At 26.5% G+C, this 72,089-nt stretch overlaps 4 protein-coding genes across 4 annotated transcripts; 2 read left to right on the top strand and 2 right to left on the bottom strand.

Moving 5' to 3' along the window:
* Positions 1-31,679: 31,679 nt before the first annotated feature.
* Positions 31,680-37,004, top strand: LOC124915418 (pyruvate kinase 1, cytosolic). The gene is made up of 16 exons (XM_047456135.1): positions 31,680-31,859; positions 31,936-32,032; positions 32,126-32,223; positions 32,308-32,463; positions 32,903-32,980; positions 33,156-33,287; positions 34,282-34,362; positions 34,448-34,519; positions 34,623-34,712; positions 34,922-35,066; positions 35,701-35,789; positions 35,944-36,039; positions 36,110-36,177; positions 36,280-36,379; positions 36,467-36,526; positions 36,620-37,004. Exons 1-16 carry the CDS (start codon positions 31,791-31,793, stop codon positions 36,770-36,772), a joined length of 1,584 nt encoding a protein of 527 aa, XP_047312091.1. The 5' UTR covers positions 31,680-31,790; the 3' UTR covers positions 36,773-37,004.
* A 555-nt stretch (positions 37,005-37,559) lies between these two features.
* Positions 37,560-39,406, bottom strand: LOC124915409. Its single transcript, XM_047456123.1, has one exon. It carries the CDS (start codon positions 39,007-39,009, stop codon positions 37,654-37,656), a length of 1,356 nt encoding a protein of 451 aa, XP_047312079.1. The 5' UTR covers positions 39,010-39,406; the 3' UTR covers positions 37,560-37,653.
* Positions 39,407-45,692: 6,286 nt separating this feature from the next.
* On the top strand, positions 45,693-47,429 carry LOC124915400 (F-box protein PP2-A15-like). The gene is made up of 3 exons (XM_047456111.1): positions 45,693-46,050; positions 46,148-46,266; positions 46,773-47,429. The coding sequence occupies exons 1-3, from the start codon at positions 45,730-45,732 to the stop codon at positions 47,284-47,286; spliced, it is 954 nt and encodes a 317-aa protein (XP_047312067.1). The 5' UTR covers positions 45,693-45,729; the 3' UTR covers positions 47,287-47,429.
* A 15,315-nt stretch (positions 47,430-62,744) lies between these two features.
* Positions 62,745-63,137, bottom strand: LOC124911174 (uncharacterized mitochondrial protein AtMg00810-like). Its single transcript, XM_047451625.1, has one exon. It carries the CDS (start codon positions 63,135-63,137, stop codon positions 62,745-62,747), a length of 393 nt encoding a protein of 130 aa, XP_047307581.1.
* Between the last annotated feature and the right edge of the window lie 8,952 nt (positions 63,138-72,089).

Genomic DNA, 72,089 nt, shown 5'->3' with positions numbered 1-72,089 from the left:
ACATATAGGCTCCACGCCTAGTGTCACGGGATCAATCTTTTCATTGATGATCCGTGCGACACTAGTTACGATTTTCACAAGAACGAGTAATTAGTCAGCCTTACTCGACGCTTAATAGAATTGACACAAAAATTTTAGAGAGAAAGTAAACTATAACAAAGAATAATATTATATCACTTGAATATTTAGTTTTTTACAAAGGAACACCTCAAAGGTATTTATAGGGTTATCCCTCAACTATTACATTAATTACATAACACCCAACTACCTCATTAATGAAGTGCTAGCCAACCACCACATTAATGGGTTAATACTGAACTACCACCTTAATAGCTTGCTAACCAACCACTACATTAAATGTCTCATTAATGTAAAGCATGTCATGCTTTCTTACCAGACTTTTAGAATATTCATAAACCCTAAACCCAAAATTCTACTACATGAATTTTATTTTTCAGAATAACTACAAAAACAAATAAAAAATAACGTTAATAATATATAAATATATTCCAATTTAACATATTTATTAATTATCATTTATTTTATATATATTATGTATTATATCTCGATATCTCTCCAAAATAATTATGTATTTAAAATTCATGCAATAAGCCATTAATAAATACTCATAAAATAAAAAGGCCCGAAATTAAAAATATATTATAAATTATCCAAGGTTAAAAATATATTATAAATTAAGGAGTGAAAATAGGTGATTCATTCAATCCTATAAGGATTATGGGTGTGCAAATGGGTAACCACAAACCATATTACCAAACCCAAATTAAATTTGGTCAACCCTTTATCCAACCCATATTAATGAATAATATGAGCTGAGTATGGGTTGTGTAACCCAAACTAAATTTTAGTTTGTAACATATTTATAATATTTTTTACTCCTTTAATATTTAACATGCTTTTGTCTCGGTTAACATATTTTGATCCGTTTAACAATTATTTGATTCGTTTTACCTAATTTAATACGTTTTTTATTTAATCAACACATTTTTAACTCATTTAACAAATATTTAATTCATTTAACCTATTTTGACTCGTTTAATACATTTTTAGTTTTAATAACTATGTAACTCGTAATAATCCATTTCACACATTTTTGGCATGTTGTTTTTGCACGCTTAACACGTTTTTGACGTGTTTAACACGTTTTTCACACGTTTAACAAGTCTTAACGATTTTGACATGTTTAACACGATTTGACACATTTAACATATTTTTGGCACATTTAACTTGTTTTTGGCACATTTAACACATTTTGACACGTTTAACACGTTTGACATGTTTTCACACATTTTTCACGTTTCGACATTTTAACACGTTTTGACACATTTTGACACGTTTCATATGTTTTTGGCACGATTAACACATTTTGACACGTTTAATACGTTTTTCACACGTTTAACACGTTTTTAACGTTAATGACATGTTTAACACATTTTTATCACGTTTTCATGTTTTTGATACGTTTCACACGTTTTTCACTTTTTAACACGTTTAACATATTTTCACACGTTTAACACGTTTTGCCACATTTAACACGTTTTCCACATTTTTTTACCTGTTTAACACATTTGACATGTTTAACACATTTTTTACACATTTAAAAAAAATAACACGTTTTGATATGTTTGAATGTGAAAAATGTATTAAAAACGTGGTAAACTTACCAAAAACGTGTTAAACGTGCCAAAATGCGTCAAACATGCCAAAACGTGTTAAACGTGCCAAAACGTATTAAACATGCCAAAACGTGTTAAATGTCTAAAATTTTGTTAAACGTGCTAAAAACATGTTAAACGGCCAAAACGTGTTAATTAAAATTTGTCAAAACGTGTTAAACGTGCCAAAAATGTGTTAAACATGTTAAATGTGTAAAAATATGAAAAATGTGTAAAATGTGTGAAAAATATGTTAAACATGTCAAAAAATGTTAAACGTGCCAAAAACGTGTTAAACATGTTAAAAACGTGTTAAACACACAAAAAACGCGAAAAATATGCTAAACATGCCAAAAACGTATAAAATGTGTTCAATTTGTCAAAAACATGTTAAACATGTGAAAGACATGTTAAAAATATTAATTATGCCAAAAACGTGTTAAACGTGCAAAAAAACGTGAAAATGTGTTAAACGTGTGAAAAACGTGTTAAATGTGTTCAAATGTCTAAAACGTGTTAAATGTGTCAAAAATGTGAAAAACGTGAAAAAAATGTAAAACATATTAAATATGTCAAAAACGTGTTCAAGTGTAATGGAGATCAACGTAGTAAAAATCAATATAATATATTGAAGTTGGAATATTGTTAGTTTATATTGGATTAGTAAGAGAGAATTAAATTAAATTTATATAATTTGGGTAACTCTAACCGTAACCCAACCCTAACCTAACTCAAATTAAGCTCAACACATACTCAACCCAACTCATATTTAACGAAATCTAAATTAACTTACCAAAATTAATATTTTAGGTTTGAGTTAGGGTTGGAGTTTGGGTCAACCCAAATTATATATACCTACCCTAATAAGTATTTGACTAGATGTTTTCTATTCTACTTGATACTTTGCAATTGATAATGGATTAATGAGTTGCAATTGATAATGGATTAATACATTTGACTTTACTCGGCTAGTTACTAGTTTAGAAAAGTATATTTTCATAACCATATTATCTAGTGTAAGGTTTTTTTATGTCTTTTTTACAATTGAAATTAATTTTGTTCGTTCTTGAAATTACCAACATTTGAATCATTTTTATAGTTTCATTGTTGTTTATATATGTATGAAATTTAAGGTTATTGATGTCCTTTTACCATTGAAATTAATAATGGTTGTTGCTGACCTGAAACTAGTCTTTTAATCCTCCCCATAAATCCATTATTATTTTATATTTATGAAATATATTTTTTGAGATTGAACAAGTGAGTGAGTCTTAATATATATATATGAAGCATAGACAATTGGAGTACTGGAGGATAGTTGTTTCCAATCAAATGAGGATCATCTTTCAGACTTATTTGTCTTAGTTTATTTTTCTATTTTACCAGAATTTCATCTAAAAAAATTTTAAACTAGAAGTATTGCTAATATAAATCTGTTTTTTCAATTTCTTTTTTTCCTTTCTCTAAGAAACTCAATAGATTACCAATATCTTCTTCCGAATTGAAACATCTTCACTAATTTCGTTTTCTATCCATCAATTGCGTTACTGTCTTTAGTTTCTTATTTGCAAGATTTTTTTTTTTAAAGTAGATGATAGAACTTAAAGAATCATTATATTGTTATTATTTTGATACCATATTAAATTCTCCAAGATCAATATGAAGATATACACTTAAGTGGAAAGAAAACGAATAAATAACAAAGAAACGTTCAACCCAAAAAGTGAATTATTCAATTATTCACTTGTATATATTAAAAATATAAAATGATCAAACAATTGTTTAAGTCATTAGACTTTTCTCAACTATTAAACTAGTCCTTAGATTTCGTACTATGATAAAAATATATATATATATATTTTTAATTAGGTAATAATTAATTAATTTACCAATATAAACAATCATAGAAGTTCCATGATAAAACATTAATTATACCTAGATTATAAATATATTATATTACACAACTTTATCCTTTGATGTAGTCACGAATGCGTATTCTTACATAAAGTAGTTCTCAAGGAGAAGACATTTTTCGAAACAACTTACGAACTGGTCACATGGTCACATCTTAGACTAAACATCGAAATAAAGATACAATTAACCATATCCATATCCATGTGAACCATCATAATCTTAAGAATATAATGATAGTCCAATTGAATTGAATGTACTATTAGACAGATCAGAAATAATTGCGGATGAAACAAGATGAAAAAGACGTAGTGAAAAATAGATCTCTAGATGTGCAATATAGTTTCGTGTTGGATCTTCGTTTTGTAAATCCTTTACAGCGAAAACAATAACACGATCTAATTTTTCAAACAATTGACAAAAACTTAGAAAAGAAATCAACATCAAATATTCTTATTTGAGTTTAGGATGATCAAGTTACATATTTAAAAGTATTTTTTAGGGTTTTTCTTCCTAATAAGCGCATGGGCCTAATTCGGCCCAACTCAAAGCGCATGAGCCTAATTCGGCCCAACTCAAAGCGCATGAGCCTTGCTTGGCCAAATCTTTAGGTACATAATTTCCTTAATCTTATTCTTTTGTCCTTATTTTTCTTTACATGATTTATCATTCATTTTTGTAAATTTGAACTTTTTGAAATTTATGAATATAGTTAGTTTTCATATCACCTCTTCGAAATTAATTTTGTATTCCTAAAATTGCACTCATTTCTATTTTGAATGGGTTCATAACTTGTTTCTATTTCAAGCAATTTAAAAATAAAATAAAATTCCACAAAAGGAAAACAAATTTATTTTATATAAGACTTTGTACGTGAAGTTATATTATACTTTTTATGTGCTTTTTTTTCTTATTTATTTGCCATTAATGTTGAAATGTACGAGCAATTCATTTCAATAAACCTATTATGTTCTATCTTTATATATGACATAAAATAATTTCGTCCATAGACATATTTATGTGTGAGTATGACATATTTTTATGATAGTTATGGGTTTTTATCTGGTCATCAAAGTTAACCAAATAAAAAATAACTATAAGAAAAAATAATTACTAATGGACAGTTTTTTTTAGTGTATCCCATTTGTTTGTAATTTTATCATGTTTGAGTGAGGAGGGTGACAAATCTGGAGGGAGCACTGGTTGTTTTTACTGAACTATTATCCTTCTCCCCTGAAGGGTCTTTGCCAAGTTTAATTGTACAACCCTTGTCTCCAATCCTTGTAAATTTGAAAAAACACAATGAAACAAACCCTGAAATCATGCTTCTTTCTATATGGGTATGACTTATTTGTGTGTTGTGCATCCTCAAGTTTTCATGTTCAGCATGATGCGGTTCCTGCCCTTTGTCAAAGATTTTAATGGTGAGCTGCCCCTTCATAAGGTAGAAAAACGTGGAAAAAAGATCGACGGCCCTAATTTTATTTTATTTTAAATGTTAAAAGATTCATTTATATTTTAGATTTGAACTTATAATCAAATAAAAAATCTTATTTTCTATCCTAATAATTAGAAATTCGATTAAAAAAATATATATATCCTCTTTTCCTCTGCTCCTCTTCCTTCTTCATTTCTTCTAATCTTCTTCCCTCAACCCCTTTTCTTCTTCATTTCTTTTAGTATTACCTACATCAACTTTTCAAAATATTCCAACCATAATAATAACAATTATAATAAACATAATTCAATAATAGAATCTTTAGTGAACATTCAAAATTGCTCTTTGATTGAATTCAGAATATTTGTTTTGCTTTCTTGTGATGTGAGCTTATCAATTTCATCAATTCAAATGGTTAAATATGATGCAACTTCCAAACAATTTACTGTAAATCCAAAGTGAGATTTGTGGCATTATTATACTTGAAATAAGACAAGAACATGCACATATTTGTCGGGACTTATCTAATTAAACCACCTAAGAAGGGTCGATTATCTGATGCCGAAAAAGGGCGGGTGGCCTTTATAAAACATTCCCATTCATTACTCTTAAATTTCTGAATTTCATATTGGAACCAACTTCATTCAGGAGTTAACCATTTTAAGGGAGGTATTTAGTCAGACTCATATAGGACTTAGTGATAGAGATATTGTTGCCTTATCTGGTGGTCACACTCTAGTAGAATTTCAAATAGAAGTTTCCCAATTCCACTCTTAGAACATGATTTGTCAAATAATATTTAGATGATTGTTTAGTTGGTTTGCAGGGAAGGTACTCTTATCTTTGACAACTCGTGCTTAAGTACTATTAACATAACAAAGATATCACCTTATTATTTCATTTGGACCAATTTAATTCTCATTTCCTATTCTCCAACTCCACAGCAGAGAACTGATTAGTGGTAAGAAGGAAGTTTAATCAAGTTCATACAGAGTTTATCTAATATCTCCTTTAATTTTATGTGCAATGACTAAATGACTAAATTTAGATAGGACAATTAACGATAATAATTTAATCCGATTATGTTAGGAGTTATAGTGTTTTGCTAGAAGCCAACTACGATTAATGGGGTTAAACCCATAGTTATTATAATTGGGTCCTATGATGCAAGATTCTAAGAAGGGATTTTACCCATTCAACATGGTGTATATCTTAGCAAGACGCAATGTCTTAATACACCCGCTGAGTTTAAGAAAATGACCAAGATTACATATGCTTTTGCTATAGGATCTATCATGTATGCCATGATATGTACACGTCCAGATGTTGCATATGCTTTGAGCATGTGTAGCAGATACCAATCAAATCCTGGAGAAATACACTGGAGTGCAGCTAAGAATATCCTGAAGTACTTAAGAAGGACCAAGGATGATTTCTTAGTATATGGGGGAGATGAGAAATTAATTGTGCAAGGCTATACTGATGCGAGCTTTCAGACTGACCGGGATGGCTTTGTGCCACAATCGGGTTATGTCTTTATCCTTAATGGAGGAGCTGGGAGCTGTGAGCTGGAAGAGCTCTAAGCAGGATACAATAGCAGATTCCACAACAGAAGATGAGTCATTGTTGTTAGTGAAGCAACAAAGGAGGCCCTTTGGATAAGGAAGTTCCTTGATAAACTCGGTGTTGTTCATAACATTTCAAGTCTTATTGACATCTATTGTGACAACAATGGTGCCATAGCCCAAGCAAAGGAACCAAGTTCGAGCTCCAAATCCATACATGTTATGAGGAAATATCACCTTATTCGCCACATCATCAATATGGGTGATATTATGATATTAGGATGTGTAAGGTGCATATTGATAACAACATTGCAGATCCATTGACTAAACATATGTCTAGACCCAAGCATGAAAGTCACACTAGGGCTAAGGGTCTCAAGCACATTAGAGAATGACTTTGATTTTGCTTTGGTACTAATTGAGCTTTTATAAGTGTTTGACACTAGTTCTATGTTTGACTTAATAATTTTATGATATATGATATTTAATTCTTATTTATATATTGTTCTAATTAAAATTGAATAATATGTTCAAATAATTCATTATTAACAAATGAGATCACCTTAAGTGTTCTGGTGAATGAAACCTCATTAAGCGAAATGAAGTTTTGAATTATTAAAAGTCTATAGTTTGAAATCATCAAGTGGACATAGATGATTTTATATGTAACTATATTGTAAGTTGACTGATAGTGCCAGGTTTCATGGTCTATAAGGACATGGAGGTGTCTAGTCATTTACATATATGTGTATGGAGGATACATGTAAGACAAATCGGCTTAAGAATCTTCAAAATTTGTAGAATTTTAAGTAAAACCATGTTTAGCAGATTCCTCAGATATGAGTATGTTATGGTCTCTCTTGATAATTGGTATTTCTTTGACACTGTTAAACACTTCCGTAAAAGGGAGTTATAAAAATAGTTGTTGGAATTGCTAAAAATTGAGTGGGAACGATAGTCATACAAGACTGGAAAAGTCCTCCTACTTCATGTATAACATGATACATTGGAAAGGAATGGTGTCTCGGCCACTTGAAGGGTAAGAACTGAAAATGCATGGCCATTCTCGGATAGAGTACTTGAATCATCCATTTTATTGATAGTTCGAACTCAAAGTTAAAGAAACGTATTTGATAAAGGATATGAATGTCACCATATCATCAAATAAGACATTAAGAGACACATGAATCTTATATTGCACATTTGTTTAAGGACAATTGGGAGATTGAAGGAAATATGTCATTTAATTTAATGTGAAATAACTAAACCTAGATAGAACAATTAACGGTAATAATTTAATTTGATTATGTTAGGAGTCGCAGTGCTTTACTAGAAGCCAACTACGTTTAATGGGATTAAACTCATAGCTATTATAATTGGGTCATATGAGGTCACACATTTAGAGTTGGCAGAATAGATTAATGAGAATTAAATCTAATTATTAATAATATATTAGATATTATTAATAATTAAAAATAATATTTTATTTATGAAATAAAATAAATAACCATGATAAATTGAATATGAAAACATGATAGAAATAATAATATATATATATATATATATATATAAATATTTATATATTTGTCAGTTTGCATTGTACGGAATTCAGGCTAGTTTAATATTTTTTTAATATTGTTATTCTGATTTGGTAAACTTAATCGTAATGTTTATGTCTATGTCTATATCTATAATAATTTAAAATCAGAATCTCACTCAACCTATTAATTTTTCACATTTCTATTAATTATTGTTTTATTCATTTTATATGCGGATATTTTTATTCTATAAAATTCATTTTATTTATAACGTCTGATCGTGATATTCATATGGTAATATTATAAATATGATTTTATTTTTTTTATAAAATGAGTTATAAAATTGAACACAAATATAAAAAATAATTATAAATCAACTTTAAAACTTATTTTAAATTAGATTTTGAAAGAAAATATGAAAAACAAAATTAAATAAATCATGACATGCTTAGTTGTTAAGGCCTATAAAAACTTATTATATTGACACAATGTATTTTATCTTTAATTAATTTTTTGACAATTTTTAATAAATAAAAATTTGTAAATTACAAAGACAAAAATATTTTTTAGAGCAAAAATAAAGAAATAATTTATATTTTTTGAACAAAGATATGAAAATAAATATTTATTTTTTTATAGCTTTACACAAAACACTGACCTACTTTTAAGACTAATTTAAAAAAAAAACTAATTCCAAACATTGATTAGGCCTTGTTTGTGCGAGGTATTTTGGATTTGTTTTGACTTTCTTACTTCATATTTTTATTTAATAATTAATTTATATTAAAAAATGAATTTACATTTTAATAAACAAAGCATGATTAATAATTAAATACAATTTATATATATATATATATATATATAATGGTCCGAGGATGGAGGATGGTAGGTGTTGTTTGTTTATTATTATTAAAAATGGTCTCAATTGACATGTTAGATAGGTCTAATTTGATTTAACTTGTTCTTTGTTCTCAGCTTATTGACGCTGACTTATTTGCAGATTTTTTTCAGATTTTTCGCTTATTTAATTGTTAAGTTTTAGTATGTTTGATTTAGTTTATAAGCCAGAATATTTATTTTTTATATTTATAATATTATTTAATAATTAATATTATATATATTTATTAATTTGATTTTAAATATTAATAAAAAGTTTAAATTAAAAAATAACTTATTTGAAAATGAATTATATTAATTTTTGTTAATATATAATTTTAAATATTAAAAAATTATTTAAATTAAAAAATAATATAGTTTAAAATAAATAATATTAATATATTAATTTTTATAAATATATAATTTTAAATATATTCAATAAATAAATATATATATATATATATTTTTAGAAACCTTCAATTATATTTGAAAATCACTTTTTTGTCTCTATTTACTTTTTTTTTTCTGTTTTTAATTTTTTTCAAAAAATATTTAGATGATTCATTTAATAAAGGGTAGTTTATTATTACTATATATATTTTCACTTTTTCAAACTCTCCTCCTATTTAAATATAATTTTATTTATTATTTATAATATATGTATCTTAATATATAAAATAATTAGAAATGAATGAAATAAATGAGAGAATGAATAAAATATATTTAAAATTGATGAGAGAGAAAAACACTGAAATGATAAGTTTAAACGCTGATGAGGTGTAGAGAAAAAATTGAGTTTAAACGTAAAAATATGTTTGATTATAATTTTTTTTGTGAGTTTATTACGTAAAATTGCTATATGCAAACACCAAAAAGCAGCGTTTAAACGCTGAATTAAATAAGGCCTTAATAAATGATAATAAACGATGATTCAAGTGTTCTCTAATAAAAAAAACATTATTTATCATTCTTTTCTTCTCATTTGTTATTTTTTAATTGATTTTTACTCCATTGAAATAAATTAAATCCTGATGGCTGTAATTCATTTTAAATATTTTTATTATTATTTTAATTTAATTCATATAAAATTATTAGTTTTCTATTAAAATATTTTAGTCATATCTAAAATTTTTTTTTTTTTTTTTTTAAGAGTTGTCGTTTCAACAGTCATGCATAAATGAGGTAGGTTTGAAAATACAGCAGATATGAACGGCTGACGGGGAGAGGCCAGAGATATGGGTAGGCGTCACCTTTTTCTATTTTATAGTATAAAGCCTCGTTCGGATTTGGATTATTTGAATAACTTGGAGAGAGAGGAAAATAATGATGGTGGATGATTTTGAGAAAATAATGATTATTTTTGGTAAAAAAACTTAAAGGATATTGATATATATAAATAAAATAAAAAAATAATAATTTAAAATAAAGAGTATTTTAGTATATTGGTTAATGAAATGAGTGATTTGATTGGTGAAAAGTAATTGATTGGAAACTGATTTGGTATAGATTAAATAAAAAATATTACAAGAACGAGGCCTAAGAGTATTTTGATTCAGTTTATTCTCAGCATAATTACTTCAAATTTAAGCATGTTTGATTCAGTTTAGCTTATATGTTTAATTTATTTATTTTTTATATTTATAAAATTATTTTATTTATTAATGTTATATATAATGTTATTTTATTTATTAATTTAATTTTAAATATTAATAAATGATTTAAATTAAAAAAATAATATATATATTTGAAAATAAATTATATTAATATATTAAATTTTATAATTTTTTATTAATATATAATTTTAAATATTAATAAATTATTTAAATCAAAAAAATAATATATATATTTAAAAATAAATTATATTAATAAAGAAAATAATTTATTATTATTATTATTATTATTATTATTATATATATTTTTCTTCTTCTAAGGCCTCGTTTGATGAAGAGGTTTTTGGGATAAAACCCAGTTTTTATCCCAAAACTCAAACATCTTATCAACCATCAAATCAAATAATTTTATCATTTAAATACCAAAACTACCCTCTAATTTTATCTCCTCTCTCTAAACCATCATTCTCTCACTTACACCATATCTTCTAAAGTTAAAGGGCAAATTAGTCTTTAAATTTTAAAAACCAGTTTTTTCCTACTTTTTATCAAACAAAGGTTTTTTTGGATAAAACCCAGACAAAATCCAAAAAACCACTTCCTCAAACAAGGCCTAACACTTTTTTCTCATTCTATTCGTATTATCATTTATTTTGATCATTAATAATTGAAATAGGTAATTTTAAATAATTAATTAAGCCAGTTTAATTTTTTAAACTATAATTATAAAAAAAAAAATCAAATTCTATTTATATTTCATATTTTTTTTTATTATTTTATATATTAAAATATATATATGCTATAAATAATAAATAAAAATATATTTAAATGTATTTTTTTTATTATAATAATTTTATATAAATATATAAAAATATTATAAATATATAATATAAATGAGAAAGAAATAATAAAATTATTAAAAATAAATAAAAAAGATAAGAGAGAATGAATAAAATAATTAATAAAAAAGGAAATATACAAGAGAAAATGAATAAAAAAATATATTTAAAAATGATGAGTGAGAAAAACGCTAAGAGGGTAGAGAGAAAATTAAGTTTAACAGTAAAAGTGTAAAAGTGTGTTTGATTATAATTTTTGGGTACATTTATTACACAAATGTACTGTAGCACCTTATTACACCGATGTCTATACGTGGCTTACAAAACGCAAAATCAAACCAGGCCTATAGTCTATTAATAATAATAATTAAAAAGTTGTCTTTCCTATTTCTTTTCCCATCTCTATATATATTATATATATTATAGGGCCTCTCATCTCTTCTTTTCTCAATCTTCTCACAATGTTCACAATGTTCAACTACATGAGTTTTTGAATATCATATCATATGTGTATATTTATATCATTGTATATTAACAGATGTTATGAATTTCAAAACTAATATTTTTGAACAAAATACAGTATGCAGATAATTCAAAATCCAACGGCACTCCACCGAACAGCCCAGACGCAAATTATTTTGCTGATGATGAAAATATATTTATATAATCATAAAAAAAAAATACAATCCAACGTCTACATGTATTTTCATTAAACAAGATATATGTTCCGAAAAAGATATGAATCTTCTTCTAAAATCTTTTCTTCAAGTTAATGATCTAGGTCATCGTTTAGTTATCTTCTGAGTTTTCATGTGAATTTAGAACGCAGCCTCACTGAATCGGAGACAGGATAGAAGCGGCGGGACCGGGCAGAACGGATATAGGTGAAGAATCTTGTTAACTAAAAAAATTTCGATTTTATTTCTTTTTGCCGGACTGTTGAAATCATTTTTTTGTTCAGTTCTTATTATATTGATTATCTGGATTATATAAAAGTTATATCAATGTCAAAACGACTTCTCTCTTATATCAAATAAACTTTACAGTTATATTAATTAGACTTAATATAAAAGTGATTTCACTAGGTGGGTTTTTATTTTTTTTATTAAAAAAATTATAATTCTAAGCTGTCACATATATATATATGCTGCATTGGGAGTAATATCTATATTTCATAGGACCATGATTCATGTTATTCGAAATCAAGTAACAAAATAAATTTAAAATAAAGAATTATCAAAATTAAATATGAACATATCCAAATAGTTGGAGATTTTTCTACAAGGAAATGTCAATAAACAATAAAACAGTAGCTTTAATACGGAATAGAATTGAAATAGAATCATTTCATAAACCTAAATAAAATAATAAATTATAAATCAATTTTAAAACTTATTTTGACTTGGATTTTGAAAGAAAATATGCAAATAAAATGAAATAAATTATGACATGCTTAGTTGCTGTTGGCCTATAAAAACTTATTATATCGAATTCAAGGTATTTATCTTTAATTAATTTTCTGACATTTGGAATAAATAAAATCTTGTAATTTTACAAAGACAAAAAAAAAAGTTAGAGCAAAAATAAAGATGATAATTTATATTTTTTTAAGAAAGATATGAAAATAAATATGGAACTTTTTATAGCTTTACACACTGACCTACATTTTAAGATTAATTTTAAAAAAAATACTAATTCCAAACATTTATTAGGCCTTGTTTGTACAAGGTATTTTGGATTTGTTTGGATTTTCCTACTTTTTTTTATATATATTTTTATTTAATAATTAATTTATATTAAAAAAAGAGAATTTGATATTTTAATAAACAGATAGAATGATTAATAATTAGAATGTTATTTACTGATAAAAGATATAATTTGCGTGTATATATCTATAGTTGCTTTAATGTTCTGTGGTGGGATTTGTTTGTTTATTATTATTAAAAATTATCTCAAATAACATGTTAATTAATATATGATGATGAAAGTGTTCTCTAATAAAAAAAAATATATTATTTATCATTCTTTTCTTCTCATTTTATCTTTATTGTTTTTGTTATTTTTTAATTGGTTTTTACTCCATTGAAAGAATTAAAATACTGATGGCTGTAATTCATTTTAAATGTATTTTTATTATTTTAGTTTAATCCATATAAAAATTATTAGTTTTCTTTTAAAATATTATTTTTTAGTCATATCTAATTAATTTTTTTAAGAATTGCTATTATTATTTTTCTTAAATTTTAAACTAACATATATCTAAATTAAAAATATCAATGAATTATATTATGGTTAATAAACAAAATTAATTATATTATGCTAATAAAAATTAACTTTTTCATTAAAAAGTAAAAATTCAACCTGAATTTTAAACAAAAATAATATTAAATATAGAATTACATCATTTTTACTAGATTTCTTCTCCCAACTTTCATCATCAATCCCTCATACTTTTTTTTCTTATATATATAAATAAATATATATGTCTGACATGACATGATTAAAAAGAAATATAAATTTTTTAGCTTGTTTGACCCGCCACCAAATACTTTTTGAAATCTTTCTTTATGAGTGACGTCATTCGTGAGGTTTATTTCTGGATTTTAGCAAAACTATCTTCTATAGTATTTTTTTCTTATCATCAATTAAATAATATAACAAATAATTCATTATTAAAATATTTTTATAATTTACCAAAAATAAGATTATTTAGATATTATATATCTAAAAAAAAAATATTCTCAAATCATATATCAGATTGGTTTTATTTTATAATCTTTTCTTAAAAAAAAATTCTTTAACATCATACTTGCTCTAGGGAATTGTTTCATATTAATATATATACTTAAGAGATGTAATTATTACTTTTTTTTTTTATTAAAAATAAACTTTTTTTTATTTGATGCAATAATTAAAAGTTTATGTTATCTTATATATAAATTATTTTATTATTTTATATTTATATTTATATTTATATTTATATTTATATTTATATTATACTAAATTTGTGTAGAATTGATTTTACAACTAGTTGTAAAAACAAGGGTTCTTTGAAATATTCTGGGAGACTCTATAACAAATAAAAAAACAATTAACAAAACTTTTATTCAGATGTGGGAATTTTGAAAACTCGATTAATGGATAGAGAAAGAAAGAAAATTAACCAACTTAGATTTTAGATTAGTTTACATGTTTTCTAAAATAATCTAAATAAAATTAATTTTTTAATTAATCATTCCTAAACAATCACATTCTTCGTTTTATTAACCAAAATATAAAAATACCATTTATTTTAAATTATTATTTATTTTATTTTATTTATATTTAATAATACACTTTAAATTTTATTACCAATTATAATCATGAGTGTAAATCATGACTACTGCATACCTATTTGAAATGACAACTTCATATATAACAATTTAGTTTAGGATTAAAACTAAATTTAGCTTTTTTTCAAATAAAGTAATCCTCATTCTTTTGAGACCTCTCACTCTTTATCTATTTTTTTTTCACCTCCCATAAGAGAACTTATAAACGCTAAATCAAAGGAGCCATATATATTTCTCATTTTGTTTATTTGTTTTATAAAGAAACTAAGAAAACCCTGTTGAAGAAAAGAAAAGAAAAAGTTTGTGATTATGACTTGACCTCAGATAAGATATAAAATGAATGAATTGAGCCTTGTTTGATGTTGTTTATTTAAAGAAGTTTATATAAAATTTAAATTTTCTAAAAAAATAATAATAATAATTTAATCATATGTAAGCACAAGAAAATTGTCAACAATATTTGAAGTTTTATATTCTTTATTAAAAGTATTACTCTTTTAATTTGATTGCTTCATAAATTATCAAAAATATTTATTACACTTTAAATATAAAATAAATAGGTAAAACATAATTACTTTCTAATTTGTTTTCTAGTTTGACGGTAAACAGGAGTTTACATATGATATGTTTGAATAGTCTTAAAAAAATATATACTTAATGAAATGGGAACATATATCATTGACAAAATAAAGTGTTGTTTGAACATATCATGTATCATATCAAAACTTTAACCTTTAATTTGCAAATGGTGAAAATAAATTTTATTTTTTTGCTAAATTGAAACAGTAGTTTCATTTGAATTGAATTTTGGTTGTATTTTTTAATGGATTTAAGAATAATAATTGAAATTATGATTAACTTTTCAGTATTTTACTATTCTCAATTTTATTATTTTATAACGAAATAGGATTATCATATTTAATTTATTTAATATGATATTTTATAATTATTTAAGAAAGTCATGATTAACTAATTATTAATCCAGTCTTGTTTAAATTTTATTTTATGTATATGGTTTAAAACATATTTATTTGATTTAGTTCAAATTTTATTTTAATAATTTAACCTATTAAAACTTTATATTTTTAAGTAAAAAATATTAAAAATTTAAAATCAATGACTTTTGAATTTTAAAATGGAAAAAAGCTCATTTAGACGTATGTACTTGTACAACTAGCTCATTTAGACGTATGTACTAATAAAAGATCATTTAAACATATATACTATCAAAAATTGGCTCAATTAGCCTCTTTTATTAACCATGGTTAACTTTTATTTTAAATTTATATATTTATTAATTAAATATTAATATATTTTCTCTCTCTTTCTTTTTCATTAATTAAACCAGGTAATTTATTTTATTCTTAATTTTTTTATTATTTTAATATTAATTTCTCTTTTATATGTTATCTTCCATTTTCTTTATTAGTTTTTATATTGCTTAAATTCTCATTTTTGAAAAATATTTAATAACTTATTTATAAATTTTATGTTTTACTGTAATATTTTATTGAATATTTTTTTCTTATTTAATATAAACAAAAATGAAATTAATAATTTTTTGTTTAATTTTATTCACGAACTTATAGTAGTAAGTGCATTGTTTTGTTTAATATTTGATTATTACTCTTTTGGGTTTGATGAATGAGTTTTTATTATTATCCAATTTTTAATTCTTAATTAATTTATTTTTGTGTTGAAGAATTTTTATTGTTGAAAAATTTTTCATTATTTTCATTGTTATATTCAATCATTGAGACCAAACAATTTTAAAATAATTAATAATCTATGTTAATATATGAAAAAAATATAAAAAAGAAGAAAAAATATAAAGTTAAAATAATTAATGATGAATGCTCATATATATATAAAATAAAATTAAAATAATCAATAATAAATGTTCATATAGAAATAATAAAAAAGATAAATAAAAAATAGAGGATTTATTTATTAGTAATAAATGAAAAGGAATGAGAGAGAAAATATATTAATATTTAATTATTAAATATATAAATTAAACAATAAAAATTAATCATGGTTTACTAAAAGAGGCAAAATGAGCCAATTTTTGATAGTATGTACGTTTAAATGACTTTTTATTAGTACATACGTCTAAATGAGCTAGTTGTACAAGTACATACGTCTAAATGAACTTTTTTCCTTTTAAAATTGTCTTATTTTATTATCTACTTCTTCTCATGTTGTTATGTATTTGACTTTAAAATAACGTTTTTTTATAAATTTTCACTCTAATTTACTTTTTTTTTTTCTAAAATCACTTAGTAGACTAATTTAATAAATAATAATGATAAAGATAATACTTTTTTTTTAATCTCTAGAACTAATTTAATATACTCATTTAATAGAATAACTATGATTATTTCTAATACATATTTTTTAATTGATTTTACACTCAGACTTAGATAATTAAATAAATAAAGAACATACTAAAGAAACTTCAAATAAACATTATCAAACTCAACCAGACACACAAATAACTAGATAGAAATTAACATACTAATCTCACAAATACATCTTATCTTTTTTTGCTAAGGATGTCTCTCTTCTTGATCGATCATGAAAACCGTTGAATGCCATAAATTCTCATCACATCAACAGGAACATGCTTCAACGTTAAAAAAAAAAACAAAAATAAATATTTTTAGAATTAAAAAAAAAAAGTAAGTAAACAAATTGAGGAATTAATAATACCATTCCATTTTGACTTAAGACCGTATTTAAAAAAAAAACAAAAAACAAGACTACCCCTTTGTGAAAAACAATAAATTGTGATGATTAATTCCACTTTTTGGAAATGAAAAAAGTGATGATGGGAAGAAATGTAATAAATGAAGATGCAGGTAATGTAATGATGTTTTCTTAATATAATAATAAATTTGAAAAAGGTAACGTGTGTATGGATTGATTAATTTAGGTAGAGAGAGAAAGATCTATAAACCCTAATTCTAGACAAACTAGCTACTAATGAATGCTGTTCTTCTCTATCCAGTTTTAGAGACAAACAAAATCACTAGTACATAGTACAAGATCAACCATTTTCACGTGATGTACTCAATTTTTTCCTTTTCAATTCTCACATTTTACTCTTCCTAGTCTTTGTTCGGATTGGAGTTATTTGAATAATTTGGAAGGAGAGAAAAATAATGATGGTCGATGATTTTGAGGAGATAATGATTATTTTTGATAAAAATCTTAAAAGATATTAATATATATAAATAAAATAAAAAATAATAATTTAAAATAAAGGGTATTTTAGTAATTTAATTAATGAAAGGAGTGATGTGATTTGTGAAAAGTGATTGCTTAAAAACTGATTTAAGATAGACATAAACATTTTTATGGAATTATTAATTTATTACCACTGTAATGAAAGAAGACCGTATTTGTACAGGAGATAGTTACAATGCATCCAATCCAATCCAATGAATGATTTGGAAGGGATCAAAACAAAACCCAACTGGTGGCTATTACTTGGGTAGAGTAGACAGTACAGAAGGAATAATATATTAAATTATTTTATATATTTTATTTACGTAAAAATAACATAATGATTTTAATTATTATTATATATATTTGGTTACGAGAAAAATATATATCACATTAATATTAATATTATTTGTTAATGACATAGAAATTATATATATGTTTTTTTATCGATAATATTAAAACATTAAGAAAATTATGCATTAAATTATTATATATATCTTTTTTTTTATAAAGAACAACAACATAATAATAAAAATATTATTAATTAATTATATATCACATTAATATTATTTATTAGTGACATTAAAATTATAATATAATAATTTTAAATTATTATTAATTAAATATATATCACACTAATATTGTTTTCATGCTATTTATAAAAATGAATTAAATCATTCAAACAAAATATATTTAATTAAGAAAACAAATAGGCACCGAGGCTAATGGGTCAATGTCATATGTTGGACGGATCACGAGCTAGCGGAGAGCATGAGGCTTCTCAGTCTGATGCACGCATGCATGCATGGGTGCAGTAGAGATTATCGGTCGGATGCTAGGCCACACGATGCATCATCGATCTCCTAAGAGAAACTTAGTCGCATAGCTAATAAATACGGCCATGGCATTCAGCGCTCGTTCGCATGGGAAAAACTAGGTCAAAAATCTGGTGAAATAGTCGCGTGACTGGAATTCTCGATCATTAGTAAGGGCACTCGTTCGGGCTGAAGAAAAATTGTTCGAAAATTAGGTTATGGCTTGTTTGCTTAGTCGAAATTAAGGTCGACTGATTTTCTATGTCACTGGCTATTAAATACGATTATATTGCGTGTTTTCTTGGTAGAAAGATCCTAACGAAAAACACCAAGAACAAACACTTGTAAAATTTACTTTAAAACACGATATCTGGCTGGGCAGCGAAAAAACTTTTTATGCAGGGAGAATCGAACTTATCAAAACCGTGGTCATGAGCATAATTGGCTACTGGGCGCAACAGATAGTCATTCTGAATAAGGTAATGAAGGAGCTCGATACGCTGATGAGGAACTTTATCTGGGACAGTAGCGAAAGAGGAGGAAAGGATGTCAAATGGACCGCTCTCTACAAACCGAAGGACGAGGGAGGCATCGACTTGAAAACTGTATTGAGTGGAACAAAGCTCTCACCTTCAAGTATCTGCTTGTTTTGGAGTGCAATCAGGAGTCACTATGGATCAAATGGGTGCATACGAGGTTTATGAAACACGAACTCAACATCTGGACTTGCAAAATTCATGAAGGTATGAGTTGGTCTCTGAAAAAGATTCTTAAACTAAGAAGCGATATTGCATATCTTTATGACATCCGGCTAGGGGACGGGAAAGACACTCTATTCTGAAACGACCTTTGGTTCGAAAACCAACTTATCATCCACAATGAGGAGTTTCAAAATACCCGTATCAGAAGGGACTACGCAGAAGCGAAAATCAGAGACATTAAAGACGGGAATTGAGACTCACTCCTAAGAAGAAATCTATAATGACAGAGGATACTTGATCATATAAGTAATATACAACTACACGACAGACCGAATATTCATGAATAGAAAATTGAGGATAATGGGAAGCTGGTATCGAAGAAAATATGGAAGGTAACCCGGGAAAAGCGTTGAAAGTAGAATGAGCTTCTCTTGTATGGTCAACGAAGATTATCCCTAGACACTAGTTCATCCTATGGCTCACCTTCTGGGAAAGACTCATCACTAGTGATCGTATCAACAAATATATGAGCATCCCGGACGCGAGCTGTTTTCTATGTAGAGAAAATGAAGAAACCATAGATTACCTATTCAGGAGCTGCTGTATTGCTTCGGAGCTTTGGGACAGATTCTATAAAATCTTGGAACTGATTAGTTTCCCGAGCGAATGGAATGAAATCAAAGAAGCAGTACTACTCAAAACCAAGGGAAATAGATTTGCAACAAGCATGTTCAAGTGCGGCTTTGGAGTAGTAATGTATAACATTTGGCAAGAACGGAATGCAAGGGTATATGGCAGAACCCGTAGGAGCATTGAAGAGTTATGGAAAGATATTATATCGGATTGTAGCGCCCTCGCGGGAACGTGGAGAAGAATTCAAAGCACAGAGCAGAACTGAAATATATGTAGGAACTAGAATTTAGCGTTTTTTAAACTCACTAGAATTAAAAGCATTGTAATTAGATAATTCATTTATGTTTTTAGCTTTTTAGCTTTTATTCAGAATGTTACGACTTCAAAATCATTCTAGTCCTGTCTAGAATAATCTCTTAAACTCGTGGGTTTTTTCCCGTTTTGAGGATTTTTTTTAATGAAATGACACTAAGTCGTTCCTCCCAAAAAAAAAACACTTGTAAAATTTACCTTACCCTAACCTAACCTAAAATCTAATTGAATGGAAACATAAAATAACAATATTAGAATATTAATCTAACATAAAATGAACCTCCATAAAATTAAAGAATTTGAAAGAATTCTCCACCAAAATAATAAAAAAAATAGTCTTTTAAAATCTCAATAGGATTGTAAGAATCAATCAAACCCAAACCTTTTTTTTTTGTTTTCAAATGGAAATAAATTCACAAATATGGGCATACAATAATTCGAAATTACTAATATGATGATATTATAAAATTGGACTTGTATACAATGAATTGAAAGAGTTTAGGACCTTACAATAGTTATAAATGGTCTTAATAATAACTCCTAAGCAACCACAATTAAAGAAATCAAGTGAAGGAGATAAACTTGATGTGTTTTAAAAAGAAAAATTAAGAGTTAAAAAATCGATAGCTGGGTTAATATCCTCCCAAACAAATTTGTTTTATAGGTTGTATTTAACATACTCAAAAGAGGAATTAGTCATTGGATAACTCTAACTTCTTCAATTTCCAAAAATAACTGACCATTTTTTATATTAAAAAATTTTAAATGTGAGCAGCTCTCATTTAGTTTTAATTACTTGCACCATCAAATTCCTTGCGTCCCCAGCTTTTTTCGGGGGACAATTGTGGCTGAGAAATTATTGAGATATCATCATTTTTAGAAATCGAAGAACTATTTGAAGATTGCTTGGAGAGAATGGGTCTTCAACGTCCGCTTGGTCCTACATATAGGCTCCACGCCTAGGCATGGGTTCTTCATGGTCGTTGACCTATCCAAGTGCGTTCTACCGGTACTCCACCGGTGGGGGTGGGCCTAATGGAGGCTCGCCGACCAGCGACGTTTCAGCCAAAATTTTACGACATAATTTTTATTTTTCCAAATAACTACAAAAACAAATAAAAAAATAACGTTAATAATATATAAATATATTCCAATTTAACATATTTATTAATTATCATTTATATATATATATATATATTATGTATTATATCTCGATATTTTCTCCAAAATAATTATGTATTTAAAATTCGTGCAATAAGCCATTAATGAATACTCATAAAATAAAAAGGCCCGAGATTAAAAATATATTATAAATTACCCGAGATTAAAAATATATTATAAATTAATGAGTAAAAATAGGTGATTCATTCAATCCTATAAGGATTATGGGTGTGCAAATGGGTAACCACAACCCATATTATTCAACCCAAATTAAATTTGGTCAACCCATTATCTAACCCATATTAATGAATAATATGAGTAGAGTATGGGTTGGGTAACCCAAACTAAATTTTAGTTTGTAACATATTTATAATGCTTCGCTTAATAAATTTTTAGTTTTAATAAGTATGTAACTCGTAATAATCCATTTCACACGTTTTTGACACGTTTAATATGTTTTTACACGCTTAACACGTTTTCGACATGTTTAACATGTTTAACAAGTTTTCACGTTTTTGACACATTTAATACGTTCTTGGCACATTTAACACGTTTAATACATTTTGACATGTTTAACACGTTTTTAACATGTTTAACACGTTTTTCACACGTTTAACATTTTTTTCACGTTTTTGCACGTTTCACAAATTTTAACACATTTTGACACGTTTTTCATGTTTTTCACATTTTTTACACGTTTTTCACGTTTTGACACATTTAACATGTTTTTCACGTTTTGACATATTTAATACATTTTTTCAGACGTTTTTGGCACGTTTAACATGTTTTGACACGTTTTTCACGTTAATGACATGTTTAACACATTTTTATCACGTTTTTATGTTTTTTATATGTTTCACGCGTTTTGGCACGTTTAACATATTATTGATACATTTAACACGTTTTTTACACGTTTAACATGTTTTGCCACATTTAACACGCACGTTTTTCATGTTTTTTGCTCATTTAACACATTTTTGGCATGTTTAAAAAAAATGAACACGTTTTGACATGTTTGAATGTGAAAAACGTGTTAAAAACATTGTAAACTTGCCAAAAATGTGTTAAGCGTGCCAAAATGCGTCAAACATGCCAAAACGTGTTAAACGTGCCAAAACGTATTAAACATGCCAAAACGTGTTAAATGTCCAAAATTTTGTTAAACGTACTAAAAACATGTTAAATTTGCCAAAAATGTGTTAAAACTTGTCAAAACGTGTTAAATGTGCCAAAAACATGTTAAATGTGTAAAAACATGAAAAACGTGTGAAAAATATGTTAATCATGTCAAAAACATGTTAAACGTGCCAAAAACGTGAAAAACGTGTTAAACATACAAAAAACGCTAAAAGAATGTTAAACGTGTGAAAATTGTACGTGTTAAACATGTGAAAATTGTGTTAAACGTGCCAAAAACGTAAAAAATGTGTTAAACTTGTCAAAAACATGTTAAACGTATTAAATATGTCAAAAACGTGTTAAATGTGCAAAAAAATGTGAAAATGTGAAAAATGTGTTAAACGTGTGAAAAACGTGTTTTAAGTGTGAAAACGTGTTAAAATGTCTAAAGCATGTTAATCGTGCTAAAAATGTAAAAAATGTGAAAAACGTGAAAAACATGTTAAATATGTCAAAAACGTGTTCGACTGTAATGGAGAGCAACATAGTAAAAATCAATAGAATATATTGAAGTTGGAATATTGTTAGTTTATATTGGATTAGTAAGAGATAATTAAATTAAATTTATATAATTTGGGTAACCTTAACCTTGACCCAACTCAAATTAAGCTCAACACATACTCAACCCAACTCATATTTGACCAACTCAAATTAATATTTTAAGTTTAAATTAGGGTTAGAGTTTGGGTCAACCCAAATTATACCCATCCCTAGTAAGGATTTGACTAAATGTTTTCTATTCTACTTGATACAACACTTATTAATTATTTCTTTGCAATTGATAATGGATTAAATGCGTTGCAATTGCTAATGGATTTAGTTATAGTTTAGAAAAGTATATTTTCATATAAGGTTTTTTTATGTCCTTTTTTACAATTGAAATTAATTTTGTTCGTTCTTGACGTTACCAACATTTGAATCATTTTTATAGTTTCATTGTTGTTTATATATGTATAAAATTTTAAGGTTATTGATGTCCTTTTACCATTGAAATTAATAATGGTAGTTGCTGACCTGAAACAAAAGAGGATCATCTTTCAGACTTATTTGCCTTAGTTTGTTTTTCTATTTTACCAGAATTTCATCTAAATAAATTTTAAACTAGAAGTATTGCTAATATAAATTTGTTTTTTCAATTTGTTTTTTTTCTTTCTCTAAGAAACTTAATAGATCACCAATATCTTCTTCCGAATTGAAACATCTTCACTAAATTTGTTTTCTGTCCATCAATTGCGTTACTGTATTTAGTTTCTTATTACAAGATTTTTTTTTTTAAAGTAAATGATGGAACTTAAAAATCATCATATTGTTATTGTTATGATACCATATTAAATTCTCCAAGATCAATATCAAGATATGAAACTTAAGTTGAAAGAAAACTAATAAATAACAAAGAAACGTTTAACCCAAAAAATGAATTATTCACTTGTATATATTAAAAATATAAAATGATCAAACAATTGTTTAAGTCCTTAGACTTTTCTCAACTATTAAACTAGTCCTTAGAATTTGTACTATGATAAAAAAAACAAAATATTTTAATTAGGCAATAATTAATTAATTTTATCAATATAAGCCATCATAGACCTCACATGATAAAACATTAATTATACCTAGATTATAAATATATTATATTACACAACTTTATCCTTTGATGTAGTCACGATTGCGTATTCTTACATAAAATAGTTCTCAAGGAGAAGACATTTTTTGAAACAACTTACGAACTGGTCACGTCTTAGACTAAGCATCGAAATAAAGATACAATTAACCATATCCATGTGAACCATCATAATCTTAAGAATATAATGATAGTCCAATTGAATGTACTATTAAACAGGGAAATAATTACGGATGAAACAAGATGAAAAAGATGTCTAATGTAGTGAACAATAGATCTCTAATGTGTAATATAGTTTCGTGTTGGATCTTCGTTTTGTAAATCCTTTACAGCGGAAACAATAACACGATCTAGTTTTTCAAACAATTGACAAAACTTAAAAGAAAAATCAACATTACATTGTTCTCAAACAAATAACATAATAATTTAGCACGAAAATAGAAAATTATAACTTGACCTCAAGAAGAGATTCTTCTCAAAATAGGAGTTGTTAGAGAAATAGGCGGCGTAAATATTCTTATTTGAGTTTAGCCGGACCAAATTACACATTTAAAGGTATTTTTAGGGTTTTTCTTCCTAGTAAGCGCATGGGCCTAATTCGGCCCAACTCAAAGCGCATGAGCCTAATTCGGCCCAACTCAAAGCGCATGGGCCTTGCTTGCCCAAATCTTTAGGCACATAATTCCCTTAACCTTATTCTTTTGTCCTTATTTTTCTTTACATGATTTATCATTCGTTTTTGTAAATTTTAATTTTGTGAAATTTATGAATATAGTTAGTTTTCATATCACCTCTTTGAAATTAATTTTTTATTCCTAAAATTGCACTCATTTCTATTTTGAATGGGTTCAGAACTTGTTTTTATTTCGAACAATTTAAAAATAAAATAAAATTCCACAAAAGGAAAACAAATTTATTTTATATAAGACTTTGTGAAGTTAGATTATACTCTTTATGTGTTTTTTTTTTTATTTATTTGCCATTATATTAATGTTGAAATGTGCATAAACTTGTTAGAGAAATTCATTTCAATAAATAACCTATTATGTTCTATCTTTATATGACATAAAATAATTTCGTCCATGGACATATTTATGTGTGAGTATGACATGTTTTTATGATTGTTAATGGGCTTTTATCTGGTTATCAAAGTTAACCAAATAAAAAATAACTATAAGAAAAAATAAGTTACTAATGGACAGTTTTTTTTTAGTGTATCCCATCTGATTGTAATTTTATCATGTTTGAGTGAGGAGGGTGACAAATCTGGAGGGAGCACTGGTTGTTTTTACTGAACTATTATCCTTCTCCCTTGAAGGGTCTTTGCCAAGTTTAATTGTACAACCCTTGTCTCCCATCCTTGTAAATTTGGCAAAAAAAAAAAATGAAACAAACCATGAAATCATGCTTCTCTCTATAAGGGCTATGACTTATTTGTGTGTTGTGCATCCTCGATCCTCAAGTTTTTTTGTTCAGCATGATGCGGTTCCTGCCCTTTGTCAAAGATTTTAATGGCCAGTATCTTGATGTAGCTATGCAAGGAGTTAACCATTTAAGGGAGGTATTTAGCCATATAGGACTTAGTGATACAAATATTATTGCCTTATCTGGTGGTCACACTCTAGTAGAATTTCAAACAAAAGTTTCTCAATTCCACTCTTAGAACATGATTTGTCAAATAATATTTAGATGATTGTTTAGTTGGTTTGCAGGGAAGTTGTCACAAAGAGCTATCGAGATTTGAAGGAACTTGGACTAGAAATCCTCTTATCTTCGACAACTGGTGCTTCAAGTACTATTAACATAACAAAGATATCACCTTATTATTTCATTTGGACCAATTTAATTCTCATTTCCTATTCTCCAACTCCATGACAGATAACTAATTAGTGGTAAGAAGGAAGTTTAATCAAGTTCCCATCAGAGTTTAAGATCTTTTGGATGATTCAGTTTTTCGCCTTTTGTTGAGAAATATGCTGATGTTTGTACTTTTTTTACCTTTTTAAAAAAATTTAAAACTGCTTAACTTGATATAGTTTTGGTTTCAGGATGAAGATTGCTTTTTTTTTTGGCAGCTAAAGCTCATTTAAAACTTTTGGACTTTGGTGAGTTTAGTACACAACCATGTTGAATCGCTTATAATCAATCTTAGATCTGTAATGGTCAATTGTTGCTATTTTTTTTAAGTTGAGTGCATATGATCATTTCATAATCACAATTATCATATTCTACATAAGTGTGCTTCCCTTTTTTATCCTTGAATAATAAATTAAAGTTGAGTGTATAAGAATTTAAATAAATCGAATAAAATTTTATTTTCGGTTTTTGAATTGAATTCAAATAAGACTCGAAAATTAAACCGAATGAAATTTTTTATATTTACTTTATTTATAAAATTTATTAGATATAATAAAATTAGTATACATTTTATTATATATTAAATTACCATCCCCTAACCCTATATAGTTATATGTTTTTATAATTATTTTTGATAACTTAATTAAAGAAATTAAATTTTAAATTTGAATAATTCAAATTTAAATTTAATTTTGCAATAAAGTACAAAAATTAAGAATTCAAACTGAAAATCAAATTTGAATCGGTTCAGCTTTAAAATTGACTAACAAAAATAAAAATACAAAATATCTAACTCAAATAACCCAAAATCGATAAAACCATTAAATTAAATGTAATGTTAATTAAATTTAAAAGACTTAGATTTATAATTTGTGATTTAAAATAAAATAAATAAGAAATATTTGATTGATTTCTTGAAATTAAAGATTAAATAAATATGATTTCTTAATTAATAATAAATAGTAATAAAAATAATAAATTAATTCATTAATTCACTCTTGGTTTTTTTAAATGATTCATTAGTTTCCAAAGTAACCTCATTGGTTTATTTTATTAAAGTAATATATTTTGCTCATTTATTTTTATTTTCATTTATTTAATTTAATTTTGTTTACATTTAATAATTAAAACTCATTAGTTATATATATAAATTATTATTTTTATTAATTTTTATTTATATATATATATTTTAAATATATATTTTAAATATATATATTATTATTTTATAAATTTAATTTTTTATATTTTAATTATTTTAATATTTTTTTTTTTGTTTTTTATAAATAAAAATTAATGCAATATTATATAAATAAAAATCCTTTAAACATAACGATAAAAACATTACAAAAATACGAGTATTTAAAGTGTCACCAGCACTAGGGATCTGCCAAAATCAGCTCCGATGTTAAGGTTAACGTCAAAACACAACGAGATTAACAATTAAAAAAAATAATAATAAAAAATGTTCATTAACGCTAGATTTTATATTAAGTTTTGGTTGATGAATACTTTTGTCTTGTGATTATTATTTCTCAAATGATTAATCAAATCTCGTTGTGTTTCAAGTGTTTGGTGACACTTCTAACACTCGTATTTTTATTGGAATGTTTAAACAATTATACATTAACTTTAATATATATATATAATTAAAATGTACAAATAAATATATATATATATATATATATATTAAATTATATATATATAATTAAAATGTACAAATATATATATATATATATATATTAAATTATAAATAATTAATTTATAAAAAAAGTAAATAAAAAATATATATATATATATCAAAATATAAATAATAATATTTATAAAAATAATATTTTAAATATTTTAATAAAAACAATAATTTAAATATATATATTAAATAATGAGTTTTAATTTATTAAATATAAATTAAATTAATAAATAAATAAATAAATAACGTAAATTAATTTAATTTAAAAATAAATAAACAAATAAACCAGGTTATTTTGAAACCACCCTAAATTATGATAAGGCTGTATTATCCCATTTTACCTAATGTGCTGTTAAGAATGTCTATACCAAAATTATGAAATATTTAAACTCCTGGCTTAAATTATTATTTTGATCAATATATATTTATGAATATCCAATAGTAATTTGCAATCTAATAATAATATGATTTATATTTATACACACTTTGAACTTTAGTATGGAATTGTTTGGTTTTGGATTATTTTGAATTTTTATTTTTTAAAATAACATCATTATTAATTTATTATTTTAATCATTAAATTATTTAATTTATTAATAAAAATATGAAAATACATTTACTTCTACTTATTAAATTTAAAATACAAAAAAATATTTTAATAATTTATCTTAAATAAATTTAAAATAACAAATTTTTTATTAAATGTTTTTAATAAAATATCTTAAAATTCCAACCTCAAACTAGACGTGAATTTTTTTTAGTGGTTATCACATTCCTCGGAAGAATCTTTCTGAAACTCGAGGAAGATTAAGATTGAAAGCGAAATCGCAGTTAGAAGTAGGGAGGACCATGGGGCGGGAAATGTATTTACCATCTCCGCCCGTTTTAATTTCAAATATTTTTTTAATATCATTCCTACTTCTCCCGGGTTTTTTCGGTTTCGGAGAATCCCGTGTGACACTGTTAATAATTTTTTTTAATTAAATAAAAATTATACAATAAAGTTATATAAACGAATTTTTTAATATAATATATATTATAATATATTAAAATTTTATATTATTATAAATAAATAACCTTACTAATCTTATAAAAATATAGTTAATAAATAAATATATTGATAATTTAATATAATTATGTTTATAGTGTTCGGGACAGAATCGAGTGAAATCGGGGCGGGGACACAAATACCATCTCCGTTCGATTTCGGAGAAAAATCATCCTAAACGAGACAATTTGGTTCGGTTTTCGCGGGACGGTTTTAAATTGTCATCCTTACTTAGAAGTTGTCTCGCTGTGCTGTTGTGTTGGTGTAGTTTCAATTTGAAAGTGTTTTCTCAAATTCAACTTTAGTATTAAAAAGATTTGCAATAATTTTTTAATTTAAATATTATATGAGGATTCTTAATTAGAAGAATTGTTATCTTTTCTGATAAATAAATATAAGGCCGTGTTCTCCTTGGGTTATTTGAAAAACTCAAACAAAATTAATTTTCCAATCAATCACTTCTCAACTATTACATCACTCATTTTATTAACCAAAATACTAAAATACTCTCTATTTTAAATTATTATTTTTTTATTTTATTTATATATATCAATACCTTTTAAGTCATTTTACCAAAAATAATCATCACTTTCTTAAAATCATCACCAATCATTATTATTTTATCCCTCTAGATTTTTGAAAAATCTCAATCCGAACAAGCCCTAAGAGAAATAATTTATCCCACTGTTATAGGTAAGATGGAAAAACGTGTTTTTAAATGGAAAAAGTGTTATTTATATTAAATTTATCAATTATTGAAAAAAATGATCGTTTGAAACATTTATGAAATCATGAAAAGCGTGAAGAGATATGATAGTAAGTCACAATTGAGAATGAGAATATTTGGTCTTGAGATATATTATTTTAATGAAATTAAATTTCGAAATATGAATTCGTGTGTTATAAAACGGTTAAATATGCAATTCGCTTACTTTTGTATTGTCAATGGTGATTAGTATCTAGAGTCTTTGATGAAGTCTCATTAGAATTCACTAGGTGATGTCTAAATTTTAGGTATTTGCTGTGAAATTTGAACGGAGACGACTGATATGGTAGAATACATATTTGGGTTATTATTCGATTATTTTTCTAGTGAGCTATCTAGTTTAAGAGAAATTGTCAAAACCTTTCGTGGTCGAGTCGTCTTATGCGTATCACTAATAATATTATTAATATGACAATTTCTAATTTTTGTTTCAAAAAGTCGGTGGAGTTGGTCGATAAGTTATTAGTTTTTTTTTAAAATTTACGAGCACAGTAAGTTTGTATTATTTTTTTTCTTATTTCTAATTTTTTTCTGACTTTTTTTTCTTATTTTCGCATGTCTTGTTGTTGTGATAAAACAATATTACCTATTTTTAATATATACTCACAATATTTAAAATATATATAATTAAAAGAAGTGAACTCCATTTTTATAACAAAACATAAAGTTTGACCGTTCAATCAACGGCGGCCCGTAGGATACGTTGTTCCAATGGAAAGTACTGAAGTAGTTTTCAAATGTCATTATGTGGATTCAACAAGGGCTTGTTTGTTTGAACTTGATTGACACTGAAAAAGAAACGATGTCCCAATTATTTTATTATATTTATACACATATAATAAATATCTATTGCCAATTCATAAATGTTAATTGCTTATATAATACCAATAAATCTGAATTAAAACCGAAATTACAATTTTTACAATTTTATTCTCCAAACAAATCATAAAACTCATTTTAAACGAGTTTAAATGGTGGGCCACCGCACATAGAGAGTTAAACGTCCACCTGTTTTGTGAGATGCAATTGCTTTTCTCCCGAGAACTTGAAAATAAATTAATTGAAACTTAAGCCTCTGAACTTCAAGTAATGATATATTTACCCTCTTTCTTCTATAAACAAATCAAATAACCCCTGAATTTGCAATTAATAAAGAAATCCATAAACTTATATATTTGTCCAAATTAGCTATTTTTTCTCTTCTTATCATTCAATTTAATTTTTTTTATTAAAATAAATAACATGATTGTGGTCCCTAGATAGAAAAAATTGACCAGGAAACAATAATATTTTATATTTTTATATTTTCAGATGATAGAAAAATAAAATAAAAATAATTAATATATTTAAAATAATTATGTATTTATCATAATAACAAAATCATTGATAGTTTTATATCATAAACTCAATCTCCACTCACGTTTTTTTCCCCTTATAAATAGATCTATTTATACTTAAATAATTATTTAAGTGTATAGTATTTTTTTTATTTTAATTGTTTCAACTTATCCTTTTTAATTGTTTTAGATTATTTTAATTTATTTTTTAAATGTTTATATACATTTGATTTTATTTATTTATAATAATTCATCTGCTTAAAATTACTATAACAACTATTCACAATATTTTTATGCTTATAAATTGAATCAAATTAACAATTTGACCAAAATGGTAAGAAATCAACTTTTTCTATACTAAAAGAAGGACAATATATAGATTTTCCTAACAAAAATATTTTTAAATGAACAACTTTTCATGTGGTTATTCTTTGATACTTTTGAAATTCTAGAGGCTAATATGATTATACGATGTAAGTTCAAGGTCTATATTTGATATATTTCCTTATATCTTTCGGCAAAAGAAACCACATAAATTAACAACGTTAATAGGTTGGTTTTGGTTTTCCTTCGATCCATCTATTTTCAGTATCGTCTTCCTCCTCTTGCTGTTCTTTCTGATCGATCTCCGTTTCAGAGTTCATTCATCACCCATTAACTATGCATTCCAATCACTTGCTTCTCGAGGAACCAATCAGGATGGCTTCAATCCTGGAACCATCAAAAGCTGTAAGTATAATCCTCCATTTGAACGTCAGATATAGATCTATTGTCAAATTCTTTACCATTTTCCTTCGATTTGCAGAGTTTCTTTCCTGCGATGACGAAGATAGTGGGAACTTTGGGTCCCAAGTCAAGGTCGGTTGAGGATATTTCTGCCTGTCTTAAAGTTGGAATGTCAGGTATGTGTGTTATTACTTCTAATTGTTGAATTCGTTTTGAAATATCTTAACTTTTTGTAACATGAAGTTCTGTGTTTTAATGAATCCTTGTAGTGGCAAGATTTGATTTTTCGTGGGGAGATGCTGAGTATCATCAAGAGACATTGGAAAACTTGAGGGCTGCTGTAAAGAGCTCCAAGAAACTGTGTGCAGTAAGTACTGTGCCTATTTTCAATCTGAATGCTTGCAATGATGATTCTAATGGTATAGTTATGCGTTTTCTGTGTCTATTTCAGGTTATGTTAGATACAGTTGGTGCAGAATTGCAGGTTGTCAATTCCAGTGAGAAGTCGATTTCTCTTCAGGAGGATGCTAAAGTTGTTCTTACTCCTGATAAAGGTCAAGAGTCTTCTTCTGAATTGCTACCCATTAACTTCTCTGGATTTGCAAAGGTATAACCCATATTCTGTTGAAATATATGTTTCCTTTTTTAAATGAAATTATCCATTTTCTGGAATACTTGAAAGGACCAGCATTTGGAAAGATGTTGCAGTACCTCCATAGAAATCCTCTCGACGAGAAACATTTAGATAAAAATAACCCAAAGTTGTATCATGTGAAGCTTTTTCTTGTTCAATGCTGAACCTCAGGCATACATCACCGGCCTTTGGTTCGACATGATAAAATGGAGTTAGTACACAGAGGACTAACTTGCATTCTTCTACGAAGAAATTAGAATTTGAGCTGTAGATATAATAACCTACCATTAACTTTGCTTCTGACCTTTTCAGCCTAGTTCATTAGTTGTTTTTGATTTTTTTTTAAAGAAAGTTGAGGAACATTGTTCTTGAGTGATGTAGAGATTAATCAGCATTGGCTGTGTTTTTACAGGCATTGAAGAAGGGAGACACCATCTTTGTTGGTCAGTACTTATTTACAGGCAGTGAATCTACTTCTGTTTGGCTAGAGGTAGTTTCTCTATCCCTTGATCATATCCATGTCTAGCAATAGTTTTTTTGTGTGTGTGTAATGTCTCTTGTTTTCTATAAAAAGAGTTGATTTCTTTATCATGAAACTAGAGCTGAGGTTTATCTGAGTTGAGCTGGTAGGATGATAATGCTGTGGTTGTTTATTGTCTGAGCAGGTAGATGAAGTGAAAGGGCAGGATGTAGTCTGTGTGATAAAGAACACTGCAACTTTAACTGGGTCACTGTTCACCTTACATGCCTCACAAGTTCACATTGATCTGCCTACACTCTCTAATAGGGATAAAGAGGTGAGTATGATTTGGATAGACAGAATTCATTTGGAAAATTCATTTTATAGATGTATTTGTTGACCACCTACAAATTGAATGGGTGTGGGTTAGCTACAGCTTCTTGCTCATTGTTTTCCTTCTATTCCAGTGTATTCCTCTAACCCCTTTTGTTGCTTTAGTTTCTCATTAAACTTCAACATTGACGCAGTTTGTAGTTTCTCATTAAACTTCAACATTGACGCAGTTTGTAGTTTCTCATTAAACTTCAACATTGAAGCAGTTTGTAGATTTGTGAACTTGAGATAGGAATCTTGTGATTGTACCTAATAATCGAGGAATGATAGTTACTAAATTTTTTTGTATATATATTGCTAATTAACTAGTTACAAGCATATAGCATGGACTTGTTTGGTTATGAGTTAGAATCGCTTTGATTGACTAATAGCTACAGCTTCTTGCTCTTTGGTTTCCTTCTATTCCAGTGTATTCCTTTAACCCCTTTTGTTGCTTTCGTTTCTCATTAAACTTCAACATTGATGCAGTTTGTAGATTTGTGAACTTGAAATAGGAAACTTGTTATCATGCCTAATAAAGTAATAATTGAGGATAGTTACTAAACTTTTTGTTATCTTTTTTTGCTAATTGAATAGTTACTAGCATATAGCAGGACTTGTTTGGTTATGATTTAGAATCACTTTTGATTGACTAATAGCTAGTTTTTATTATATAAGAGACTTTTAATTGATATTTTAGAATAAAAGAATCCAGATGTTGTTAATACATGAGGTTTCAATTTAAAATTTATCCTAAATAGCTCCTATATTTAGCCCTATAATATCATAGGATAAAGTGAAGGGGAAAAAGAAGGGGATCTTGCTATGCTATTTATGTGTTATTGTGGTGTTCAATTCTGGTTTCTTTAAATTTCCAACCATAACGTTGGATGTTTCAATTTTTATTGCTGGAAACGCAATCGATCTTGTCATTTACTGATTGTTCAGCGTCATCTCAGGTCATTAGTACATGGGGGGTGAAGAACAAGATTGACTTTATCTCGCTATCATACACTCGACATGCAGAGGATGTCCGTGAAGTAAGGAACTAATTTCAACTTTTCTTTCTTTCTTCATGCTGTTGGTATAAGAATTGGTCAATAAATTTCTTTAATCTTCTTACAGACTCGTGATTTCCTAGCAAAGCTAGGTGATCTTTCTCAAACTCAAATATTTGCAAAAATTGAGAATGTTGAGGTGAGTTTGCAGCATATCTCGATGCCTTAAGTTTATTGTTTCATAATTTAAATGGTAACTCTCAGAAAGCTTGGTATGTATAAAACAATTTTTCTCCCTTTAGGGCTTAACCCATTTTGATGAGATCCTACAAGAGGCGGATGGAATTATTCTTTCTCGTGGCAATCTTGGAGTTGATCTCCCACCTGAAAAGGTTTGCAATTCATGTTTTGGAGTTTTACTTTGATTTCTCAGTAATGGTGCTTTAAACAATTTTTATATTTTGATTTCATGACTCATTTATGATACTTTACACAGTTTCTATATTTTGCTTCATAATATGTCATGCTTTGCAATATTTTGGAAAAAGAATAGGAATAACCAATAATCTAAATCTGTTATTTTCTGCTTATGGCTACAAAGGTCTTCCTGTTTCAAAAGGCTGCTCTTTACAAGTGTAACATGGCTGGAAAGCCCGCAGTGGTGACTCGTGTTGTTGACAGTATGACTGTGAATCTTAGACCAACTCGTGCTGAAGCTACTGATGTTGCTAATGCTGTGCTGGACGGTGAGTAATTTAAGAATCTTCATTTGTTATGTTTGCTAAAAATCATAATTATCTAAAAAATAAGCTGATTCATGATGCAAAAAATAATTTGACCATGATTGAGAGAGAAAACCCTATACCAAATGAGACAAGAAAGTTACTATATATTATATATGAGTAAGAAAATAATTTGTATATTAAATGAAGCAACAAAAACCACACTAGAATCTGAAAATCACGATCCAAAAAATCTTATACCAAACTAAAATAAACTTTTAAATTTAACTTTGCAATTTTCAATTAGATCGTGAATGTGAAAAAATACGAGTTTTCAAATAGGCTCACTGTGTTCCTAGATACACCTCTCTCCAAGTTTCTATTGTGAAGATGCCTAAGCAAAGACTCTTTTCATCTGCCTATGAACCATGCTTAGCATCATTTTGTCTCACATGATTCTTATACAGATACTAGGGCTTTGTAAATGAATGATTCTTGATTTTATTAATATACTGTTAAGCCTTCTTCAAGAAGCTGCACCTTTCTTTATTCTTTTTGTGAATGTTTATTGTTGCAAGTCTCTGATGCCTATTCACATGCATGGCATGAAAACTTATTGGCACTAACTATTCTCACACTGCGCTGCCATTGGATACAGGAAGTGATGCTATTCTTCTTGGTGCTGAGACCCTGCGTGGTTTATACCCTGTTGAGACTATTTCTACTGTTGGCAAAATTTGTGCTGAGGTAAATATTTGGAACATTTTAATGAATTACTGTTGCTTATTAGGCTTTATCTTCCAAGGCGGTTAAGATGCTGAAGAAGTTGGCAATTTTCTCAATGTTCTTAATTTTTGGCAAGTTTAAGATGCTTAGCATTGAGCTTATTATTGTGGTGCAGGCTGAGAAAGTTTTCAATCAAGATCTGTACTTTAAGAAGACTGTGAAATACGTTGGAGAACCAATGAGCCACTTGGAATCAATTGCATCCTCAGCAGTATGCTATATTTGCTAATTATTCCCTACACTGATTTTTTACAGCAGTGTTGTAACTATTATTTCTATAGGTACGAGCAGCCATCAAGGTAAAAGCTTCCGTCATCATATGCTTCACTTCATCAGGCAGGGCTGCTAGGTAATAATATCCTCCATGTCTCAAATGTGATGAGATCATGTCCTCATTTGCAAATAATTTATTACCATGAAAACTGAAACGCTCAATATGATTATTGTGCAGGCTAATCGCCAAGTACAGGCCAACTATGCCTGTTCTATCCGTGGTCATCCCTCGTCTCAAAACCAATCAATTGAAGTGGAGCTTCACCGGTGCATTTGAGGTGCGTATGACCAACACAATTTATAGTTTATTGTCCAGCTCAAATCTGATTTTTTGTTTTGTTGCCTTTTCCAATACAAATTTTCAGGCAAGGCAATCCCTGATAGTTAGAGGTCTATTTCCCATGCTTGCTGATCCTCGTCATCCAGTAAGTGCCCAATTACTTTTAAATTTTGCTGGAAAAAAATAGTTAATATGATATGAGGACTAACATGTTGTATTAATGTTCTTGTTGCTGCAGGCTGAATCTACAAACGCTACTAACGATTCAGTTTTGAGGGTGGCTCTTGATCATGGAAAGGCTTCGGGAGTTATAAAGTCACACGATAGGGTTGTTGTATGCCAGAAAGTTGGGGATGCATCTGTGGTTAAGATTATCGAGCTGGAAGATTAGTAAAATCGTTATTAAGTAAGAGATGGTTGTTGCCATTCTTTATATTCTAAATTTTGAAATCCCATAAGGATAATTTTGGTATCACACTTATCCTGGAAGGGGGGGTGCTCTTATTTTATTATATATATTATGTTTGTTGGTATTAATTAATATATGAATGAATTACTGTAATCTTGAATTATGAAGGAAGCAATATTTATTATTTAATATCAAGAAGTTTTAATTACTGCTTGTTTTGCATCTTGAAGTTTCATTTTCTTGTTTCATGTTTAATGAACATTTGAACCATTTCCTATTGAGCCAAGGAATCATATTGAGGGTCAAAATGATAGATAATTGGATTTAAAACAACTCTCATTTTTCATAATATATAGGCCATTTTAAAAAAAATAAAAAAATTATTTGACAAAAACTTGAACCTCTACAAACAAGAATTCCACTAGTTAATCTTGACCTGAATCTAATAAACAACCAAATTTTGTAACAAAAATTGACACAAAACCAAAATTATCGACAAGAATTCGATCACAGAAGGCATGGTCTTGTACTGGAAATGGCGACTTTCGTAACAAAAATTGAAGCAACACCAGAAGGCATAATCTTGTGCCAATATAGCTTCTGCTGAATCCAAATAACCAGCACATTAGAGAACTTTCAAAATGATTTCAATGTTTGATTTTACCCAACTGTTCACAGTATTTGTATATGAATTAATTAATGTTTAATGCAAAAGATTTCCAAACTAATCATCACTAATAAAAATAACAAATAAATAAAAATACTTAAAGAGGTGAAATTGTAATAACAATATAACACATAGAACCTTGAGACTACTGAAAAAACTGAAAAAAAGACAGAAAACTTGTTTAATTGTTCTAACATCAAGTGGTTGAAGATGGCTCCATCCTCCTCTTTTCAGAAGAAGAAGAAGAATATTGAGACAAAGGCTGTTGGATTGCTAACTCAAGTCCCTTCTTTCTAAGCATAAGTATCATCCTATCTGTTTCAAGCTTACATCTTTCATTCTTTATCTTCTCTCTTTCCATCTCCCTTTCCTTCTTCCCACTGAACTTCTCCCATTTTAGTCTCTGTTTCTCAAGCTCAAAAGCTTCCACATTGAAACTCACTCTCTGCTCCTCCAACATAAGCAACCGCCCCTTCAACCACCGCCTCTTCTCCACCTCGCTCCTCCTCCCATCTTCAACCACACCCATCAATTCGTTACTCAATTGCTGAACCAGACCCGATTCTTCTTCTCCACCCTCTTTTCTAGCACGTTTCTTCAGGTTTCGTTCTTCGAATTGATCATGACCATCTTGTTCATCTTCTAAGTAAACCTCATCATCATCTTCATCATCAAGGGTTTCGTCATTGTCTTCTTCTTCATCTTCTTCCTCAGGCAATTTCAACACAACTTCTGTTTCATGGAGACATTTTTCTTGCAATTGTGGTTGAGAATGTGAGTGTGAGTGAGCAGGCTTCTCAGCAGCAGCAGCAGCAACAGCAGCAGAAGCAACAGCAGCAGCACCACCATGACCGCAGCTATTATGGTAAGCGCACATTTCTCTGAAGAACAAATGCTTAGAATTGAGAAGTTTCTTAACCTCGTCTTTCAATTTCTGCGACAAATGATCCATCTGATCGAGCAAGCTCTGATTCTCCACAACTTTACAAGAAGTACCCTTTCCGAGAATATCATTAACCCTTTTATACCTCTTGTTCAAATCATTGAATTTATCTTCACATTGCTGTGGAGATACATAATACCCTCTCTCCATCATTGCCTTCGAAACTGTTTTCCATTTCCCCTTCTTCTGTAACATCCCGCCACCGCCAGCTTTCTTTTTTCCAGCTGGATCGGTCCCGTCAGAACCGACTTCATCGCCGATGTAGAAAACAATCATGATTAACAATTTCACCATGGAATCCGTCCATTTCATCCTCTGCCATGGTGAAGTGTTGTTTTTCATTTTCCCATCACTGCAGTTTGTACTATCTGGTTCATCATCGTCGCTATTTAGGGTTATCTGTTTTGTGACAACTTTATTAGGGGTATAACTAGAATACCCTGGTTTTTGAGCTTGATTGTGAGACTGATCACCAAAGGAAACCATTTGAGGTTTCGAATGCTGCAAATGGAGTTGGTGATGAGAGTTGGGATTTTGTTGAGGACGATGATGAAGTGACATTTCTAACCCTAACATTTCAGACCCCATACCTGAATACATACTCTCCATAACCAAAAACTTCAACTTTAAACACTAAATCCTCAAAAACCCAATTCTCAGAAATTAAATTGCATGAAACCCGATTGATTTGATGAGAAACGGAAACATACCCAGTTGATGAAACAGTGTTGGCGATGGAAATGAACAGTCCCCTTCAATAAATTCGATCTTCTTCTTCTTCAAAAGGCTGAGAATTTGTAGTGAGACATAAATTGTGAGAGAAACACGTGATAAATACAGACATTATGTATGTACGTGTTTACAGAAGGCGGAGCAGCTGCTGGTTTTGGGAGATGGCAGTGAAGAGCGGTTTCAGCCGGCGGGAAATTTCTGCCCATAGTTTTTGCTTTTTCTCTCTCTAGGAACAGCTTTTTGAAGGAGAGAGAAACATCTAGTTGGTTCGTCCACAGGTTTATGCAAAACTGTATGATTCAAGCAAAATATATTTTGTTATTTTTTCTTACCCTTTATAGAACTTTTATGATAAATTTAGGTTTTATTTTTAGGTATATATTGAAATTATATAATTAAGATTATTATCTAAAATTAAAATATTAACAAAAGATTTTATAAAAATAATTCATTGTTTTTAATAAATTAAAGATGATCTAAATAACTAAGATGAAGATAAGCTAAAATAATAATAAATAGATTGATGCTTCTATAAATTAATGGTTACAAAAAGGTTGGCTATTCTATCTAGTCATTATTCTATTAGTAGTTTAAAAAACAATAATAATTAAATAAATAATTCCAACAGTTGTCAAAGAACTGGTTCTCGAGAAATCAATCTGTCATGATGAAATGTAAGGTTTCATTTTACATTTTTTTTTAATTTGTATAAAGATGACTTAAAGAGTGGGCTGAATTTGTCTTTTGGTTACTTCACATCTAAAATTTTAAATTATATTATTATTATCACGAATCTTAATCTCAAGCTTTAAATTATTTATTTATTTCACACAAGCCCATCAAATCCTTATTTTGCAACTTCCTGATATCATTGTTAAATAAAAATGTTTTTAATAAGAATTAAATATGAATTTTTTGTATGCAAAGAGAATAATTTTATCCATTATATATTTTAATGGTTAATGAAATGTCATACTCACACAATGACCAATTTTTTTTATTAGGGTTTAATCTAGAAATAACTAACTTGAAAGATATAGTTATATTTGAGTGCAAATATATATAATAATAATGTTTAATTTTAAAGTGTCGAACGAGTTTAAAATAAAGAGTTGTGATTAATTTGAATATATATGTGAAGTAAATGAAGTCGGGTAGTGAGTTAATCCGTCCAAAAATTTTAATTTAAAAAATAATTAAATTTAAAAAATAATTAAAAACTTATAACATTCCTAAGAATATAACTTTAACATTTTCACCAACTAAATTCATTTATATAATTTTAAATTTTTCCCTATCATAACATTCTTTCTCACAATTATTGTAACTCCTAGGAATAGCTCCCCCTAGCTTAGCACTAGCACGTGTCTTGAACACGTGACAATACATGGAATATTGTGGAGAGCCTTGAGGTTCGATGCATTTCAACATTGGTTTGCGTGTCAGATTTTTAAATTTTTTTTTATCATTTTAAAAGATTTTTAAAATAATACATGGAAGCTTTGGAAATTAATCATGTAAAAATAATTAATTTTATTCAAATTTTAATAATCTGGGGACCAAATAATAATTTGGCTGAAACCCGGTTTAAATTAATTAAACATAACTAATTTAAAAGATTATTTATTTGAAATTAGAGTCGCTAAATTATTTTATAAAAATCAATAAAATGATACGTGTATAAACATATTTATACCATAATTTCTGTAATGAATTTGAATTCTGATTACGCTCGGGAAAGTGCTTTCACGTTATGTCCTCTGCATCCGTCAAATGACGGTTTCTAAAACTTTAAAATAAATAAAGTCTGGCTATCTAAAATTTATTTATAACATTTATTTTATTTAATTAGTATTCTATAATTATAAAAAAATATTTAAAAGGGCGTACTTGCGATTATGTTGATATAATACTGACTACTGAGTAAAAACCTAAAAAATATCAGAAAAGTATTAGACTTTTTAAAATATGTTCCTGCCAAAATATTTGTTTAGAAAATATCCCAAAAATATTTAAATATCATTTTTTGACGTTTAGAATTATTTAAAAATGGATTTTAGTTCTAAAATTACAAAAATAAGTTTGGATTTTGAAAAGTTGAACTAGACAGGCCTTAGGACCAGAGTCATAATGTCTGAGTTCAATTTTAGGGATTTGGGCTCGGACGGGCTCGGTCTAGACCGGAGTGGTCTAGACTAGGGCTCAGACGCATGGGTCCTTGGATCCGGAGAGCTCGGTTCTTGGTTCGGGAGGCTCGGTCCTAAACTCGGACTTCTCGGTCCTAGGCTTAGGAGGCTCGATCCTAGGTCAAGTTCATCGGTCTAAGTCCTCGGCCCTAGGGTTATGTAGTTCTCAGTCCTCGGGTTAGAGGTACTCGGTCTTAAATTAGGATAGAACTCGATCTTAGGCTAAAGGGAGTGCTTGGTCCTAGGCAAGAAAACTCAATCAAGTTCTTGGTCCTAGGTCTTGGGTATCGATCCTGGGGCTCGGTCCTTCCTCAAGAACACTGATCGTCATCCTCAGTCCTAGCTCAAGAACATCAGTCATCGGTCTCGGTCTGGACCGAAGATCCTCGGTCCTGTTTCATGGTCTCGTTCCTATAGAACTCAATCCTAGGACCGGGTGTTCTTCATTTGGTATGAAAAAATTGCATGTCTCATAACTTTTGATACAGATCATGGAATCATTATATGTAAGTTACACTTAGTTCATATGATTTTGAAGAACAAAAGCCCTAACATAAATTACGATTATTTGATCTTTACAAAGATTAATTTCTAAAAACTATTTTTAAGTCAAAATTTTGGATATTTCAAATTAGACCATTTCAATGCCTGATTTTTGTTCCATTAGCTAAGGGTGAGCATTGAATTGATTAATCCGAAATCCAATCTGATCCGAAATATTAATTCGGATTGGATATTTTGGATAGGATTGAGATCGGATCGAATTGAGTTTGGATCCAATTAAATTCGGATTAAATTAGGATTATCCAAACTATCTAAATAAAAATATGTTTTTTAATTTATTTTTCATAAATTACATTTTTACCTTAAGATAATATATTTTTTTATATATATATTTTTGTATCACTTTGCCAACGAGATTTTTTATTTTTATTTTTATTTTTTTTCAAGATTCAAATTATAATTTAAAAAATTATATTTATTTTTATATTTAAACATTAAATAATAAAATAAATCGATAATTAAGTAATTAGATGAGAATATTAAAAATGATAATATTTTAAATAAATTATAGCTCTATTATATATATATATATATATATATATATAATATACTTAATTGATTTTTTATTTTTTTATTAAATACATATAAAATAAATAAATTAATTATAAAAAAAATTATTGAACAATTTTAAGTTTACACTTTACAAAAATATAAATATTTTTTAGTTTGGATTTTCCAAACCATATTCAATCCAATCCAAATTCGATCGTATTAATTAGTAAAATAGTTTGGATTACGGATTAGATAAATTTAGTTTGAATTTAATACAGATAAGACAAAACGGATTGGTTTTACCCGTTTGTTCACCCTTACCATTAACTTTGAAAGGATGAATATAGTTTGTATACAACCAAAACAAGAACATCATTATATTATTAAAATAATTTTTGAAGATGGAATCAAAATTCAAAATTTTCAAAAATACAGTTTGATCAAACATTATCAAAACGATGTTACAGTGATAGGGAATTCATCCTAACATGTTTAACAGATATTTGAATCAAAAAATCAAGATTAAAACTCAAGAACGTGAATATTTAAAAATCCAATTTTTCAATTCAAATTTTCAAAATTTTTGTTATAAGTTGATTTGATCAATTCTCTTCTAACAGAAAGTTCATGATATATGGAATGATTCTAACCAAAGAAATCACATAATTAAACCCTTTAGCACATCAAACCGATCAAACTTGAAAATTTTGAAAAAATTCAAATATTTAATCACAAATTGAATTACAGAGGTTCTAGATTCATACCAACACCTGAAAAACACTCCTTAGATGTGTTGAAACCTTTTCAGAAGCCTGGATCAGAACTGTAATGGCCAGAGAAAGTTTTTACAAAAAATATTCTTGGCCGAAATTTGAATTCCTTGATTCAATCTGTAATCTAATGTGTTTGTTTGATGGATTGATAGAGGGATGCCTATAGACTATTTATAGTCGAGCTAGGTCGGTCGATGTAGAGAAATTCAAGTCGAATTTGTCGATTTGAAATCATATCCCTAATTTTATCCTAATTGTGACAACCTAGTTCTATGGAAAGGTGGCCATCTTAGGCACATGGTTATTAGAAGATAAGATTGAAAAATGAAGGCGCTAGACTATCTGGAAAAAACGCGTCGGCGAGTCGCGATCACGGTGAGTACTTTGTTCCAACGAAGAAGACTCAAAACAACGTCGTTTTATGGCGTCGTTTGTATTCCATCAATGTTTGGGCTAACGAGGTTAGTCATCCCGTTAGTTGATCAAGTGGAGCAGGCGCGTGTTGGCTCCGTTACAACGAGATGTATGGCGCGTTCTTGGGTGCTGGATTTTCCAGGCTACATCAATTAAAAATAATTTCGGCTGCACCCGATTATCAATTTTATTTTTAATAAAAATGTTTATTTGAAATCGAATTTTAATCTCTTTCTTGCGTTTTCTTCACCAAAAATTTTACAAAAAATATTTCTATAAACATAAAAGAAATTATGTTCATATTTTTATTTTATTTTTTTGTATTTTTGGATATTTTGAGGTATTTATTTAATTTTTAAGCCATAAATTATATATAATTTATGTTTAAAATCGTAATTAAATATTTTCAACTCATTTTTAGGTTTAATTTGAGAAAAAAGTATAATAATTTAACCTTAAATTATTTTTGAAAAAATGATATATTATGACTATGATTATGATGGATGGCAAGAGGATTGTAGATGTTCAAGTCACTTAGGGGTAGTATGAACAAATTATGTTTAAGTGTTATGTTTTTAAATTATATTAATAAAATTAAATTTAGCTAATTTTTTTAAGTATATTTTTAAAATTGACTAAACTGAATAAATTGATCGAACCGACTGTCAAAACGATCAAACCGAATCGACTAGTAAACTGAAACCGAACCACTTACCGACCTATATATATATATAATAACGTATAATTCTGGACGGTAAGAATTTGTGACTTACGCTGTGAGCGATTTAAATATTTTTGTTAGACAAAATGAATCGAGTTGATTTAAATATAAATTCACAGTTAATTAACAGGCATGTGTACAAGTTAGATCAAAAGTTTTATTTTTAAATTATTTTTTCTAATTTAATATATATATATTTAAAAAACTAATGAATATGAATTAATTAAGAATGTTAAAAATATTTATTTTTAATGTTATTTTATTTTCTTTTTAATAAATAATTATATATATAGATAAATAATTTTATATCTATATAATTATATATTAAATGTATACGTATAACTATCTATTTAAAAAAATATTATAATATATTTATATAAAAATGAATTAATTTGTTTTGATGATTTGATTCTCTTTATATTAAAAATAAAACAAAATATGAGGTGATAGTGCAAGGGATTGTGTATTGTGAATAATTTTGTTTTTTTTAATATAAGTGGAGTGATTTAATTTTAATTATATAAATTATATATTTATGCATAAAATTATAAAAATAAATCAAGAATATTAAGTTGGATAATGATTAAGTGTTCATAATTTATAATAAAGACCAATAGTTTGAATTTCATTAAATGCAAAATTTTAATAATTATAAAATTTTAGTGCAAAATGTTGATATATAAATGATTGTGATACAAAATGCTCCACATGATAACTATAAAAGATGGTTGTAAGAGATTGATAAAAGAAGATTTAGGGTGAATGAAATAAATGATGATAGTTATATTTTGTATTTTAAATGTTCAAACTCACAAAAATCATGCCATTATTCAATATAGATGACATTATAATAAATGCTAGTCCTAACAAAGAGATAATGTCAATTAATATATTCAAATACAAAAATTATAAATATAAATTAATCTAATAATCAAACATTAAAGTTGTTTTTAAGGTAGAAAACTAGTCTAGCCATTTGAATATTCATTTGTTCTATGCAATTTTTATTTTTTTAAAATAATATAAAAATGTATAATATATTAATATAAGAATTAACAAAATCAACTCTAGATCAGTTATTACTTACCTTCTTTGTTAACTGTTAACTTAATTAGACAACTATTTGATTCAAATGGCTATAATTTTGTATTGTTGACTTTTTATCCTCCTCATAATGTTATTTAAAATGAAACAAATATACACTAATATTTTAATATTGCAACTAAAAGATCTTTGTTCTCATATTTCTAAAGAAAAAAAAAAGGAAAAAGAAGGTAGTTTAATCAAATTTGGATATGTAATCTTAATATTAATATTTAGAACATAATCAAATTTGACCTAGATTATTAACATATTAAAATGGCAATTGTGTATATCCTAAGACTATTTCTTATTTAGAAAGATGATTTGAACTATTAATAGAATTCAGAGCTTGGCTTTCCAAAATATGGGGTCATCGCTGTCCAATTCAGCAGACGCCACCAATGGACCGCCGATCACCGGCGGCAGCGCCGGCCTCGGCGATATACCGGAGAGCTGCGTTGCATGCGTTTTCCTCTATTTAACCCCACCGGAGATTTGCAAACTCGCGAGACTCAACCACGCCTTTCGAGGCGCTGCTGAAGCCGATTCTGTTTGGGCATCGAAGTTATCTCCGAACTATCAAGATTTACTCGATCTAATGCCACCGGAGAGGTATCGGAATCTCTCGAAAAAGGCTATCTTTTCTCTCCTTTCTTGCCCTGTACCGTTTCACGATGGCAATAAGGTATAAGTATAACGTTATCTATTTCAATTTGATACCTGTTTTGTGAAAATGCCCTAACTGTGTTCATGTTTCACTGATGTTTTGGGAAATTTTGCAGGAAGTATGGTTGGATAAGGTTACAGGAAGATTTTGTATGTCAATCTCAACTAAGTCGATGATTATAACTGGAATTGATGATCGAAGATACTGGAACTGGATTGCTACTGAAGAATCTAGGTTAGTATCCTCATATTTTTGTTTTTCAATTATTTCAGATCTTGCATTAGCTGATAGAGTTGGTGCTGGTTTGTATTACTTATCTCAAGATTGGCTAATTGAGCTTGAAATTTGGTATCCATCATCATCAATGGTGATGTTGTTGACATATTGTGTTTGAATTTGCTGTCATCTTCTTTGGTGGATAAGTTGGGATGATAAATGCTTGTTTGTTTCAATTGTAATTGATGATGCTGGTTAGGAACTTGTTCCATCTTGGGCAATTTCGATTACCATTTATTTCAAAATGACTTTCTTTATTTGGGTATAATGATGTGATTGATAACGGGTCATTTGCGATTAAATTCAAATAACTAAGAACGAACAAGGCCTAGGGTTTCTATATGGTCTCTTTCAGGCCCTCAGGGGTACTATACTCATTGATCTTATATGATTGATCATTGTTTGTTTTTTGAGTAAATTATTTTTATGACTTTGTATGTTCTTAGCAACGTTTTGTTTTGCAGATTCCAGGTTGTTGCGTATTTACAACAAGTATGGTGGTTCGAAGCAGATGGGGAGGTGAAATTTCGTTTCCCAGCTGACATCTATACATTGTCGTTCAGGATTCACCTAGGAAGATATGGAAAAAGGCTTGGAAGACGCGTTTGCAGTTATGAAGATACTCATGGTTGGGACATTAAGCCAGTAAAATTTGAGTTCTGGACATCGGATGGTCAACACGTCTTAACAGAACGTTATCTTGACGATTACATCTTAGAAGATCTTGATCATGATCATGTTCATGATAATGAAGAATATGATGATGCGAATGGAGAGCATCACGACCATAAACGTGGATGCTGGATAGAATACAAAGTTGGTGATTTTACGGTTTCAGATTCCAATCAGGCGACTGAATTACGGTTCTCTATGAAACAAATTGACTGCACACACTCCAAAGGTGGGCTTTGCTTAGATTCGGTTAACATTGCACCTCGTGACTTGAAGGCTCTAAGGCATAAATTGGACAGGGTCTAGGTGATGATGATGATGATGATGATGTGTATGTTTTTAGACACTTCCACTAGGATTTCAGATTGATTGTATTTTGTTGTTTGATGTTGTAGAGGTGAAATCATGTGGAGGGGTTGTGTTTATTTCATTTTCATTATGGCTGGAAACATCTTTTTTGTCACATTTTTCAGGTGGATTCAGATATCAGATTATATCTAGAAATTTAACATACACAAAATTGTATTGAGAGAGATGGGTTATTTGAAAATATATATTTTTAGCTCATTAATTCAAACAAGGTGGAACTTTTCTTTTGACGTGAGTACTAATGTATTTTTTTTTCTCTCTAAGAAAATGTTTTAGAAAAATTAAAAGAACATTTCATCTATTGTTCAGTTTTTCTTTTAATTGTTCATGTTGGAGTTGGTATAGTATTTTGTTTGATGATGTGTCTTGTTTAGCTGAATCGAATTTTTATGATCAGAATAATTCTCCAATTGTGTTTGTGATGTTTTATATATTTAATAAAAATTATTTTTTTTTCAAAAAAAAATAATGTAAACATTTTTTTTCTTTTAATTTATAATATTTTTTAAAACTTTTTTTAAATGGTCTAATATTGACATATTTTATACATTTGAATAATTAAATATCTTCAATTTATTTTTTTAATCTATGACTATAGTTTGATTGTCTTGATTTTTTACTTTGTTAATTTTTTTAGTTTCATAAAATAAATCTATTTTTTTAAAATTTTATTTATTAAGAATTAAATATCTTCATAATTAATTTTTGCGTAATATAATTAGTCAAGATTGTATATCTACGTGAAATTGTCAAATGAACATGGATTTTTTATTTTGTCTAATACAAGGCCTGGTTTGATCCTTGTTTTTTTTTTTTTTATTAGGAAAAATTCCCTATTTGAATATTAAAAAAAATTATTTTTGGACATTTATTGACCAAAATACCTTACTTTTTCTCTACATTATAGTTTTTAAGTGTTTTTATATATATATAAAAGTATTTATATAGATAAAGTGATAGTTAAATTTTATATAAAATACTTATACAGAAAAATTGAAAATGAAACAAGGCCTCAGGCCGAAGGTATAGTTGGATTTCTAAGGACTAAAACTTCCAACTCCAAAATCTTGAATAAAGGAAATGAGTAAGAAAAAGTTGGGTATATATATTTGTTTTATTTTTTAATTTACAACGTTTCTCCATAATTTATTTATCCTCTTATTATTACAATTGTTTTAATTTTGTTAACTTTGTTTTTTTATAACTTTTTCGTATTGAAATAAATTTGTTGATTTTGTTTTGAACTTTGTTATTTTTTATTTTTATTAAAAAAATTTCATCTCATTTCTTGAGAATTAAATGTTTTTGAAATTAATTTTTTTCTAACTAGGCGGTCAATACTATATATTTACGATTATTTAAAAAATGTATGTCTATATTAACATTATTTTGCAAATAACATAAATGGCAATGTATATGTTTAGATATATAATAGTATCGAAGTTATGTGGAGATTGAGAATGAGTATTATCATTTTGTTATTAATAATAATAAAAACAGTTGTTTAAAAAGAATAATTGAAAAAAAGTAAGTATATATATATATATATATATATATATATATATATATATATATATATATATAAACTAAAAAATCATTTCAATGCAATTGTATCTTGTACAACCACACTTTTTATATAAAAGGAGAAACATAACCATAAATTATTTACTCATTTTTTAAGTTAGGTCATAATCCAACTAAATACTTAAAGGTGTTTTCAAACGCATCAAATTAGGTAGATTCTAATTTATTTTTAAAACAAAATTTAAATAGCTCAATGTATTAATTCCTCCAATCAATATAGGAACCATGACAACTTTGAAAATATCTTATTTCTAGAACAATTTGAAGTTTTCATCTGATTTTATGCAACTTCAAATTTCTTTGATAGTTTATCCTAGATCATACATTTTTGTTTGGAGAATTTTGCTTATTTTATTGTATTTTATTTGTTTGCACCATTAAATTAATTATATATTATTTTGTGCAATTTTGAGATAATATATCTAAACCTATATATATTACTACATAGTTTTTGTTTATATATATTAATGTTAAATTAACCTAAAAATTTATCTTAATTAAGTACATTAGAAAAAAATTATATAAAAAAGGTTGCATCTATTGGTTGTATGAATTCTTTGTTTATTTTAAAACTTAATTGTCTTAAATAAGGATTTAGTAACAACTTTATTTTATTTACATAATTGATTAATTAATATCTCATTTTTATTATAAGTTTTTACTAAGGTTTCCAATAATATCAAGATCCAAAAGTTTCAACCAAACTAAATACAAAATTCCAATCCTCCAAACTATTCAAAAATAAACAATGCATAAATATTTAAATAATCCATAAACATGTAATCATTATCTTTATTAATTAAATATTTGCATAATTATTCAAATAATCTATTTGAAAATACAAATATTCAATATTCAAACTGTCAAACACCATTTAACTAGTCTAACCATAACTACAATGGTAAATACATTGTTTAATGCAATTGGATCTGCAAAATAATAAATAATGCATCTTATATGGGTTGTGATTCTTATTTTAAAATAATGACTAATAATAAATGTTCTTATGTACCTTTATTTAAGAACTCAACGGGAACAATTCAACCTCCAAAATAAAAATATTATTAAGGAATTTTTTCATACAAATAGCTAGTAGGATAACATAATAAAATATAACTTGTAACACAATGACAACCTTTTGGACTAATTAATAACCAAAATTATTAAGGGCTATGTTGCTAACAACAATATCATTGTTATATTAATTAACAACAAAATATTGGTATTAACCATGGCTGACTATTCAATAAATAGTATTATGGTGTATAAATATAGATAATTTAATAAGTATTTATATGTGTAAGTATTAATTAGTTGTAAAAAGAGAAAATAAAAGATGGTATAATAAATAAAGTTGATGACTAAATTATTTAGGAAAAAAGCTCACTTAAACGTATGTACTTGTACAACTAGCTCACTTAGATGTATGTACTAATAAAAGGTCATTTAAACTTACGTATTATCAAAAATTGGTTCATTTAGCCTCTCTTAGTACTCTTAGTAACCATGGTTAACTTTTATTTTTAAATTTATATATTTATTAATTAAATATCAATATATTTTCTCTCTCTTTCTTTTTCATTAATCAAACTAGGTAATTTATTTTATTCTTGAATTTTTTTATTATTTTAATATTAATTTCTCTTTTACATTTAATCTTTTTTTTATCCGTTTTTATTTCTCATATTTCTTAAATTCTAATTTTTGAAAAGAAATTAACAACTTATTTATGAATTTTATGTTTTACTGTAATATTTTTTTGAAGGGTTTTTTCTTATTTAATTTAATATAATAAAAATGAAAAAGGATTTTTTCTTATTTAGTTTAATATAAATAAAAATAAAATTAATAATTTTTTATTTAATTTTTATTCACACTTATATTAGTAATAAAAGAATTGTTTTGTCTAATATTTGATTATTACTCTTTTAATATTTGATGAATGAGTTTTTTATTATTATTTAATTTTTAATTTATTTATTTTTGTGTTGAAAATTTTTTATTTTTGAAAGAATTTTTATTGTTATATTCAATTATTGAGATGAAACAATTTTAAAATAATTAATAACTAATGTGAATATAACAAATATATATAAAAAAAAGAAGAAATATCGAGTTAAAATAATTAATGATGAATGCTCATATATATAAAATAAAATTAAAATAATCAGTCATAAATACTTATATAGAAATAATAAAAAATTATAAAAAAGATAAAAAAATATAGGGTTCATTTATTAGTAATAAATGAAATAATAAATAAGAAGGAAAGAGAGAAAATAAATTAATATTTAATTAATAAATATATAAATTTAAAAATAAAAATTAACCATGATTATTAAAAGAGGCTAATGAGCCAATTTTTAATAGTACTTAGGTTTAAATGACGTTTTATGAGTACATACGTTTAAATGAGCTAATTGTACAAGTACATCGGTCTAAATGAGTTTCTTTCTTATATAATAATATGGACTTATCTAATTACTGAATAATATATATAATAATAATAATAATATATAATAATAATATATAATAATAAAAATAATATATAATAATAATAATATATAATTATAATAATAATATATATATATAATAACATATATATATATATATATATAATAATATATATTAATAATAATATATATAATAATAATATATAATAATAATATAATATAATAATATATAATAATAATAATATATAATAATAATAATATATATAATAATAATATATAATAATAATAATATATAATAATAATAAATAATAATAATATATTATAATAATAATCATATATAATAATAATTATTATTATAATTATAATTATAATTATAATAATATATAATAATAATAATTATTATTATTATAATTATAATAATATATATAATAATATAATAATAATTATAATAATTATAATTATAATAATAATAATTATAATTATAATTATAATTATAATTATAATAATAATATATATAATAATAATATATATAATAATAATATATAATAATAATATATATAATAATAATAATATATATAATAATAATAATATATATATATAATAATATATAATAATAATATATATATAATAATAATATATTTAATAATAATAATATATACATAATTATAATTATAATTATAATTATAATAATAATATATATAATAATAATAATAATAATAATAATAATAATATTCTTTTTTCTTAAACGTATATATTTTATAAATTATATAAAAAAAACTCAATCAAATTAATTCAAAAGATTTTTGTTTTATTTTATAAATTTTAAATACTAAAATATTAATATATTTTTGTTTAAGTAAAGAAATTTTTTTGGTGAGATATATTAAACATCATAATTATATTGTTGTTTTATTTTATAAATTTTAAATACTAAAATATTAATATATTTTTGTTTAAGTAAAGAAATTTGTTTTGGTGAGATATATTAAACATCATAATTATCTTGTTGATTTGTTTTATTTTAAATAGTAATCACATCATTTCACACTTTTTAACTTAATTTATCAATCAAAATATAAAAAATATATAAATTCTTTTATTAATACAAATTCTTTTCTTTTATAAAAAATTCTCAAATTCTCAAATCCACAAATTAACTCTGTTTTTTTTTATAAAAAAAAAAAAACTTGAAATCACATTTATTCAAAATATTCTATTTTTAATATATTTTATTTTATAAAATTTAAATACAAATAATAATATAATAATTAAGAAATAAAAACCTAAATAAATTATTTTTATCCCATTTATTTATATATATTATTGAACCAAATATGTTTTTCAAATCCATAAAAAAAATCCAAATAACTCTAACTCTTCATCATATATAATAATAATATATATAATAATATATAATAATAATAATATATATAATAATAATAATTTATATAGTAATAATAATATATATATAAAATAATAATAATAATGTATATAATAATAATATATATAATAATAATAAAATATAATAATAATAATATATATAATAATAATATAATAATATATATAATAATAGTAATAATATATAATAATAATAACAATAATAATAATTTTCAAAATAATAATATAATAATTTTTATAATAATAATAATTATAATAATATATATATATATAATATATATATAATAATATATATAATAATAACAATAATAATATTAATAATATATATAATATATATATATATAATAATAATATAATAATAATAATATATATAGTAATAATAATATATATATATAAATTAATAATAATAATGTATATAATAATAATAAAATATAATAATAATAATATATAATATATATAATAATATATATAATAATAGTAATAATATATAATAATATAATAATATATATAATAATATATATAATAATATATAATAATAATATATATAATAATAATATATAATAATAATATATATATAATAATAATATATATATATAATAATAATATATATAATAATAATAATATATAATAATAATAATATATAATGATTATAATATATATATAATGATTATAATAATAATAAATATATATATTAATAATAATAATAATATATAATAATAATATAATAATATATATAATAATAATATATATAATATTAATATATTTATTTATATAATCATAATAATAATATATATAATAATAATATATATATATATAATAATATATATAATAATAATATATAATAATTTATTATAATTATTATATTATATTATTAATATATAATATTTAATCATAAATATTAATATTTAACATAAAATATATAAAATATTATTAATATATAATATTTAATAATAAATATTAATATTTAACCTGAAATATATAAAATATTATTTAATACTAACGCAAATTAATATATATAAATTATATAATATTAATGTAAATCAATATATATAAATATTAAATTCATAGAATATAATATAATTTAATATGTTAATATTAAATTATATAATATATAATATAACTTAAATTATATTAAATATATTAATATTGTAGAGAAATATATAAGAATTTATATAATTATTTTAAATATTATATTATATATTAAATAATATATAATTATTTTAAATATTATATTATATATTATATAATATATATTTAATATAAATAATTTATATTTCATAATTTATATATTATTATTTTTTCATATATTTGATATTTCAATCATAACTTATATATAAATAATTAATTATAAAATATAATTATTATATTATTTATTATTTAAATAATTTATTATAACAAAACTTTTTTAATCAATTTTATACTTATTAAAATTATTAATTAAAATATTTTAATTTTTTTTAATCTTTTTATATTATATATTAATAAACTTTAAATATTTGTTTTATAAAAAAATAAACTTTTCAAATATCTGAATTACAATATAAAATTATTAATATTTAATTAAATATAAACATTTAATATAATAATAATACTAATATTTTATAATATATAATAATATTAATTTTAATATTATATAATAATATCTATATAATATAATAATATTATATGATATATTTTATAATTAATATAAATATTATATAATATATTTTATTTTAAAAATACTATTTAATTATATAATAAATTATATTATATTATTATAATAATTATATATTATATAATTATATTATATTATTATAATAATTATATATTATATAATAAATATAAAAATTATTCTTTTTATATTTATAGAATATAGTTAAAAAAAAAATTATAGAATATATTGGATACTTGATACACATTTCATGCATTTCTCAATTAACTACAAAAATACAAAAATAGATTGGGCTCATTTTTAATATTTACACTAATAATATAAATTTATTTATAAACCTTTTGTTTTTTCTTCATAAAAACTAAACATTTTTTTTCTAATACATCATTTTTATTATAATTATTTTCATAATTAAAAAGTTATTACAAGCTCTACTTAATTATTATATAATATCTATAATAAATTATATAATATATAATATAATATATAATTATGTAATTTATATAATATATAGTTATGTAATTTATATAATATATTATATAATAATTATAAAATATATTATTTATTATATAATATTAATATAAATTTATATATATATATATTATATAATATATAGTTATGTAATTTATATAAATTATATAATATTAACATAATTAATATATATATTATATAATATTAATGTAAATTAATATATATATATATATAAATATATAAATATTAAATTTATATAATATTATATAATTTAATAAATTATGTTAATATTAAATTATATAATATATAATATAACTTAAATTATATTAAATATATTAAGATGTTAGAGAAGTATATAAGAATTTATATAATTATTTTAAATATTATATTATATATTATATAATTATTATATTTAATTATATAGTTTAAGTATTGAATTATATATAAATAATATATATTTAATATAAATAATATATATTATTATTTTTTCATAATATTTCAATCATAATTTATATATAAATAATTTATATTTATAATTAATTAATTATGAAATATATATACAAGTCATGATTCCCCAAGATAAAATTATGTCAGTTTGCAGAAACTTAATCTGTTTAACTCTAGCTCAGAGTAGTCGGGCAGTTTTCTTGTTACCGAATCCAAAGATGTCTTTCTACTGTTCAATGAAAAACAACTGAAACAAACTCCTTCAGTTTTAAAACTTACAGTAAATAGTTAGTTCTTTCTTTCTGGGCAATCATAGTTATTCCTCAAAACTAAAAAAAGTTACCGGTCCAATAGCAAGAACTGTCTTTCGATCCAGCGGAAACCTGCATTTCCAATAAATGGTTATTAATCATAATATAGTTTACTGTTGATCATATATAATATGACAAACATCATACCTCTGTTCGACCTGCATCAGCAACAACAATCGGCTGCTCCTTTCAATTTATTATGGTCATGTATTTTTTAACTCAGTATCGAAATCAAGTTGACCTGAAAGGATCAAAAGTAGACCCACCAACTAAGGTTTTGTGTTTATCTTTTCCTAATCAGTCCATTTTTTAAAGGATTTTCTGTATGTGAATTTATGATTTAGATAATTTTTTTTTTTTTTTGTATCATTGTTATTTTATTCTGAAATAAAAAACGATAATATTAATTATTAATTATATCATTTTCGCCATTATCTCATTTGTTGTTACACCCAAATAGAGGTGTTCAGTATTTGGTATGAACCGAATATCCGACCGTACCGAATTCAAATAAATCAAATTCGAAGTTTATTTTCGGTTTTCGAATCGAATTTCAAACCAATTCTAATTCAAATACGGTTTTCGAGTTTGGGTTTCAACTCGAAAACCAAACTGAAAACCGAATTCACTTTTTTATTATTTATTCTTCCAAACTTAGCTTAAGAAAAAGTTTAAAATAATCAAATTAAAATATTTAGAATTCAAAATTTAATAATAAAAAAAAGCACAAGTGGTCTAGTGGTCTGGTGCAATTGTTTTGAGTTTATGAGGGAAAGAAAATCGAATTCGGTTTTCGAATTTGTTAAAAAAAATAAAAATTTGAATAAACCGAATTGAGGAACTCGAATAACCCGAAAACCGAATCGATTAACACCCAAATGATCGGGCAACAACTTGATTCCATCTCCTTTGGGACTATTTTAAGCAACATCGGCCCTGTCTCTAGTTTCCACAGACCAATAAGGACGCAGAGTTTCAGTAACGCTCTCCCTCGGTAGTGTCTAGAGTTGGGCATCGTGCATAAATGTTCGTATTCGACTCGGACAAGTCGTGTTAAACTCTTAATCGTGTCGTGTTGTGTCGTGTATCAATCTTATACATGTCGTATCGTGTCTTAACCCACTCAAACATAATGATTCTCAGACTCTTTCGTGTCGTGTTATTCGTATCTACGAATTTATTCGTGTCGTGCTAACTCGTGTTTAAATTCGTGTTTTGTATTATTCCGACTAAATTTTGTCATCGTGTCAACACAATATATTGTTAGTAAAAATTATAAAATATGATTATTAATTTATTTAAAAATATATATATTAAGTTACTTAAATATGATAAATATGAAATTTTATAATTTTTAAAAATAATAGATAAAAATTTATATCTAATTATTTAATTAGGTTTATGATATTTATTATTATATATGATTAAAAGTAGTGGAAATTTTTTATAATAAAATAAAATTTCTTTTTTAAAATGTTTTATTAATTTTTAAAATTTTAGAGTGATTTAAATTTTTTTTAAAAAATGATTTAGTGATATAAATATATTAATTAGTTGATACTTTTTTAGGAAAAAATTATTTGGATTAATATATTATTAATTTTTTATTTAATATAATTAAATGTAATTTGTGATTTTTTAGGTTAAAATATAATTCTATAACTATTTATTATTGCATTTTCTTGAATTAATATTAATTTAAAAATTTTAAAGTGATTTATAATTATTTTTTGTTAGATAGAGTTTCTTATTAACTTTTAAAATTTTTAAAAATTTTGGAGTGATTTAAATTTTTTTTTAAATGATCTAATGATAAGCAATTAAATATGTAATCAATTACTAGAAGAATGAGAGAGACGTGATAACTTGATAATGTTAATGTAAATGTAAGTAATTTGAGTAAGAAAATGGAAAAAAAAGTGAGAAAGGTGGGTAGATATTATAAATATATATTATTATTAAAATTAAAATTATTATCATATATTTATTATTTAATGTATTAACAATAAATAAAATTATAAATTATTAATAAAATAATATCGAAAAGAATTATTAATAGACTCACATCTCTATTCATAAAATTTATTTATTTATATTTATTTATTTATTTTAGTTTTAATTTATATTATTTAAGTTAATATTTTTTATATTGTATTTTAGTATGTTTAATTTTAATTATAAATATTATATTTATAAAATTAAATAATTTATTAATTGACTAAAAATGTAATAGGTTTAGATAATGTTAATGTGAGTAGCTTAGGTCATGTGATTAATTTTGTTTATGTTGTTTCGTGTGTATACTCATGCTCGTGTCGTATCTATACTCGTGTTGTGTTCGTGTCGACTCGTAACCGTGTTACGACGTATAAACTCATAATCGTATCGTGACTGTGTCGTCTCGTGCTTGTATCGTGTCAACACAAGAACCGAGTGAGATAATATCGTATCGTGTTGTTTCGTACAAATATCGTGTTGAATCGTGTCGGTTCGTATTTATTAAAACCATTGCCCAACTCTAGTAGTGTCCAAATATATTACTTATATATTACTTTCTGTGAACCAAAACAATCAAATTTAAAAATTCAAATGGTCGAGTACTTATTTGAATCAAGTTTATTTGATAATTTTTATTTAAATGCCCTTAATTATTTAGATCAGCTACTCCTTTCAATTTATTATGGTCATGTATTTTTTAACTCGTCTCGAAATAAAGTTGACCTGAAAGAATAAAAAGTAGACCCACCAACTAAGATTTTGTGTTTATCTTTTCTTGTTCAGTCCATTTTTTTTTAAGGATTTTATGTAAGTGAATTTATGATTTAGATTCATTATTTTTTTTTATCATTCTTATTTTATTCTGAAATAAAGAACGGTAATATTAATTATTAATTATATCATTTTTGCCATTATCTCATTTGTTGTTACACCCAAATAGAGGTGTTTAATATTTGGTATGAACCGAATATCCGACCGAATTTGAATTCACCGAATTCGAATAAATCGAATTCGAATTTTATTTTCGGTTTTCTAATCGAATTTCAAACCAATTCTAATTCAAATACGGTTTTTGAGTTTGGGTTTCAACTCTAAAACCAAACTGAAAACCGAATTCACTTTTTTATTATTTATTCTTCCAAACTTAGCTTAAGAAAAAGTTTAAAATAATCAAATTAAAATATTTAGAATTCAATATTTAATAATAAAGAAAAAAAAAGCACAAGTGGTCTAGTGGTCTGATGCAATTATTTTGAGTTTATGAGGGAAAGAAAATCGAATTCGGTTTTCGAATTTGCTAAAAAAAATAAAAATTTGAATAAACCGAATTGAGGAACTCGAATAACCCGAAAACCGAATCGATTAACACCCAAATGATCGAGCAACAACTTGACTCCATCTCCTTTGGGACTATTTTAAGCAACATCAGCCCTGTCTCTAGTTTCCATAGACCAATAAGGACGCAGAGTTTTAGTAACGCTCTCCCTCGGTAGTGTCTAGAGCTGGGCATCGTGCATAAACGTTCGTATTCGACTCGGGCAAGTCGTGTTAAACTCTTAATCGTGTCGTGTTGTGTCGTGTATCAATCTTATACATGTCGTTATCGTGTCTTAACCCACTCAAACATAATGATTCTCAGACTCTTTCGTGTCGTATTATTCGTGTCTACGAATTTATTCGTGTCGTGCTAACTCGTGTTTAAATTCGTGTTTTGTATTATTCCGACTAAATTTTGTCATCGTGTCAACACAATATATTGTTAGTAAAAATTATAAAATATGATTATTAATTTATTTAAAAATATACATATTAAGTTACTTAAATATGATAAATATGAAATTTTATAATTTTTAAAAATATTAGATAAAAATTTATATCTAATTATTTAATTAGGTTTATGATATTTATTATTATATATGATTAAAAGTAGTGGAAATTTTTTATAATAAAATAATTTTTTTTTTAAAATGTTTTATTAATTTTTAAAATTTTAGAGTGATTTAAGATTTTTTTAAAAATGATTTAGTGATATAAATATATTAATTAGTTGATACTTTTTTAGGAAAAAATTATTTGAATTAATATATTATTAATTTTTTATTTAATATAATTAAATGTAATTTGTGATTTTTTAGGTTAAAATATATTTTTATAACTATTTATTATTGCATTTTCTTGAATTAATATTAATTTAAAAATTTTTAAAGTGATTTATAATTATTTTTTTTGTTAGATAGAGTTTCTTATTAAATTTTAAAATTTTGGAGTGATTTAAGATTTTTTTTAAATGATCTAATAATAAACAATTAAATATGTAATCAATTACTAGAAGAATGAGAGAGACGTGATAACTTGACAATGTTAATGTAAATGTAAGTAATTTGAGTAAGAAAATGGAAAAAAAAAAAGTGAGAAAGGTGGGTAGATATTATAAATATATATTATTATTAAAATTAAAATTATTATCATATATTTATTATTTAATGTATTAACAATAAATAAAATTATAAATAATTAATAAAATAATATCGAAAAGAATTATTAATAGACTCACATCTCTATTCATAAAATTTATTTATTTATATTTATTTATTTATTTATATTTTAATTTATATTATTTAAGTTAATATTTTTTATATTGTATTTTAGTATGTTTAATTTTAAATATAAATATTATATTTATAAAATTAAATAATTTATTAATTGAATAAAAATGTAATAGGTTTAGGTAATGTTAATGTGAGTAGCTTACGTAATGTGATTAATTTTGTTTATGTTGTTTCATGTGTATACTCATGCTCGTGTCGTATCTATACTCGTGTTGTGTCCGTGTCGACTTGTAACCGTGTTACGACGTATAAACTCATAATCGTATCGTGACTGTGTCGTCTCGTGCTTGTATCGTGTCAACACAAGACCCGAGTGAGATAATATCGTATCGTGTTGTTCCGTACAAATATCGTGTTGAATCGTGTCGGTTCGTATTTATTAAAACCATTGCCCAACTCTAGTAGTGTCCAAATATATTACTTTCTGTGAACCGAAACAATCAAATTTAAAAATTCAAATGGTCGAGTACTTATTTGAATCAAGTTTATTTGATAATTTTTATTTAAAAGCCCTTAATTATTTAGATTCAACTCAAATTAAGCTAAAATATCGTCATAGCGACAAGTTAACTCGATAATACAGTAAAAACGTTAAAAAGATAACTTTAACTTTTGAAAATCAATCCCATTACACAGGGTAAAATACAATATTGTTTAAGTGTTTTTCCAACATTAGTTACCATTTTATCAAATTAATTACTTAAAATTTAGATATTTTTGTTTGGTTAGATTCTTAATAGTGACTTTTACCTTGTAAGGTGAGTTCGGATTGTCGATTCTAGTGCATAACAAAATGCAGGCAAAATTGAAGTTTGTTTAGCTTTCTTTTAAATGGACAAAAAGGATAAAGGAAAAACATGTATGAAGACACGGGAGGGAGAGAACTCTAAAATTGCACCATTTTTTCCAGCTAAATCCACCATATCCAAAACACTTATTGCAGATGGACGAGTCTGCTCTAGGTATAGAACAAGAAGTAAGAACCACCAGTAGAGAAAACAACCATCTCCAAATCAAAAAATATAAAATATCATATTATTACCTTACTAGTGGCTATAATAACTTTAACACCCTAGATGAGGTTGGGCAATAGGTTTGAATTTGATAAATACGAACCGACATGATTTAACACGATATTTGTACGGAACGACACGATACGATATTATCACACTCGGGTCTTGTGTTGACACAATACAAGTACGAGACAACACAGTCACGACACGATTATGAGTTTCTACGATCGTAACACGGTTACGAGTCGACATAGACACAACACAAGTATATACACGACACAAATATAAATACGACACGAGCACAAGTATACACACGAAACGACATAAACACAATTAGTCAAATGACCTAAGCTACTCACATTAACATTATTTAAACCTATTACATTTTTACTCAATTAATAAATTATTTAATTTCATAAATGTAATATTTATAATTAAAATTAAACCTACTAAAATACAATATTAAAAATATTAACTTAAATAATATAAATTAAAATAAAATAAAAATAAATAAATTATATTAATGTAAGTCTATTAATAATTCTTTTCGATATTACTTTTATTAATTACTTATTAATTTTTTTAATTATTTATAATTTTAATTATTGTTAATACAAAAAATAATAATTATATGATAATAATTTTAATTTTAATAATATAATTATATATATTTATAATTTCTACCTACATTTCCCATTTTCTTTTCCATTTTCTTACTCAAACTACCCATCTTTACATTAACATTATCAAATTATCACGTCTTTTCCAGTCTTCTAGTTAGAGCCGGACATCGTGCATAAACGTTCGTATTCGACTCGGGCAAGTCGTGTTAAACTCTTAATCGTGTCGTGTTGTGTCGTGTCTCAATCTTATCAATGTCGTATCGTGTCTTGACTTACTCAAACTATTATGATTCTCAGACTCTTTCGTGTCGTGCTAACTCGTGTTTAAATTCGTGTTTTGTGTTATTCCGACTAGATTTTGTCATCGTGTCTTGACACACTCATGTTAATTATATATATATATATATTAAATTATACTGTTAGTAAAATTATAAAATATGATTACTAATAGCATAAGATTAGAGGTCAATTTAATAGCACTCAAATTATCTCCATGGATAGAAACTGGCTGATCAAACTTGACATGAAAATCCTCTCAGAGTTTACGAAGCCATATGCACTCATGTGTTGCGTGAGTTGATGCTTTGTATTCCGCTTCTGTTGTAGACAAGGATACCGATACTTGTTTCCTACTTTCCAAGATATGCTAGTGTTTCCACAAAGAAAAATAAACCCAGATGTGAACCTTCGATCGTCTCGATCTCCAGCAAAGTCAACATCTGCATATCCTTAGAAGACAAATTTTGCATCTTTTTTGTAGAGTAGACCAATATATAGTGAAGTATTTATATACTTTAGAATTTTCTTCGCTTCCTCAAGGTGTGGTTTCCTTGGCTCCTACATGTATCGACTCGCCACTCCAACTGCATAAGCAATGCTAGGCCTTGTTATAGTAAGATAAATTAGACTTCCCACACGAGCACGATACGGACGAGGATCTAGTAGACATGATCCTTCGTCTTGACTATGTCTGGGATTTACATCAAGAGGAGTATAGCTCTTTTTTCCATCAGTCATACCAAAATTTTCTACCAACTTCTTTGCATAGTTGATCTGCAATACAAATAAACCTTTATCGAAATTTTCGATTTGTAGACCAAAGAAAGTTCCAAGTTCACCAAGCTTCTTCAACTCAAAGAGAAGCGAGAGCTCATCTTGTAGACGATCAACCTCATCATAGTTACTTACCGTCAAGATTATATCATCCACATAAAGAAGCACCACCACCATCTGTCCTTGACTCTTCTTTATAAATGAATTGAGTCGGATTTTGAAGCCTTGTACCCACAAAATTGAAGATATTCTGCAATCTTTTCATACCAATCATGTGGTGCTTGCTTTAATCCATATAGTGTCTTCTTAAGTCTATAGACTAACTGGGGACCATCAGTCTTCTCGAATCCAGGTGGTTGTTCCATATATATTGGGCGATCAAGTTCTCCGTAGAAAAATGCATTCTTCACATCCAATTGCCACAACTTCCATCGAGAACTTGCTGCTAAGGCCAACACAGTGTGAATTGACGTCATCTTTGCAATTGGGCTGAATATCTCCTCGTAATCTTCTTCATACTTCTGCGAGAATCCTCGAGCGACCAATCTAGCTTTGTATTGATCTATGCTTCCATCAGTCTTTCGCTTGATTCGATACACCCACTTACACGTGACTGCTTGAGTATCAAAAGGCTTCAGAACGACGTCCCATGTCTCATTCTTCTTGACAACATGTATTTCCTCCTCCATTGCTGCCACCCATGCCTTGACATTCTTTGCTTCATTATAAGAAGTTGATTCCTCGTCGTCTATTGCGATTGCCAAGAAACAAGAGAAGGTTGTTACAAAATTATCATCCCTAAATCGTTAGGGACTTACAATGTTCTTTTTTGGTCGAGATTCCCTATTTTGTTGTTGACTTGATTCTTCCTGATGTGGACTTCCTGGTAACCTTTCACATTTTTCTCCTTCATCAACTGAAGTATCTTGAGCTAAGTCAGGGCTTCCCGTAGACGTAGGTATGGGAAGATTAGTCTGAAGAGTTTCTTCAACATCCTTAATGTAGTACGAAGAAATTTCGTCGAAAATAACATATCTCGACACAGTGCATTTGTGGGTTGATAGATCCATACACAGCCACCCTTTTCTTCTATTGTCATAGCCGACGAACACGCACTTAATTGCCTTTACATCCAATTTGTTCCTTCTCGAGTCTAGAATATGGACATAACAAATAGATCCAAAAACTCGAAAATGCTTAACACCTGGCTTAAAACCATAATACATCTCGAATGGAGATTTGAATTTATTTGGGCTCAGCGGAACTCGATTGATAACATAGGCAGCACAACTCATACCTTCCTCCCATAACTGCTTCGGTATATTCTTCATATGCAGCCAAGACTTACAAGTCTTTGTAAGGTGTCAAATCTTCTTTTCGGCTATCCCATTCTGTTGTGGGGTCTAAGGACAAAAGAGTTCTCTTTTTATGCCATTTTGCCTATAAAATAATTCAACTCTTTTGAGCGAAATTCCCCACCATTATCTGTCCGCAATACTCGACTTTTCCTTTCTTGTTCTCCTATTATCGTCTTCTTGAACTCGAGAAATTTAGAGAACACTTCAGACTTCTCTTTCGTAAAGTACACCCAAGTGAACCGGGAAAAATCATCCACAAACAGTAACATATATTTACTCCCGAGTATGCAGAAGTTTGAGTTGGTCCCATCAAGTCACTATGAACTCGATCCAAAGGACCCTTACTTCTCGATACAGAGTTGTCGAATGGAAGTCGATGAGTCTTACCATATTGACATCCTTCACACACACTGCCCTCCTCAATTTTCAGATCTCCAGGTAGACCTTAGACAAGTTTATTTCGAGACATAACACTAAGCTTAGTCATATTGACATGCCCAAGTCTTCCATGCCAACGAAAAAAAGTGCTTTTGTCATTCACCTTTTCTATGTACGAATTTGAAGCTAAAAGGACAAAGAGATCATTTACCCGAGTTCCAGTATGAACAACATCCGCCTTGATTTCTTTCACATTCCTTTAGAACTTCACATCATGTGGACCGAACAACACAAGATTTCCGGCGTCTACGGTATTTGCAAACGAGAAGAGATTTTTTCGAATTCCTGGAACATGGTAAACATTCTTCAAAGTAATAGATTCTCCTTTGTCGCTAGCAATTATAACTAATCTTTCCTTTTTAACTTCGTGAACCGAGTTATCTGCCGTGACAATGTCACCGCCCCCATTATGAACTTGACTCGACGAGAACACATAATCATTTCCAGTAACGTGATGTCCGCACCCTGAATCGATGATCCACCTTTAATCGATTTCCTGTTTACCATGAGACGCCTCTGTTTTCTTTTCCTTCGAACATCGACATGAAAAGCCTTGTCCCAGTCCTCCTAACATGCTGGTTAGACTTTTCTCTGAGATTTGAACTAGCAAAATTTCCATTCAAATTTACTCGACAATCTCTCTTGTGTGTCCAGTCTTGCCGCACCTGAAACACTTAATGGGCTTTATAGGAATATTTGAAGAATCCTGACATGTTTTTTCCTTCTTCAACTTTCCATTTTTCCAGCTCGATTTCTTAACGAACAACGCATTGTTCGACTCCTCCTTTATACTCGTTCCAGCCATTTTTGCAGCCAACGACTCTTGAGATGACAAGAGATTTTCAAACTCCTCGAGTGAAGGTTGTTGAGCCCAACCTTGAATCGAGGTGATGAATGGTGTATACTCGGGTCGAAGTCCTCGAACAATATGCCTCTTTGTTCGAGCCTTTGAGATTTTCTCATCTAGGTTCACTAAAATTTTTTTGAGCATATATATTCTTTACCTAAAGAAAGAACTCCGAGATAGATCTGATTTGCTTTGCGACTGCCAACTCGTTTTCAAGCATCTAGAGATGAGCCTCGTTCTTCTTGTTGAAAAGACGATCAAGCGTTTCCCAGATCTCACGAGCAAATTCACAATCGATGATGTGTTCGAACAGATTGTGGGAGATTGACCTCTTCAACACAAATTTTGCCTTTGCGCTGAGTCTCTTCTACTTCTTCGATGCTTCCGCATTTTCAGCAACATCCTCAAGAGCTACATCATCATCGTCTACGACGATGTCCCACAAATCTTCCCCAACCAGGTACGATTCCATACAGGTTTTCCATATTCGGTAGTTTGACTGGTTTAACAACTTCAAACTGAGTCCAGCTACACGACCACCACTTTCCATATCGAATAACAATGATACCTTCTTTATCAATATTACCAGGAGCTCTGATACCATGTAACGAAGTCATAAACATGACTTCAATGATCGAACCGTGAAGAAATTTATTAGAAAGTGAATAGAAACTTTAGAGGATGAAAACAAACTGGAATGTAATTCTTTCTATTTAACTTGTTAAAAAATTAAAGTACAAATAAATAATTTAGAGTGAATTTTGTATCCAATTCACCTAAATTTTTTTTTATTTAAATCCTAAAAATATACAAAAATAAAATAAAATAAATTGCTGAAAATTTTTCCCATATTTATTTTAATATTTTGTGTATTTAAAAAGATCAAAATTAAAGCCAAAAGGGTGAAAGAAAAATCGATTTCAAATAAACCCTAAAGATTTTATTAAAATAAATAAATTTGTAATGAGGTGTAGTCGAAAATAGACGAATTCGGTGCAATAGGAACCACGTCCTACAGATTGACGCTCGAATCTAATCCAACGCGCCAGAACGCTGCGCGTAGCCCGATGCAGCAGAAGGAAGCGCGCCGAGGAGCACCGGATCAGCTAACTAGATTAATTTGTTCTTATTTAAGAACAAAAATACATGTTAGGATTAGTACCTAATTTAGGTTCATGATTATAGATAAACCCATGCAAGGAATATGATGAACTTAAATACATACATGATAGGGATTTGGATATTATGATGCCCTGAAATCCCTCTTCCTGATATTGTTGACTATTTGGTCAACTACGGCCTTAGTTTGAGTGGAGAAGAATTTTATTTATTGAAAATCTGTATGAAAACATGTATTTTGATTTTTAAGCAGTTAGATTAATTTAATCAAATTAAAATTTGATTAGGAAGAGTTTATTATTTTTAAATTTTATTAAAAATAGTTTAATTTTAAAAGATTGATCATATGATTGTAGAGTGTCAATTGATTTTAATTTTAAAATCAATAAAATATTTGTATACATATGTAAACGTAATATTTCAGAGATTCTTTTGAGTTCGATATTTGGTTACACTCTGGATAGGATTCTTGCGCTATATCCTCCGTGTCGTTAAAGAATCACATATACTTCATAAAATTTTGGCTATTTGTTGGAAAAATTGGTTTTATTATGTTTTATTTGACCAATTACATTTTAAGTTCTATACATTTAATGATTTGTCTTGTATTTAAAATTATAAAATAATATTTAAATGTTAGTGTCTGCGATTAATGTCGAGAATTATAAAAGAAAGTATTTGAAAAATATCAGTTTAAAATGTTAGAATTTAAAAATAAATTCAAATATGACTTTATTAAAATATTAATTTATCAAAATATTCTAAAAATATTTAAATAACGCTTTGTATTTTTCCGAATTAAAAATAAAATTAAGGCCCTTAATTATTAAAAACAATTTAAAAAGTAAAAGCCCCAAACAAATTGGCCTTAGGTAGGTGTCCATGTCGCGAAATGGGTTGGATGCGCGAGTCTGGAGTGTATTTGGCTCGGGGCCAACAAGCCTGGGTGCCTAGTCAATGCGGGGTTGATCCTCGGTTGTTCGTGATGATTCTCGGCCGAGAGGTATGTCATTTTGGTTTTCTCGATCGAAAACCAGGCCAGGCTAAATTCCTTGGTCGAACGCTAGGATTTCTCTATTGGAAAGTCCGCATGGTTGATTTTCTCGATTGAAATCCAAACCAAGGAAAAATCATTGGTCGTCTTCAACCTCCGACAACAGATTTTGTGGAGGTATGAGATCATATCATACCCGTAGCATATATCTTTTAATTTGAAGGCGTGAGAAACTTCCTCTACTCTCATAGAGTACTTTTATCATCATCTTGATGTATCAATCAACCGGGAAGAGGTCGAACAAAGCTTTAACAGTTCTTGGATAAAAATGGATTTTTATTTTAAGGTTCTATTTTGACATTTGGAGCTTACCAACAACTTCTTTATACATGTTAGAATTGATTTGAACCATAATATAATATTAACAAGAAAGACCTGAATTTTCTAAAATTTTGAGATTTCTGGTTTTTAGTAAATATACTTTAATCTAGTTAAATTTGATTCAAAATTACTCTAACATGTTTTAAAAGATGTTAGGAGTCTTCTAAGATCGAAATTATTGAGCTAAAATCCAAGAAAAGAAAATTGATTTCAAGAAATTTAAAATCAAAATTGGGTATTTTTGTTTAACTTAATTTGTTAGAAATGATTTCCATAGAAAACTTTGAAATAGTCTTAGTATCAAATCCAAATCAAAAGATTGAAGAATTGAGCCATATTGAGGATGAGTTCATCTGAAATGTAAAAATTTAAATTTAAAATAATAAGTTGAATATCAACCGTAATTAAAGCTTCTAGTGAATGGGAGAATACTCATGAACTCTTAAGGGAGATTTATGACAATTAGAATCGAGTTTTAGAGCTTTACATGAAATTTTTGAAAATTTAAAAAACGTTTATGAAAATTTCTATGGTAAATTTTGTGTGGGTTTGATTTGAGGCTTGTGATTGATCTCCCATTCGTTTCGGTAAGAGAAGATTATTTATAGCCTTTCATACGTCGATTGAAGAAGCAAGTTGATCGAATTCAACATAAAAGACCATTAATAGATTTTGTCTATTTTCGATCGCCTTTATCCATTTGCGCAATGATCAAGTCTATGATCATAGGTAAAATGATCACTAGGCCATGGCCATGGTCATCATTTTTGTCTATGAATCAGCTTGTTTGGTGGAGTATCGAAAAAGTTCCATCTTTAAAAATCAAAGATTTTGGCTGATAGTTATATTTTCGTACCGAGGAAGAAAATGGCATGAGCCGTGAACACGCGGTCTATATGCGTTTCATCTAGGCCCATTAGCGGTCAACAGCCCATCCGTGTTCAGGCTAGCAACATTGGCTTGGGCGTTAGTTGATCTGCCCTCTAGTGCGCATAAACGATTGGTTTTTGTTGTAGAGGGTGATGTGGAAAGTATTAGTACGTTTGATGGAGATCAAGACTACATCAGATGGTTGTGTGATCTTCTGCTGTTTCTTCAATTTCGGTTGCACTGAAATCATAATATTTTTTTAGCCTTTGAGATTGTTTTAAATTAATTTTTTTTCACTCCATTGACTTTATTTTATCATACAAAATATTTTAATAAACATAAATATTTTGTATATTTTTATTTTATTTTATGTATATTTTGGGGCATTATAAATAATTAATTTATAATTTAAATTGATACAACATCTATTTAAAATTATTTATTTGATTTATTTGAGCCCTCTTACAATTAATTTGGATAAATGAATATAACATTTATCTCAAATTATTTTATTTATTTTGGTCTTTATTTTAATTAATTGGATTAATTAATACAATAATTATTCAAATTAATTATATAATTTTGTTTCGGCCTTGATTTTAATTATTTAAAATTTATTTATTCAAAATAAAGATTTAATTTTTTATAAATTAGGGGTGTTTACGGATATATTACTATTAAACTCGCTATCTTTTGGAGAGATTTGTAAATAGTAAATATTGTATATTTGTAAATAGTAAAGATTTAGAGTATTATTAAATCCTAGACGGGCACAATGAACATAGTGTCGATACCATTTTTTAAGTGTAATTAACCCATCAAACCAATTAGAATTTTTTATTTGTATTTTGAATGCAATACCAAGTGACCGACTTTTAAAAGTAGTTAGTATAATTGAACTTATTTTTGTTTCTCATTTCAAATTTAAGAGAAGACCTTTGAAAAGTGTTTATTCTTTGTTTTTTTTTTACGAAATTCTTCAGGGGAAAACAAGGGAGCCGGTGACGACGGGAAGAAACAAAAGTTGAAAAAGTGATTGTTTAGATGAAAATGGAAGTATATTAAAAATGAATCTGTCAAGGATGAAAGCCCTCCTTCCTCTTCTTCTTAGGAGTCATAAATGGTGAAATGGGTGAGTTCTATAATTCTTATAGTTTATCTCTTCAATGTTTGATGATCAATTACTAATATTTTACACCTCGAAAATTAAATAAATATTGCGAATAAATAAATAAATAAATTGACATGATAATAATAAATGATAAGGTCTATAATGTTAATTGAAAATTTCAATTATTTCTTAAATGAATGTTATAGAATTTTATTATATAAGTTAGTGGTGACACTTGAGAGGTATAATAAATCACTATAATGGAAAGAATATAAATAATAAACATATACAAAAAAAGAAACTAATTGGCATATTTTTTTTTTAACCAAATACGTTAATAAAAAAACATGCCTAAGATATATTAAACTAAAAAAATACAAACAAGCTTACAACCTAGATTGTTGGGTTTTAAACAAACAAATGTATAATTGATAATACATGTACAAAATACTTGAAAAAGGATTTACAAGATAAAAAAGAGTAGGAAAATTGTATTGAGCTTTAACCATGAAAATACAAATGTCTAACACAAAATATTTTAACAGTGATTATTTAATAAATTTTATTTTATTATTTTAAATTTTAAAAATTTATCACCACTCAAACCGTTTATAATATTTTTCCAGTAAATCGAAGATAAAATAATTTGTCTGTTTATTAAAATGAGATATTTTTTTAAATGACGTCATCATCCATCTACAAATTCCTTTATATCAAATCCATTGACCTAGCTATAGATAGTTGGCCAACGTGGGTTTTTAGGAGTGGCCCAACGTGGAGTTTTAGGAGTGGCCCAACTTCGTTGAAATTCGTATAGTTGAAACCAATAATAAATATTTTTTTAAATAGGTGATTTATATATATTATTTTCTCTAGATATTTCTCATAACTATTTTAAAATCATCAGTTCCAAGATTCTCATAAAAAATTTAATCAACCTTTTTTTTTTTTTTTTTGTTATCTACAAACATTTGATGGACTATTTATGAGATTAGAGGTGGATCTATATGGTTGGCTGATCAGGCCTTTATTGCTCCTTATTTTTTTTTTAATTTAATTCATTAATTTTTTTTATTCTTATAAAATTATAACGCATAGGTTTGTTTACATGTTTTATTTATATTTTTTCGTTATTTTGTTAAGTCGACCTAAATTGTTTTACAAACTCATCACAAATTGAAATTTCTGGATACGTGTCCATGTATGAGATCTATTTGTTCATTTAAAATTCTTGCATCTTTCACTTTGTTAATATCAGTGTAAGGATCATAACTTGGTTAAACCTAATATATAATATTTTAAGTTTTCAATTTTTTTTATCATATGGCATACATTTTTTATTATTAAATTACTTCATTCATTAATTGATTTTATTTATATAAAATTTAAGTATAAAAAATATTAATAATTTAACTTAAATAATTATAAAAAAAACTGACCTTTTCATCCAGCATGATAATTTAAAAAATCCCAAATAAACTTGACTAGAAATTGTTTGATTTGGTGTTCCTTAAAAAAGATAATCTCTATCTATAAAATTAAAATATTGTTGGTTGAAAAACTAAATTACTTATAAAAATTAGTATATAATTATTGCCACGTTCTTTTACATATAAATGGTGGTATCGTATTTAATAATTGAATCATTTCTCTTTTTTCTCCTTTCAGAACCACAACTACTTCAGTTGTTGGAGGTCTCTCCGATTATCTCTCTGTGGTCGAGCGGAGATCCTTGACTTACTTTACTGAAAGTTGGGCATACCTTTCATTTGCTTTCGAGAGTCTTTAATAAAGCTTTGTTTGAAATTCAATTTGAGCGGAGAAGTTGTTTTCGAACTTCCGGCTGCAGCTAGCTTAGTCTTTTTCATTAGGGTTGCCTTCAAATAGCATATCAAAGTGGATCTCCAATCCAACCAATCCCACATAGCGGTAAATCATCATGTTGGCTCCCGTACTAAGAATCGCATCGAGCTAGAACTCGGTAAGGAGCCTGTTGTGTAATTTCAAATAA

This window comes from Impatiens glandulifera, chromosome 1, assembly GCF_907164915.1.
Source record: "Impatiens glandulifera chromosome 1, dImpGla2.1, whole genome shotgun sequence".
Taxonomy (NCBI): domain Eukaryota; kingdom Viridiplantae; phylum Streptophyta; class Magnoliopsida; order Ericales; family Balsaminaceae; genus Impatiens; species Impatiens glandulifera.
This window is presented reverse-complemented; position numbering and strand designations above follow the sequence as displayed.

Coding starts and splice junctions, on each gene's coding strand:
- LOC124915418 (XM_047456135.1), top strand. CDS start 31,791: ATGCATTCCAATCACTTGCTTCTCGAGGAACCAATCAGGATGGCTTCA. Junction 32,224..32,307: donor GCTCCAAGAAACTGTGTGCA/GTAAGTACTGTG, acceptor TGTCTATTTCAG/GTTATGTTAGATACAGTTGG. Junction 36,527..36,619: donor TTGCTGATCCTCGTCATCCA/GTAAGTGCCCAA, acceptor TTGTTGCTGCAG/GCTGAATCTACAAACGCTAC.
- LOC124915409 (XM_047456123.1), bottom strand. CDS start 39,009: ATGGAGAGTATGTATTCAGGTATGGGGTCTGAAATGTTAGGGTTAGAA.
- LOC124915400 (XM_047456111.1), top strand. CDS start 45,730: ATGGGGTCATCGCTGTCCAATTCAGCAGACGCCACCAATGGACCGCCG. Junction 46,051..46,147: donor CGTTTCACGATGGCAATAAG/GTATAAGTATAA, acceptor GAAATTTTGCAG/GAAGTATGGTTGGATAAGGT. Junction 46,267..46,772: donor ATTGCTACTGAAGAATCTAG/GTTAGTATCCTC, acceptor TTTGTTTTGCAG/ATTCCAGGTTGTTGCGTATT.
- LOC124911174 (XM_047451625.1), bottom strand. CDS start 63,137: ATGGTGGTGGTGCTTCTTTATGTGGATGATATAATCTTGACGGTAAGT.